Source organism: Ursus maritimus, unplaced genomic scaffold (assembly GCF_017311325.1).
Source record: "Ursus maritimus isolate PB19 unplaced genomic scaffold, ASM1731132v1 scaffold_13, whole genome shotgun sequence".
NCBI classification, from domain to species: Eukaryota; Metazoa; Chordata; class Mammalia; order Carnivora; family Ursidae; genus Ursus; species Ursus maritimus.
In genome coordinates, this window is record NW_024423675.1 from 68155524 (window position 1) to 68226822 (window position 71299).

At 46.5% G+C, this 71299-nt stretch overlaps 1 protein-coding gene across 2 annotated transcripts; it reads left to right on the forward strand.

The window, feature by feature from the left end:
- Positions 1-8299: 8299 nt before the first annotated feature.
- On the forward strand, positions 8300-38282 carry CEP43 (centrosomal protein 43). 2 transcript variants are annotated; one of them, XM_040628050.1, is made up of 13 exons: positions 8300-8488; positions 9006-9059; positions 12517-12571; positions 13238-13326; positions 13750-13887; positions 18468-18548; positions 21180-21239; positions 27838-28064; positions 30076-30188; positions 31896-31964; positions 34150-34189; positions 35033-35129; positions 36217-38282. In XM_040628050.1, exons 1-13 carry the CDS (start codon positions 8387-8389, stop codon positions 36289-36291), a joined length of 1200 nt encoding a protein of 399 aa, XP_040483984.1. In that variant the 5' UTR covers positions 8300-8386; the 3' UTR covers positions 36292-38282. The 2 variants fall into 2 exon arrangements, with proteins under 2 accessions (XP_040483984.1, XP_040483985.1); XM_040628051.1 differs by lacking the exon at positions 21180-21239 and having other exon boundaries at positions 8302-8488.
- The last annotated feature ends 33017 nt before the right edge of the window (positions 38283-71299 follow it).

The window sequence follows — 71299 nt, forward strand, 5'->3', positions numbered from 1 at the left end:
TCTCCATGGGCTTCCCCAGCTGATGGGGCTGGGTGTTGTAAGGGCCAGATCTGATGGAGCCGTCTCGTCGTCCTTTAGTGCTTACTGCTGCCCTCATCTATACACAGGTTTCTCTTTTTTTCTTTCTGTTTCTATTAGATTTTTATCATATCAATAAAGTGTTTCTTCCCCTTCGAAACTGAGAGTATGGCTACCGTGAATCTTTTCTTTAGAACAATTTTCTATTTCACGCACATTGGAGAGAATGAATTCAAGTCCATTTGGGAATTAAAATAGTACTGGCATCTAATGGATTTTTTTTTAAGATTTTATTTATTTATTTATTTGTTTGTTTGTTTGTTTGTTTATTTGAGAGAGAGGGAGAGGGAGTGCACAAGCTGGGGGAGGAGCAGAGAGAGAAACAAGCAGACTCCCCACCGAGCGCAGAGCCTGATGTTGGGCTCCATGCCTGGCTGGATCTCACAACCCTGAGATTATGACCTGAGCTGAAATCAAGCGTCAAACGTTCAACCCACTGAGCCACCCAGGTGGCTCCTAATGGTTTTAATTAACTTAATTAATTTACTTCAGTCAAATTCAGAGCTTTGATGTCAAAGATATTTAACTAAGGGATGAAAAGAGTGAATCAAAAATAACAACAATTCAAAGTAATTTTTAAAAATCCCAATTCTTCAAGTATGAGTAGTATACAGACAGCTTCTGCAGCACAGAGAATGTGCATTGCCGAGCTCTGAATGTACCACATACTGATACGGTACTAGAGCTATGGCTTTGGTACCAGCTCCGTGCACACACCTAGCACTTAGCAACAAGATAATTACATTCATAAAGAGGAGGGGCGCCCGGCTGGCTCAGTGGGTGGAGCGTGACTCTTGATCTCAGGGTTTTGGGTTTGAGCCCCATGCTGGGTATGGAGATTACTTTAAAACATTAAAAAAAAAGTCTATAAAAAAATAAATTCATAAAAAGGGCTACGCACTTAAAGCTAAATAAATACTCAGAAGTAGCAGAAAGAAGAAAAACACTTTCCCATTGTTCTAGGTATTGAAGAATATCTAATTTAACAGCATCAGGTAACTGGAGGGTCCACGAACTGATACCAGGGGCCATCTGCTTCTGTGTCACATCCTCACATCCTCACATCCTTGAGCAAGCAGTCAAAGAAAACTACAGAGCGAGGGGCTCGGGGTTTCGGTGCTGATTCCTGGCTCTTGTCTTTGCCCGTACTGCCCTCTGGTGGCTTCGATTATGTCTTTGGGAAGGTAGAAGCCCCTTTCCTAGCTCTTGCTTTCCGTATTGCCTTCATTCAATAACTTTTTCCCCTATTTTATTTAATTCCATTTTATGTAATTAAGTGACATCATATAAATATTGGGGGGAATATTTCCGCAAAACATCATGGGAACCAGATAGCTGGTGTGGCTGTGGGTGAACCACAAAACTCTTCCTGGCATGAGTTGTCTCATGTGTAACACAGAGTTTCAAAAAAACAGAAGCCAGCTCAGAGGACCATGGGAGAAATGAAACGAGGCCGCGAGTACAAACTAATAACAGTTAGTATTCGAATCGTGCCTTCCGCGTTTCAGACCTTCGATGCGATCTAGCAATCTGTTTAACTGCACAGACTCACGTACACACAGACCTCTACCCCATTTACAAACGGGAAACCAAGGCACAGAGAGATGAGGGAACTCGCTACAGTCAACACAACTAGGAAGTGGATTTGAACCTGGGCAAGGTGGTTCAAAAGTCCGTGCTTTTAACCACCATGCAGCCTGTTATCAGTAAGTCCTTGCTGGAATCATGAACCAGGTAATTTCAGGAAGGTGTGATGAACACTCCCAATGGGCGGAAACACAGAGTCCTTCTCTTTCCCCAGCACGTCGCTGTCTTTTACACAAACTCTAAGACATTTGTGGAAGCCCCTAGGCCACAGAGACCCTCATTCATTCCCCCACTTCTGTCTACACGCTCCAGAGCCTCGCAAGCACAGGCTGGCTGGCCTCACGAGAGAAAGTACAGACTTGAGGACTACTCCACGCGCACTATAGGCTTTCAGTTCTGGAATGTGATGGAACCAGGGCCGTTCTGTGCCGAGAATGTGCTGGTGGGGTGTCTGAAGCAATTTCCCTAGGGTAGCCTCCAGAAATCATTCTCAGAATCTAGGGAAAGAGGTGCTTCTGTGGCTCGTTCTGTCTCTCAAACCACCTTCCACACCCCTTCACTTCTGCAGCCTGAATCCAGACCTTTCTTTGCTCGGAAGGCAAGTTGTCTTTATTTGTTGGTGCCGATCACAACCACTTTGAATAAATATACGCTCACACAAAAACTTGACTTGTGTGTTGACAGCAGCGTTATACGTGATAGCCCAAGCTCGGAAAAGACCTAAGTGTCTGTCGACTGATAAACAGACACATAAATAAATGTGTCCGTGCAATGGAGCAGTACTCTGTAGTAACATTCTCCCTAGTGAGTAACCAAGTCTGACACCTGCCACAGCACGGATGGCCCTTGACGACATGATGCCGAGTGAGAGAGGCCAGTCACAGGAGACCCCATGTTATGACTCCATGTATAGGGATGATCAGAATAGGCAAAATTAGAGACCCTAAAATATGTTAGCAGCTGCCCAGGGCTTCCACAACGGCTGATGGGCACGCCTTCCTTGTAGTGAGGACAAAAAAAATTCTAAAATTAGAGTATGGTGATGTTGCACAACTCTGTAAATACACTAAAATCATTGAATTACACACTTTATTTTAATTAATTTATTTTAGAGAGAGAGAGAGCATGCCCTCTCCCAGGGAATGAGGGGCAGAGGGAGCCGGAAAGAGAGAGAATTCCAAGCAGGCTCCATGCCCAGCACAGAGCCTGACACAGGGCTCGATCCCAGGACCCCGAAGTCACGACCTGAGCCAAAAGCAAGGGTCAGATGCTTAACTGACGGAGCCACCCAGGTGCCCTGAATTGTACACTTTAAATGAATGAAAGCATGATATGTGAATTATTCCTCAATGAAACTGTGAAAAAAAGAACAATTTATTGAGTAGCTTGGATAAAGCCAAATTACCAGCTGTGCGATCCTTTCTCCTTCCTAATGTCCTCCAGTAAAACTCGGAGACGAAATTAACGAATACGGCAGGCTAGATGGGAAGCAAGTAATTAGTCACGTTTAAGGGCATCTTTTTCATTATTTCATTTTAAATATTTTTTAACCTATGACCCATCAGCTGTGGTGAGCTATGAAGATTAACGCATTATTAGCTCTCTTACCTCTCTAGACAATCAGTGAATGTTTTCCACGTCTTTCTCCTTAGCACAAACCTTCTTTGGGAAGTTTCTGAATTCAATAGTATGTTTCCTTTCAATTACTAAATGGATTTTAAGCAACAGTATTAAAATCTCACATTTATGAAGGTACAGATAGTGATAGCTTCAGCCTCAAGTTCCTCAAGGAAATGAGTGTTTTTGGACAGAGTTTCTACTTCATTGCCTTCATGACCGGAAACACACACACATTTTAGGGCAAAATCCCCCATTGCCAACTACTCTCTGGGAGTAGGTAAAGAGTTACATGAACTCTTATGATAAAGAAGTCATTGAAAAAATACCCTAGTAACTTAGAAAATTATCTTCTAAAGCTGCTGAAAGAAACAAAATGGAGAACTGTGGTTTAGCTGAAAGAGGAACTCTAGTTGCAGACCTAGAGGAGGCCAAATCAAACCTGGCTTCTCCTGGTCAGCTGGTCGGCAGAGCTCCCCTCCCCCCCCATCACTTCTATCCTCCCCTCCCCCACCACTTCCTCCCTCCCCTCTCTCTCCGTTTTCCCTCTGCCTCCCTCTCCTCTCTTCCCTCTCCCAGCACTCTTCCTCCCCCTCCCCTGCCCCATCACTCCCTTCTCCCCTCCCCCTCCTCACCGCTTCCTCCCTGCCCCTCATCCTCCCCATCACTTCCTTCCCCATCTCTCCCCCTCCCTCCCTCACTTATTTATTTCTCTCTGCTGTGAACACCCTCACTGAACACCCCCCCCCCGCACCTGCTGAGCACACATGCTGGTGCCCCTCATGCCTGCCCTCTCATTACCTAGCATATTTACTTAGCTTCTGTAACATCCAGCTACCCATGGGCCTGGGCCAGGGCCTTAGGCCCAGCTCCTCTCCTCTTTCCCTAATTTCAGCCAGCTTGGTACAGGAGACACCATTTTATTCCTTCACTTTCTGAGTACAGATTCGACCTTTCTGCGTCCCGCTGAGTCGCCCTAGTAATAGTAATGATTACATACAGTGTTCCTCCTTATGTTGCAGGAGTTTACGGTTTTCAGTATGGAGCTTAAATCATGGCTCATTGTAGACAGTAAAATGACAAAATGAGGACCCTCCGTGTACACCCTTCTGTCCTGGGTAATAACTGGCTCACGAAAGAAATGTGTATTGCAGTCTCCAACTGACTTTTAGAAACTTACATTCTTTTTTTCTTCTTTTTTTAAAAAAGATTTTATTTATTTATTTGACAGAGAGAGAGAGCACAAGCAGGGGGAGAGTGTCAGGGAGAGGGTGAAGCAGGCTCCCCATGGAGCCAGGAGCCCGATGCAGGACTCAGTCCTAGGACCCTGAGATCATGACCTGAGCCAAAGGCAGACGCCTAACTGACTGAGCCACCCAGGCACCCCAACTTATATTCTTTTCTTAAAAACAATTTAGAATAATTTAATTTTATGACTTCTCTTGTTACATGACATGTGGCAACATGTTCAAAGGATTTTGAGCTCTTCCATACAGAAAGAAATTAGGGAGTTTTTCTCCTTGATAGCTGATGAAATGATGGAATTTACACAGCAAATTTTGGCAAAGTTTGTGTAGAATTCCTGATCATTAGCTTTCTCTTCTGATCGGAGTTCAGGCCCATCTTTATCCTCTCGGGGCTCCTGGACTAATTCCTTTGCCTCTAGTGTGTCCAACCCACCCACTTCCCCTACTCTGGACACTTTATCAAACCCAAATGGAATAATACCACGCTCCTTTTAAGACTATGTTTAGCACACTATTTCCTACCTTCAAGATAAAAGTCATGCCTGTTTTGTGGGTGGATGAAGCCCTTGATGACCAAGTGACTTGCATCTCCAGCCTGGGCTCCCCCTGCCCTCCCTGATACTGCCCTCAGTCTGGGCCCTGGTGTTCTGGTCCGTTGGCTCCGTCGGACTGGAAGGCCCCTCAGCAAACCTCCTGGTGTAATCTCTTGTGTCTCACCATGAGTGAGTGCCGTCTGCTTCTGGAAACTGACAGTGCTCTCTCCCCGCCAGAGGCCTCATCCCAGTGTTCACAGGGGTCAGGACAGTTGACTTGACATCATAAAAACAAGGATCATCTCACTGATGCCTGGGCCTGCCAGGTCCTTGACTGAAGGAACCGGACCTTGTTTTCTTACCACCTTCCGCAGCCAGGGTTCAACGTCAGGTGCTGACAGGTGACTTTCAAACTGCCTTCTGGATACCAACCCTAGGCATTCATCAGACACTTGCACTCTTCCTTCTCCAAATAACCCACCGTTATCTGCATGAACCTATGCCCCCTGCACTTTGTCCACCACTAACTTCGGTTCCATTCCTCAGTTTCCCCGCCCACAGCGTGTGGCTGTCCCGGGCCTAAAGTCTACAGATAGTCATTTCCTCCCCTTTTCTCTCATGTGTCCTAATTCTGACACAGCAGACACAGCCCTACTTCCCAGCCCCTCTCTCACTCGTGTTCACCTTCACATCTGGAATGACCTTTATTTCTGATTTGATGGGTCTCCTTAAGGCCAATCTCAGAAGCCAACCTCTCATTAAGTCTTTTCTCAATATCAGGAAACAGATGTGATTTCCAACGAACTGTCTAATATTACCCAGGACAAAACTCTGTGAGGTAGGTGAATACTTCACAGCTCAGGGGTCTGAAGCTTAGAGAGGTCTGGAGGCTGCGAGAATGAACCGATAGTATCAATCCCTGGGTTCGGGAAACCTGGCGAATGCAAAGGTGTGCTAGGAAATGCTTAACAACTGGTTCTCTGTTTTAGAAAAAAAAGCCCTAATTTGTAGCATTTGCTCATCTCCATAGAGTTTCCTATCCTAGGGGATTTCAAGCTGCAGATGCAGTATCCTGGGACTTTCCAGCTCCCCAGAGTAGTTTCTGCCCACGCCCAGGTTGGGAGTTGGCTGACCTGAACCTGCCACCTTCTTCCTTCAGAATTTTGATACCATTAAAAAAAAAACCTGACTCCAGGGGCGCCTGGGTGGCACAGCGGTTAAGCATCTGCCTTCGGCTCAGGGCGTGATCCTGGCGTTATGGGATCGAGCCCCACATCAGGCTCCTCTGCTATGAGCCTGCTTCTTCCTCTCCCACTCCCCCTGCCTGTGTTCCCTCTCTCGCTGGCTGTCTCTATCTCTGTCGAATAAATAAATAAAAATCTTAAAAAAAAAAAAAACCTGACTCCAGAATCTTTAACATGACCATTGCGCCCATCTCCGTTCGCATTTTTCACCGTCAGTGTGCATTACTTCCACAACAAACAGAACAAATGCAAACAAAGCCTGGTGTAATTGCAAAAATTTGGAGTACCCTTCAACAGAACACTACGCAGGAGTTAAGAGGGAGGTAGGATCTGTGTGTATACATGGCAGAAGGTGGTCAGGATTTGTTAAGTGAAATTAGTAAATTAAAAAGTAAGCAGAGATGCAAATTATGGAACGGGAGAAGTATGCGTGCATGGAACACATTTCTATATAAGGTTGTCTGGAAAGGCAATACCAATTTTAACAGATGCTGCTAGTGGGGAGAAGAGCTGGGGGAGGCGGAAAACCTCCACTTCTGCTTTCTTCCTTTACACAATAATGTGCAGACCCACCACCGGCATTACAGTCACCTGCGCTGTGAAAAAGATTCCTAGGACCTACTACAGACCTAGGCAGGGTCCCCAGGGCCCATAGGATTCTAGAGTCCGCACTTTCTCTTACTCAGCTTCCTCATAGTTCTGGATTCCCTCACTTTCATCAGCACGTTATTGCAAAACTACTGAAACATTCGGAGTGTAAAGAACAGTACAATTGCGTGTTGGACACCCGCATGTAAGCTGCATTGTACTCCAGCACAGACATGCATGCTGTCTCTGCGTGCACGTGCACAGACTCACACATACACGCATGTATTGTTAACCTTAAAAATGGAAGTCATGTGTTTTTTTGTTTGCTTGCTAGTTTTTTACCAGCAAAAATGGGTTTATTTGTTAATGACAGAGAACTGCAATTTAGGACATGCAAGCTATGGCAAAACCATGGGCAGGTCCCTCAAACAAAGGAGAGGAACATTATTTTATGGAGAAGGAGGAGATTGGAAGGGGATGTTCTGAAACAAAGCCCTTTGGAGAAAAGCAAGAGTTCAGGGTGGGGATGATTTCTCATTGGCTGAACTGCAGCTGTGGTGGATTTTTTTGTGGGAGGTGCAGTGCACAGTTTTTCTTGTTGGGGCCTGTAGTTGACGATTCTGTCCTGTGGGGCTCTGTTCTCCTGAGATCTGTAACTGGCAGTTGTTCCTATAATTGACATGGAGTGGGAAGGCTCCCTCTACCCCCTTCAGGCTTATCGGTTACATGCTCCCGGTCTCTCTCTGTGAGCGCGTGCACACACGCACACATACATGCACGCATGCACGTACGGGCTCTAGCGTTGAGCGTGTGCACACACAGGCATACGTGTACACGCTGTGTCTCGGTGAGCGCGTGCACACACACCCCAAGTCTGCACAGCTCTCTCTGCATGAGCACATGTACACACACGCATCGTGCCCGTGTGTGCAGGCTCTAGCGCGGTGAGCGTGTGCACACACACCCGCGTGCATGTGTACACGCAGCACGGCGGAAATGAGGCGGATATCAGGACTTTCCCAGCTGCCGCGTGTCTGCACAGGTAGCCTGCCAAGTGCCTCGGACACAGATCCTCCGCCCTCCCCGGCCCGCCCCGCCCGGGGCTGGCTGAGCAGGACCGGGCGTCCCTTTCGCCCTGTGCGAACGCGTCTAACGGTCACAGCACACAGTTTAGTTATGCGTGCGATGTAATACAATTTTAATGACGCGGCACAGCAGCGCTGCGTGGCCACCTCCACCGCCGCGCTCGAAACTCCCACCTCCGGCGGAGGCCAGTCACGGACACAGAACCCCGCCCCAGCCACAGGCCACGCCCCCACGGACACAGGGGCCCCGCCCCTCTGCGTTCCCCCTCGGCCCCGCCCCCGACGTGAGGGCGGGCTGCGCGCCGGCGCGGGGGGCGTGGCCTCGGCCGCGTCGCCGCGCGGCGTGCGGAATCTGCGGCGGCCGTTGGCCGTTGGCGCGGCTTGGGCGGTTGTCTTGGAGAAGCAAGATGGCGGCGACGGCGGCCGCGGTGGTGCCGGAGGAGGACACGGAGCTGCGAGACCTGCTGGTGCAGACGCTGGAGAACAGCGGGGTCCTGAACCGCATCAAGGTAGGCCGGGCCGGGCTGGGCAGCGGGGAGTTGCCGGCTGCGCCCGCGGGCCGCAGGGCCTGTGCGGGCGGCGGGCGTCACAAAGGGTCGCGCGGGGCCGCGTGTGGGCCGCGGGCGGGGGGCGGCTCCCTGCCGGGCCTGGCCGGGTCTCGCGGGGCGGGCCGGGCAGAGGCTGAGGGTGCGCTCCCGGGGTGCGGGACGGGAGGCCGGCTCTCGCCGCAGCTGTTGGGCGGTGGCTGGCGTGAGGTCGCGGACGCGAAAGCGGGGCTCAGCCGCCCGGATGGGCGCTGGGACCGGGCCGGGGGAGTAGCGGGGGGCTTTCTGCGGGAGCACACCTCACGGTGCATTCTGACCTCTCTGCACCTGCCCGCTAGGCGTTGCTGTCTTCGTTAGTTTTCGCTTTTTGGCTTTTAGGTGGTGGGGATGGTGCCTGTGGAACTTACGTCGTATGCACTTCTTGTTATGAAAATTGCCTTGAAACAATTTTTGTTCCTTTACCTTTTTCTTTTTAAAAAAGGCTGAACTCCGAGCAGCTGTGTTTTTAGCACTAGAAGAGCAAGAAAAAGTAGAGGTATGAAACGTATTTGTTTATGTTTAATTTCTAATTAGACGCCATTCTAAAATACTACTTACATTAGGGTGTAGCCGGGGATGATTTTGAACTACTAAGAATTGCATTTCTTTATGGGAGGAGAGGCATTTGAAGTAGTCTAAAGAAAGTCAAGGTACCATAGTAACTCTGGGGCCAGTAGTAAATCGTAGGTGGCGTAGATGCCTTTCCATAGGGGAAATCTGAAAAACAAGGTCGGAGGGAGCTCCCTGAATAAAAGGTTCCATTGTCAATGAGTTTGCTGCAGGATCCTGCAGACCCTTTAATTGTGAATTAAAAGCAGGGAATGAGTTAAGGAAAACAGCTTTCTCCTTGAGAAAGATACAAACATGTTTCTATGCTCAAGAAAAGAACCAATAGCAAGGGAGAGGCTTTTGTGAATTGTGAATGCCCACCAGGTGGGGGGAATATAGAATGCAACTTTTCTCAACTATCTGACAACCCAGTTATTTTAAAATCATGTGCTCTTTGTCACTGTCAAAAGTCCAACCACTTCTTTATATAAGTGCATTTAGTTTTTTTCTCTACCTCACGTCTTCCCACCACTCTGAATACATATCCTGGAACTTGTCAGCAAGAATTACTCCATAATGAGGGTCTTCACCTTGCTCTGTGACAAATGCGTCTAATCTCCTCCTCACGTCTTTAGACTTAGGTGTCTGCCCCTCTTTAACTTCATGAAGTACTTCAATTCTTGGTTCTTATATGTTTTTCCAAGTGTCAGTCTTCTCTCAGCTGCCTTCTGTTCTTGACTTGTCTGGACCCCATGGTCCATGTCTAAGAAACCACAGCTTCCTGGCCTTCCAGCCGTACTCGCTCTGGGAAAACCTGCAAACGTCATTTAATTGAGCAAACTAACTCCTCTCCCTCCTCTTGCCGTGCATGCGCTAGAGCGGTCACCCACCACTGGACTGTTGCTGTGACTAACGGGTGGGTACCTGCCTCATCAAGGGTCTAAGCAGGCCGTGAGTCCTCTTCACTCAGAACTCCTTGGCTGCGCTCTAGCCTTCTACCTCTCCTGTTTCCCGCGCTGTAAGCCTCCGGCCCTGTCTCTTCCTTCACTGAAAATATGAGCACCAGGTCCAGACTTTTTGTGTCTTCCCCTGCAGATCTATCACTCAGCTCAGAAAAAGCTGCCCTGCATCTGTATGTAACCGTACTTCTTTCCTTCCTGCTTTGGTGGAGGATTCTTTGTCTTGTCCAAGAATAGTCATTTTCTCTGGGTTTTGCCTTCCAGGTATTCTCAGCTCCTCAGCCATTTGCTGTGTCTTTGGCCTCTCCCTTGCTATTGGTTCTTTTCTTGAGCGTAGAAACATGTTTGTATCTTTCTCAAGGAGAAAGCTGTTTTCCTTAACTCATTCCCTGCTTTTAATACCACTCAATTTTTTTCCCCTCCCAGTCGAATTTTGAAAGAATGTGTATGTCTTCTTATGTTCCAGGCACCCTTTAATACAGTAACATCTTAAATCCACTTAAATTCGTCTTAAATCTTCTACATCTAAGGACTTTCCTTTGCTGGGGTCAAGAAGAATCTCCTTACTGAGTATATTTTAGTTCTTACCTGTGTTAGTTCTTAACTTGGTTGTTTTTTTGTGGCATTTGACATTCTTAATTCCTCCCTTCTTTCCTGAAAATCTCCCTTAATTTTTGGGACTTTTTTCTGTTCTCTTCTCTTTTTTCCTTTTGAGCACTCCTTGGTTTCTTTCACACGATTTTTTTCCTCTACACCTGACTTTAAATCCTTGGTGTATTATCCAGTAGCTCTCATTCTGTGTTCTCTCCCTGGGTGACCTTAATTATACTGGTAACTTCAGCCCTGTATCCTTGATCCATATCATGAGCTTCAGACCCATGTGTGACCCTGCCTGCTGGACTGATCTTGCTTATGGGGACTGCTGCTTATCCAAGCAAGAAATCTGAGAGTTGTCTGGCCCTTGCTCCTCTTTCTCTGCATCCAGTCAGTCACCTGGTTCTGTCTGGCAGCTCTGTAGCTGAGCCAAGGAGGTTCTCTGCTGCCCTCTTACCCTAAGCTGAGCTATTTCTTTTGCAGTTTGCTTTATCCCGTCCTTCTCTCCAGTCTCCCCTTTGCTTGTGTCCCTCACCATCTTCCTGAAGTCCTTTCTCTGCTGTGCTCCTAGTTTGGTGTTCATAATACACGTCTGCTCTTGTTCCTTCATTTTCTTTAAATATTTCAGTTGGCTCAGTGTCTTAAAATTTCCTGGACCAACCTACCCTAGATCAACCTCCTTGTCTTTTTTGTGTTTTTTAAAAACAACTTTATTGAGGTGCAATTGACCTACAGTAAACCCGGTATACCGAAATGTACAGTGTGTTACATTTTAATACATTCATGCAACCTTGAAACAGTCAATATCCTTGACCCTTGAAAGCTTCCTCAAACCCCTTTGTAACACCCTCCCCCACCACACATCCTGGGGCCACGTGTGTATATAAGAGCCCTACATGTGGCATCCTACCACACAGACTCTCTGTTCTTTTTTGATCTGGCTGCATTCATTCAGCATAACGCATTTGGATTCGTTCATATTGTCCTTTGTATTAATAGTTCATTCTGTCTTTCCCTGTGTAGTGTCTATTGTATGGATATGTGACAGTTTGTTTAGTCATTCATCTGTTGATGAGCATTTGGCTTGTTTCCAGTTTTCTAGTATTATAAGGGCTTCTGTGAGCATTCACGTACACGTCTTTGCTTGGGTCTGTGCTTTTCTTTTGTGAAAATGCCTACAGATGGGTCATATAGTAGGGGTACTAACTCTAAAACATTACTAGACTACTTTCCAAAGTGATTGCACCATTTTCAATCCCATCAGCAGACTATGAGACTGTTGTTATACCTATAATTCATTCAGTCTGCTTGAAGAAGCTTGAGTGAGCTAGAAGTATTTTTCCTGTATTTATTCAAATAAACCTCCAGTGGCAAAAATACGTTGGCCTATGCACGACATAAAATCATGTCACATGCTGCTGCTGAGCTGCGAATAGCAAGTGTGTAATTTGAGGCCTGCTCCCAGCAGGCATGCTATAAATGGTAGATACCTGTGGTGACAAAATGTCAACATGTATTTAGAATAATAAACAGTTGTTTTTCTAAGTAAATGTAATGCCATTTCACATGAGTATCTGAAGATCTAGCTTCTAAAGTAGTTTAATAAACAATTCGTGGAATATTTAAAAATTAAAAATACAAATTTTCATGTGTAGTTTCATTTTATTAGCTTTGAGATATTAAATAGCGTGAAAGAATTCCTGCAGTAATCAGTAGTTGTTAAGTGGGTTTAAACATAATTATGAGTGACCATATTTTACTTACATCTCTGCCAAAAAATTAAACTTTAAACCACATTTTGTAGTTGTTTTTAGGATAAACGCATGACATAATATTTCATTTTTTTAACAGAACAAAACTCCTCTAGTCAATGAGAGCCTGAGAAAGTTTTTAAATACGAAAGATGGTAAGATGTTTAGTTTGTTCTTGTTTATTTTGTCTGTCTCCGAATTTTCAAATCTTGACTCTATTTAGGAGAGAAGAGTTCAGATTTTTTTTTTTAGGATTTTATTTATTTATTAGAGAGCACATGAAGGGGGTTGGAGGGGCAGAGGGAGAGAGAAAGAGCAGACTTCCCTCTCAGTGGGGAGCCCGACACAGGGAGCTCGACACAGGGCTCGATCCCAGGACCCTGAGATCGTGACCTGGAGCCAGAGGCGGACACCTAACCGACTGAGCCCCAGGTGCCCCAAAGAGTTTCTTAATGTTTTTTGAAGTCTGTGATTCTTAGAGGTTTTCATTTTAAGATTGTATTTTATTGTACAACTGTTAAGTTGTTTTGAATATTCTTGGTCATGGGAAATTGTTGGTTAAAACCAGTTTTACTATAAGAAGCAGAATACTCTGATCCACTTACGAGACGTCATGTTGTTTTAGTGATAGCTTCAAACAGATGATCCTAACGAAAACATGAGACTGAGATTTTCGTTACTGGTGTTCTTCAAAGATAAATTTATAATTTAAGCAATTTAGAAGCCTCTTTTCTTCAGTGAATGAGTTACTCCTACTTGGCGGGGTTAGGGAAGGGGCTTCAGGGCTCTCACGGGTGTGCTCTCTGCCTCACGTCCCGCAGGCCGGCTGGCGGCGAGTCTCGTTGCAGAGTTTCTCCAGTTTTTCAATCTTGACTTCACCTTGGCCGTTTTTCAGCCTGAAACCAGCACAGTAAGAGTCATGATTTTTTACATCTGTCCTTTGAAACCATCCTTGATACAAATGAGTTCATTATAACCTGAAACGTAACAAAATTTGACACCTTTATAGGGTCTTGCATATAGATTATTTTTTGTAGTTGATTATCTGTTTTTTTTTTTAAGCCATCTGAGCTGTAGATAGCTGGTACCCATGCTGCTTCGTAGAACTTCGAAAGGAGTGTTTTGTAGAATTAATATGTTCTGATGTCAGACTACATCCATTCATGGAGACTTGACGTAGAGACTTGGTTAAAAGAAATATATAATTTTTTTAAATGGGCATTTTGTTCATTAGGAAAATGAGTTTAAAGGTATCTTTAAGTTCCAAAAATATTTTTCTTTAATTTCTGAAACTAATTTGCATATTTTTGTGCATTTATATCTTCTTCCCTAGTTTCAAGGTCTTGAAGGTCGAGAGAATTTAGCCCGAGATCTAGGTATTATTGAAGCAGAAGGTACTGTGGGTGGACCTTTATTATTAGAAGTGATCAGACGTTGTCAACAGAAAGAAAAAGGGGCAGTCAATGGGGAGGTAAGTGTAATGCTAGTCTCTGTTATCTTTTTCTATTTTAATTATTGGCTGCTCAGCGTAGCCATGTGGAGTTTTGCATACATAGTGAATCAGAGTTTCAGTGGAAAGAAGCTGTTCCTTAAAAACAAAACAAAACACACTCGGATCATATAAATGCACATTTTGATGGTAATTAGAGACATGGCCGCTGAGTCTGGTGCCGTGCTCGTGCTGCAGATGGACACTCAGGAGTGCTGGGGTCAGGGGTCAGGCTGTGCGGACCGGCTGCAGCTCCTCCACCAACAAGCCTTTGGTTTTGGAGGTGCAGGCCCCGCCCCAGCTCCCCCTGTGTAGGATGGGGAGAGCGGGCCGCCTCGTGGGCATTGTGAGGCTTGAGGCACGAGATAGTGCGTGTCAAGTTCGGAGAACACTCAACTCCTTAGTTATTGTCTTGTTACCATTTTAAACAAAACAGGGCTGAATTAGAGGCTAACTGATAAGTTTTTGAACTTAAGGGCCTTTTAAAACTAGACTTAAAGCTGTTGAAGCTGTTGATTGTGCTTAGTTTGTAAACATTTTCAAACTTCCATTTTCTACTGCCTCTCTTGCTCCTTCTCTTTAGAAATCTGCAAATGAGATTAAGTCTGATTTCTAGTTACAGATGTTAGTTTTACATAGGGATACCGTTTCACAGACGTGGACCATGTTATAGCTGTCTCAGACACCCAGTTAAGCATGTGCTTTTAGTCACTGGTTTTAAGTAAGAATGTGGGGGGAGGGGGTTGCGTACTTACTGCGCTCTGTGTGGAGAGTCTCGGAGCATGTTTTCTATTAGAATCTTTGAACATCAGGAGAGCCTAACTGAACACCTGTTGCATGTAGGGCATAACAAATAGGTCCTTTGAATGAAAAGATATTTCATAGACTAGAAAATTGAGAGTTACTTAAGATAAAATATGCTCCCATAAGGAAATGGACGTGTAAGTGATGGCTTATGATCATAGACGGAGCGTACAGTAAATGGTTAGTACCGCACATTTTAGGAGTCAAATCAGTTTTAGTTAAAGGGGAGCAGTGGTTTTTCAAGTGGAAATTTTATTAAACTCAGTCTTAATGTGAGAATGGAGGAGAAGACTGGGAAGGTGTACTAGGAAGGCTGCCGGGAGCTGGGGCCAGGAGCAGGGTGCTGTGGCTGGGCGCTGGGCTGGGTGCTGGAGTGGGGAGGGGGGTGCTGTGGGGAACGGGGCGGGGCGGTGGGGGGTGCAGCAGCTCTTGGGTTCAGCTCTCCACGGTGCGGGCGGCCCCCTTCTCTGGTGTGCCTTTCCTTAGCACACGAGTATGAGCGTGGGCTCTGAGCTAGGATGCTTGGGGTCATGTCCCAGCTCTGCCATGTCCTGTGTGTGACTCTGAAGTCACTTAACCTCCATGTGCTTTAAATTTGTCACTCATGAAATGGGGATGATGGAAACAACAGCCTTGCGGGTGGTGGTGACACTGAGGGGAGTCAGGGTAGGGAAGCTTCGCGTGTTAGGGATCTACAGGTATTTGCGTTTATCATCGTTTGTCGCTTGTTTTGTTCTCGTTACTGTCTGAGGACTCCCTCGGTCGCCCTCAGACCTTCCCCAGCGTGAAACCAGACCTCCGGGTATTCACCACACAGACCCTTGTCTAGCTCACTAACACGTTTGAATCCTTCATTCTAGCAAAGTGGAAGTTGCAAAAGGTGAAAAATCTGCGTCCTCCCAAATAACCACCCAGTTCCAGTTCTTGCTCCAGATGCCTCTGTTTGTGTGGATTGTGCTTCTGTGACTCCTCGGTTTCAGTCTGAGGAGCTGCCTCTCTGCCTGTGCCCTCGGGTCAGTGCTTCTGTCAGGAAGGAGTCTCTCTCCCTCCCGTACCAGCAGCTCGCTGTGGAAGAAAGCAAGCTCGATTACCGGAAAGCTCTCGGTTTGCTGCTAGACAGAGCGTCTGCCTCAAACTGAGACCCACTCAGAGATTTCTTGTCTAGTTGGGTCGATCTCAAAATGAAAACTCAATAAACGTGTTGTTTGTATGTCTTTCTGATTGGTGGACCCGAAGCCTCCCCAGTCAGTTTACCCTAGTTCAGAGCTGGGTTTCTGGCAAACGAACACAGAAGATCTTTATAGCTTCAAGAGATCATTGTTTTACTTCTTTAAAGTTTGAAACCATTATGAAATACCCATTCTTTGCTGCATTTCCCCTCTTCGTATTGGGGTATGTCATTTTAATTGGTTGTGTGTCTGTGTAAACACACACAAATCAATGGTCAAATTCATATTTAAAATAGGGAACTGACAGGTGTCCATTTAGGCTTTTCCATCTTCACTAGTCTTTATATTTTTGAGGGGAAACCTGTCCTTAGGTTTTATTAACCTTTGCCTTCTGATGCTGGAGAAGAACACTAGCTGTGGATTCAGCCCATTGAACTCAGTGATGCTTTTACCAAAAGTGCATTTTCAAACCACCTTAATCAGGTTGCGGTGCCCCATGTTCTTTACCATGACTTTGAGTTGATTTTGCAGTGTTGGGTGTGCCCCAGCGTGGAGAATCACAGCACTTGTTGTTTGCTGCGCTGCCCCGGGTCAGCCCCCTGCGTCCCCGTGAGCACCTTGCAGTCACTCCGGTCCTGCTCCCCAGCACCTCTGCTGGCACTGTCAGCAGTCAGTCTGCACCCTTCCTGCTTGCTGACTTCATTTTAAAGCTCAGCCCTTTATCTAGTCCTTTCCTCTTTAAAAGTTGTAGTCACTGTGTAATGGCAACTAGATAGTTTCCAGATTCCTCAGCCTTGATGTTAAGATCCTGCGTGATGTGGTGCCTACTCGTCTTTCTAGCCTTGTGCCTTTTTTTGAAATGTGGAACCTTGTGCTTCAGCCAGACTTGCTTGTACTTGAAAGTGGCTTTTGCTTTCTTGCCTTCTCCTCCTCTGCTTTCCACCTGAAATGGTGCATCATCCCCATACTCAGCTGTGGAATGTTGTCGTTCACAGTCTGTCTGCCACTCTGCCTTCTGGGATGATTCCTCTTGTTCCGCCTCCTTCCCTTTCTGGGGGAAGCTGTGTAGCTGAGTGCCTGGCTCTTCAGGGCTCTGCGGTTGCCTGGCCCTCCCCACATCATCCCTCGGCTGGGGACAAGGGCTTGGTCTCACCTTTGTATCCTTTGCAGGGTCCAACCCAACGGGGATTCTTCTTCTTTTCTCTTTAAAGATTCATTTATTTATGTTAGAGAAAGCACACATGGTGGGGAGGGGCAGAGGGAGAAAGAATCTGAAGGAGACTCCCCGCTGAGTGTGGAGCCCCAACAAGGGGCTGGATCCCATGACCCTGAGATCATGACCTGAGCTGAAACCAAGAGTTAGACGCTCAACCAACTGAGCCACCCAGGCACCCCAACAGGGATTCTTAACAGATAACATGTTCAAGGTCAGTGGGAAGCTTTTGCACTTTTATACAGAGGACGTACTCCTTTGGAAGATGAATTTGTGAAGGTTAGATGGTAAAATTGGAAGAAGTTCAAAGACTGGAAGAAGTGAAATCCACAAGAAGGCAAACCTAGACAGGAATGGTGGCAGTAAATACAGAAATAAATGGACAGGTAAAGATTCCCCTTTAAAGGAAGAAGCAACAAGACTTGGTAAATTAATATTATGGCAGAGGGTTAGGGTCTCAGAGGGTAATAAGGGAAGAAGAAAACTTTGCACAGGTGAAATAAGGGTTTCAGCCTGCGAGAACACGATGCCGCACCAGAAGTCACGTAGCTGGAGGGAGGAGCAGAAGGTATGAAGAGCAGCACACTTTCATATTTAAAGAGCTGTAGTCATCAGTAGGATTTTTATAAGCAAAATAACCAATATTTAACATGCACACAGTGCACAGAGCTGGTAATGATGTAGTGGATGAATTTTAGGTGGTCATTTCCGTTCAAGAAACGTTTAAACGTCTCTCCTTGTGTTTAGCATAGTGCTGAGAAGTGACCGGCGCGTGCCCTGAAGCTGGTGGTTGTGTGACACTGCCGTGCCGTGCGGTGCCGTGCGGTCTGGGGCCATGGGGTGCGGTGCGGTGCGGAGCAGTTTGGTGACGTGGCTGGACGAGCCCCCGCGCTCTAAGAGATGAGAAAATAGCATGAGTGTGCAGAGGAGGGAGGGGAGTATGGTCCTTTGAAGAGGGTGACGTGTCTCAGGAGAGTCGCTGTTTGATATTCTGGGGACAAAGTGAAGGAGGCCGCAAGTCCAGAGAAGGGTGAAAGAGTAGATGTGTGCGAATCACGGGACGGGCCTGGCACTGACCGCTGGGTCTGGGCGAGGGCTTCGTCTAGGGCACGTTGGACCCACAACTGAGCAGCGGCCTGTTCAAAGTGACTGAGTCAAATACTTAGGTAATTAGACTCTAAGTGTGTTTTGTTTTGTTTTTGTTTGGGTAAAATTGGGGAGAATCTAATAAGAATATTTACATTGTTTAGAAAGAGTTAAAAACACCAATATTGTGTAGTGGTCTTAAATGCTAAAATTCTGTTGAGGCATAATAGTATATTTATGTTTTTTTTTTTTTAAATATGTTTTAATCTTAAAACTGTAAAATATTTTAGGGTGCACTAGATCTATCTGATGTCCATTCTCCACCAAAGTCACCAGAAGGCAAAACAAGTGCTCACAGCAGTCCCAGTAAGGTGAGTGGGCCGCGGGCATGAGGACTCTGTGCTCAGACTGCACCAGGCTCTGCTTTTCTCTCCCTCGTCTTCCTTGTTCCAGGTCTTGTGTTGTAATGCAATTGCTGCCTAGTTTCTTGAAATTGCTTTTTTCCCCTTGGTGAAGCATACATTTAAAGCGATTATTTCACTTTATTGGTGCAGCGTGTTGAATTTTGTGTCATAGAAAGGAATGCACTATTGAATTACAGAATTGTGGGCTATTTGGACTCATTTGGTACTTCGAAAATTTTCTTCCTCAATTGACAAGGGAATTTACTTTTCTTTTATAAATTCCTAACTTGAGGATACTAGGTTCCAGACTATTATTCCAGAATATTGTTGTGTTAATTATTGTAGATGGATGACCAGTTTAGAATTGTAAATTAGAGTGTTTTTTTTATATTAATGAGCTATTTTGAGGATTTATAAGAAAATATGTGTGCTCTGGGTGTGTGTGTGTGTGTGTGTGTGTGTGTGTGTGTGTGTGTGGTTTATGGGTTAAAGTTAAGGCCTTCTGACTGCAGGGATTTGCCATACTGGAGAAAAATGCTGAGTGGAACACTGGAATTTGAAGTCCAGGATCATGGAACGGGTAGAACATGATTGTTAGGGGATATGTTGTCTCGTGACTGGTTGCAGTGCCCTGTGCGTTGGTAGAACCAGCCAGTCCTACCCAAGGATGGCTTGGGGTCAGGTTGGGATGTGACTGTGCCGTGATTTCCATTTTGCAGGATGAGGTGATGCCCTGGCGCACGCATTACGAGCACGCTGGTGTCGCAGTGGCTTGTGGGCACAGTTGTACTTCTTCAGTTAGGTGACTTCTGGAGGGTTTCTCTCTCTTTCAGATGCCGGGCCCACACCAATGAGTGGTCCCTGTTTTGTTGCTGGATCTTTGATGGCATTGCTGCTTTTCATTTTTTCAATTTGGAAATCAAAGGATTTTATGCTTTATTTCCAGCCGAGGGAAGAGACCATCATGCTGTTTGTAGTTGTCCCTTCTCTCTCAGATCTAGTTAGCCTTCCCTGTGAAGAGGGTTTCCCTCGATGCTCATGCGTCGCTGTCACCGTGGTTATAGAGAGATCAAGGTTGTGAGTAAATTTAAAAAGTCCCTTTAAATAAATTGTCAGATATAGGAGCCTTAGTAAAAAAGCTTTGCTTTTTGTGAACATGTCTGGCTGTGAAGGGGTTAAAATTAACGCATATTCCAAATTATCAGTACCTATAGCATTGAGCTATTTGGAAGTTCTCTTTTTAGCAAATTATGATTTTGTAAAGCATATTAACAATATGAACCTTCTACATGTGGTGTGTCTTCAGGATAACAGATTAAAGTCTTTGACAGATTTTCTCTACACAAATTTTATTTTCAGGATCTAAGAATTATGATGAGAATCTTTTAAGTCAGTTAGGAAATGGTGCCTTAAATACAGAGAAGTGCTGGTAGTTTTAAAGGTGGATTTGGAGAGCAGTAAGCTGTCCTCAGCTGTCCCCTTGTGCTCGCCACCCCGTCACCTTCCCGTGTGACAGGGAGGCCCATGGGGGCGGTGGCTGAGCCCTCAGGGCCACGGCTGACTCGTGTCAAGGGGAGCCTTCTGGTGGCAGGGGAGCTGCAGTTCCTTGTAGTTCTGAGGATGTGGATTGGGGGTTTCACCTTTTTTTGTCAGCTGTCTTTTCTCTCTCAGTCTTTGAATCATCTTGGGCTCTCAGGGTACCTGGTCAGGCTGGGCGCCCACAGAGAGCACTCGGGGCTGTGGGACGTTGTGGCCAAGCCAAGGGTCCAGCCCGACCCCCAGGAACCTGCTTTGTGTGCTCCCGAGCAAGGCCAGGCGAGGCCAGGACAGCTCTTAGGGAAGGCTGCTCCAGAGGCCAGGACTGGCTTTGCCGCGGACGCAGACCGAAGCGTGGTTCTGCACTCGGCTGCCGTGGGGCAAGGCGGAGACATGGGACCGAGCCACTGCGAGGCATGGTAGTTCCACGCAGGGTGAACCACTGGAGGAGAAGAGAATTAAGGAACGAGAAAAAAAATTGTGGATTTCAGAAAGGAACTTACTGATTAGGTTTTCCATTCTTTTTTTTTTTTTTTTTTTAAAGATTTTATTTATTTATTTGACAGAGATAGAGACAGCCAGTGAGAGAGGGAACACAAGCAGGGGGAGTGGGAGAGGAAGAAGCAGGCTCATAGCAGAGGAGCCTGATGTGGGGCTCGATCCCACAACGCCGGGATCACGCCCTGAGCTGAAGGCAGACGCTTAACCGCTGCGCCACCCAGGCACCCCTAGGTTTTCCATTCTTAAGAGCTTTTCTTTTTCTTTCTTTTTTTTTTTTTAAAGATTTTATTTATTTATTTGACAGAGAAAAAGCAAGGGGAGTGGCAGGCAGAGGGAGAGGGCCAAGCAGACTCCCCGTTGAGCGGGGAGCCCAATGCAGGACTGAATTCCAGGACCCTGGGATTATGACCCGAGCTGAAGGCAGACGGTTCACCGTTTGAGCCACCCAGGCACCCCCTTGAGAGCTTTTCTACTAGGAAACTTTATTAGTTTGGTTATGAATTAGTTTCTTTGTAAAGATTTATACTTTTTGGTAAAATGTCATTTTATTCTCATGCTCAGATACCAAGGTATAAAGGACAAGGTAAGAAGAAGACAAGCGGGCAGAAGTCTGGTGCCAAGGTAACATGCATGAGGGCGGAGGGAAAACGCAGCCTGGGCCACAGCAGACCGCCAGCTCTGCGGGCCTCCCAGTGGGTGCTGAATCGCTGTTGGCCCAGGGTTCGGTGTTCTGTGCCAGTGTCACTGTCTTCTGGCTGTAATCAGAATATGATCAAGCCATGGGGCATAAAGCAAAAAGTAATTTGACTTTCTGATTTTTATCCAGGTGAAAATCATACTGTTGGATTTTAAGAATGTGCTGTCAGTTTTGAGAATTCCTTGTTTTGTTGGCAATAAAGTTGAAAATATTTTTTTCTTTTTGAATGGATGGTCATATACATATTCTTACCGTTATGATTTTTATCTGAGATAAATAAGAGTATCAAACTACTTTTTGGATAAGTTTCAATTGATAAATTAAAGGCTAAACTAAGTTTCTTTCAAGACATTTTTGATGGTGGTGAGCATTCGGCAGCGTATGGAACCATTGCATGTTGATTAGCCTCCCCTTGAAGCTCTGGCTCAGAGGAGACCCACGGGGACACGCAGGGCTGGGCGAGCTGATTCTGCAGTGATGGGGCCTCGGCTGCTTTTTTCCCCTCCCCAAAACATGACAAAAATCAACTAAGCCAGTAGATTAGCTGCTTTTAAAATCTAAATATTACAGGTCTTAGAAGCACTACTGTCAGTATATCTCTCGCACTTGTTTAAAATAAGATACTTAAGATATTTAATTTTAGTGCTGTGAGAATCTTCGGTTTATTGAATCTTAGTTTATGTACAGATTATTGAAGACCTTCAAAATTAAAGGGTTTTTAAAAATTGTATTTGCTGTTTTAGCTGGCTTTAGTTCTAGTGGCTTCACTGGTGAATTCCCGTTCCATTTGTTCACATTATTTTTATGTGTTACTGCACGAGGAGACATTCTCGAGTGTTATTTAGTGAGTATGTGTGACCACTTAGCTCCTATGAGCTGCCGTGTGGAGGGCTGCGGGCAAGACAGTGTCGTTGTGGGCCCCGCTGCAGCAGGTGACAGTCTAATGGGAGAGGTGAGACCCACCTTAAGAAAGATGGCTAAGAATATAAAATGGCATATTTTTAAAGATACTTGTAATCAATTTCTTGGACTAAAATTTTTAAGAAAGTTAAAAGCATATTTCATAGTATTAAGTTTTTATCATTTATTGGTTAAAACATTTGGAAGTTTATATGTTGTCTAAACCAAAGCACATTAAAAGATGAATTTTCACTTTTCACTTTTCACCATGCAGCCGTGGTGGGCCCAGACTTTATCCCTTATTGTGTAGCGAGCAGGCCTCATAGGCTCCCCTGACCTCGGGGGTGACTGAGGAATCCGGACGGGCCCCTGCTCTGGAATTGTAGGCTATCAGTTCGGCCCCTTTTATTTAATTTTTTGTATTGTTGACCCAAGATACTTAGTCACTTTGAAACCTTTTTTTTCCTTCTACTTCCTTGATTTTGTTTCTGAATTGCCTTTCTAAGTCTGTATTATACCCTTTCTAAGTCTGTATTATTGCCTGTTTCCAGCCTGGCGGATGAGCCCATAGCTCTTCATTCCTCAGCCTTTCTGCTTTGCCCCGTGCATGCAGTAGGTTTGCAGATCCTTAATAACCTAACATTCTTAACATCTTAATATTTGAATGCCAAGCTGCATGAGGTGGTTGAGATACGCAGCAAGGCTCCATGGGGAGCCATTCACGGGGGAGCTGGGTGGCATTTCCCAGTTGTGTAAAGCTGTAAGTGGTAACCCTGCCTGCCACGAGCCAGGCGTGCAATGTAGGGACCATGAGCAGGGTAGCAGGAGAGCCCAGGGCACTGAGCAAGGACTGTTGATGTGTCTTGTTACTTCTTTTGCATACCGGAAGGCACAGTGTTAATAGCTCATTCAGAGATCCTTGGCGGCTTTCAGAGAAGTTGTATTCATATTAGAAAAGAACTTTAAAGATCACTCATGTGTGCGTGTGTATAAATAGCTGATTTGTACCTGCTGTTATAAACCTGTCAACATGCAGAGCAGAATAGAAGGTTTTTGAAGGAATTTAAGTTAGGTGCAAATGAAAGTTACGTTTCTGGTTTTTTGTGACTGTCGTGAGACAGTAAAGGATGGATGGGAGAATTGGAGTACTCGCTGGAGTAGTATTCGGTGGGAGGGTGTTTCTTTAAACATTCCAAGTACATATTAACACTTACTTCTGAGGTATCCTCTGTAATGGTCTATTTTGTTGTAAACCTTTTGTTCTACCAAACGTGGTGTCAGTTGTCTACGGAAAAAAAATGTCACATCAAAAATGACAGCAGACTTTTGGTAGGTTCTACTAACTTATTTAAGATGTTAGTTTTTTGTTTTGATAGGAAAGGTCATCCTTTTTGTAATCAGCTCTTAGGTGTTTTAAAACTAGTGTGTGTAGAGGTATTTTTTGCTTTGAGTTCCTAAAAAAGGATGTTTTTTAATTTGTTACTACTTGTTTTCAAAATTCTGGGTTAAGCCCAACTTGATGCTGACGGAGGGCGGTGTTGAAATCCACGATGTGTGTATGTTTGGGGGTGGGAGGGAGGGCATATTTGTGGGTCTTTTCAGTCTCCTCGGGGCTTTCTAGATAAACCAAGCACTGTCATTCCCTTACACACCCACACACACCCCCATCCGGATGGATGAATACATCCATGGGTGAACAGCATTCCCAGCACTAAGCCCATAGCCCTTGTGCCTGGCCAGCTCCCAGTGCCTGGCTGCTTCAGATCCGAGACTGGACAGCGGGACTCCCTGCTGGCCCCCAGGCTGCTGGCTGGATTGGGTGATGGAGCAGAGCAGCTGTGTGGAGGGTTGTTTTCAAGTCTGGTGTCAGAGCCAGAGATACGGTGCATCTACAGGAATTACAGGTGGTGTAGATCATAGCGACAGAGGTTTTCTAGAAAAACTAAGTTTTTAGAGGAATTTAAATGTTAGTTTTGTGATGCTAGTATCCTACAGTGTTTACATTCTAGATGAATATATTTTAAATATATGTGTGTTACAGCTGTGGTAAAATTGTTTAACTCGGGTCAAGAAGAGACCTTTGTTGGGGTGGGAGAGGGGAGCTAGGGCCTTGAGGTGTGGGTGAGGAAGGGAGTTAATATCCATGCATTTTTAGAATACTTTTGTAAAACTGGGGTATTTCTTTAGCTTTGATGTTTCTCTGTTATGAGCTTGGAAAAGCAAAATTACTATTTTTTTTTTTAGGTTCTTAAGATGCTGTGGTGATAATTCATGTTTTGGCTCCTGGGAACTTTGTAGTTATTTTCACTGTGAAACGTGTTTCTCTGTGAGGCTTGTTTTCTGTTAGTCTAGAAATGACTGAAATCCAGATGTGTAAGTGTGTGTGTAGACCATTAAGTGTATGCTAGAACTTTCTTGCAACTTCACACGAATTCACCATGAAGTTTTAGTCTTGAGATTGGGCCAAGGGAATTTAATGACTGCTTTCGTGCTGTTCAGTAGATCTCTCGGTTTTCTGAAAGACAAACTTTATTACAGGTTTTAGTTACTTATTATACACACCTATACGTAGGGCTGCTGTGACAATGTGCACAAACTGGGTGACTTAAGACAGCAGACGTTTGGGTCTCGCGGTTCTGGAGGCTGCAGGTTTGGAATCAGGTATCTGCACAGCTGGCTCGTCCTGTGGGCTGGGAGGAACTCCTGCCGGCCGTCCTAGGCGTTCCTTGCCTTGTAGACCCATCACCCCATCCTGCTGGCCTGCTCACATGTGTTCTCCCGAGCGTCCTCTCGTTGCTTACCGGGCGCGGTGGGTTAGAGGCCTGCCTCCTGCAGCATGACCCATCGTAACTAGTTACATCTGTTGTGACCCTTTGTGTAAGTAAGGGCACGCTCTGAAGCATGGGAGTTAGGGCCTCCTCTTCTGTTTTGGGAGACACTGTTTAACCCATAACACCTGCTAAGGCCTGGGAGACTGTCCGGGGAGTGAATTCCAAGGCAAGCCTTTGTCTTACACACGTAAACAGTAGTTACTTCCTTTCCTACCACCTAGATGTGGATAAACTGGAGCTAAGATTCAGGAGGAATCTAAACAGCTAAAATTAAGCACTGTTTGAAGTAAGTGTAACAACAAAAATCCCCAGACAATGCCTTAAAACGTAAGGTTTTTTAAACAGATCCCAGGTTTATGTTATGACTTGATTTCTTATTGCCCAAAAGATTTGGATTTCCTGCATGGAAATTGCTCTTAAAGTTTTATAGTACTTGCATGTTAATTTATAGATGTTTTGATAAATCTTTCTCTTGGTGTGAATTTTTTTCTAACTGTAAAAAGTGATTTGGAATTCAGTTTAGTGAATTCCTTAGTAACCCAACTGAGTAATGGTCCTTTTGGTAAACAGGTAGCCATAGTTAAGATGACACATTTCTGTGTGGTTTAGAAATGGATTTTGAGAAGAGTTCCGAAACAGATCCAATGTTTTTAAATTTTACTCCCTAGATAACTAGAACTATAGCTTTAAAACAAACTAATTATTATTTTTAAAAATATATATTGTGCTGAACGTCAGAGTGTGCTTGTCCGTGAAACTTGTCTTCCTCTAACTAGTCTTTGTTCCTATAGCAGAGGTCTTGCTGAAACCAGTCAAAAACTAGTCATGGATAGATGTTAGTAACTAAGTTTAGATAGTTCATCATGTGGACTTAGGTTATGTTGGTAATGTGTGAATTCATGGGGAAGGCGGACTTTATTGGAATAATTACAGTTTTTGTAAAGTTGCATTACATGTACATTCCATTTTATTTCACACCAGTCTCTCCTCAGTTTTCTCAGGAGTGTTTTGATGGAGAGAGTAGATCTCTCAGGATCTATAATTGTAAATGGGTTTACATATCACAAGACTCAGTATTTATTTCCAAATGCATATGTCTTTGAAAATATATAAATCCAGTTTTCAACATTTATAAATCATAAATTACAGTGGGCATGAATCTAAGGAATATGTAAGTGGGTAGTGCTTTTCTCTGTATTTGATCATACCAGGAAAATTTCAAGAAATTTGTTAGGAAGTTGTAAAATTTGTCTGCCCTTTGAAAATATCCTGTGTTGTCTAAAGGATGATAACTTGGTGTTAATGATAATTAACTTCTCTGTATTAATAACTTCCAGAATGTACAGCAGTGTACAAGGCCCTAGAAATTGTATACATGTGTCTTGTCCGCGGTCAGCTAATCTGGCCTCGACCTAGTGTGAAAGTGTGTGACCATGCCTCTTCACACACACACACACACACACACACACACCCATTCTGTCTCTGCACATCATGAAGGGCAGTCCTCCTCCCCAGCTGCACATGCCTTCTCTCTTAGCTCCTCGCAGTAGCCAGGTTTGGGGAAGACTGCTCTGGTTGAATTCTTGGGCACACTCCTCTCCTTCCTGTGAGTGTTCCGTTCCTTAGGCTCGCGGTGAGTAGTCGAGTGTGGCCGGCCTGCCCCGTGCACCTCACAGAGGAGTCTTCTTGCACACCACAGGCGTCGCACACACCACCTATGAGGCTGAATCTTCGGGAGTTGTCCGTTTGAACCCACAGAAACTGTAATTTCATACGACTCAAATGAATAGCCTGACATAAGTGTTAAGAGCTAAGCTCTGGAATCAGACTTCCGTATTGACCTGACCCTTTCACTTTCTGGGGACCTTGGCACGTGACTGAAATGTCTGCATGCCTCCTCTTCCATGTCTGTGGAGAAACCAGAACCCGCTCCTCCACACCATAGGCTGCTTCTGAGGGTGAGAAGGGATAACCTGTGAAAGACGGGAAGGCTCTCCAAAAATGTCAGCTCCCTGTGTTGTGACCAGCATGGTGGTTTGTGTGTGCTGTTATTTCTGTGGTTGTGACGTAGACAGTCTGACCAAGCATGGAGTAAAATGGCATTGTGCAGCAAGAAACGCACTGGGCTGTTTGTGCCAACATCACCAGATCAGCGGGACGGGCATAAAAATGCTTGAGTGTTTTGTATGATTCAAGATGCCCAGAGACCTCTAGGTGCACAGGTCCCTGGGCGTGAGAGGAAGTTAACTGAGAGTCTGAACTCAGACCAGTGCTTTCAATAGCCGGTCTACCTTCGGACGGCCGTGGGAAGGGTGGCATCTTTCACCTTGACACCTGCCGTATTCGCACCAGGTGGAGAACTGCTGGTTTTACTCCTGGGCACTGTAGTACTTGGTTCATTTATGTAACTAATCTTCCTTCGCTACTAGTAATGACTTCTCCTTTCTGCAAGTTGGAAATTTACTAATTTTTAAGATAATTTTCGAAGGAGTGATGTGTACGTAAGAGGAAATGCAGAAGTTGTTTATAAATGGGATAGGTAGAGATATTTCCATTTAGGGAGGGCGACGAAGAATGGCATAAACACATCACTGTTGACATTTTCTCCTTCAGAAGTTGGCCATGCTATGAACTCTGGGGTGAACTGTTAGGTCCGGGGTTAGTCTCCCCCTCACGCACTTGCACACATAGACACAGATTTGTGTATGCTCATGTGATGTTTTGCTATTTAAGATAGCTTATTCATGTTTTATTTCACCAAGGAAACCTCTTTCCCATTCTCTTTTTCTAGAAGGCCAGCAGTGATGCTAGTCAGAGTGATACAAGTGTCTCCTCATCAGAACCAAGGAGCAAAAACGGCCTCCACCTGCTGGCCCACGAAACAAAAATTGGATCTTTCTTAAGTAACAAAAGTCTAGATGTCAAAGACAAAGCTGGTCTTTGTCCAGATGAAGATGATATGGAAGGGGATTCTTTCTTTGATGATCCCATTCCTAAACCAGAAAAAACTTACGGTTGGTGAGTAAACTGTGTTTTTTGATTATCAAACTAGAGTCTTAAAAATACAATTTCTGAGTATTTATATTTGAAAAAAGAGCACTGAATCTTTTGTAATTATTGCATATAGAAGTCTGATTTTCTGTCCTTAAAGCCTTTTAGGTTGTAAAACACTCCAGCGGGTAAAAATGTAGACATTCATGGTTTCTGTAGGAAGTGTAGACCGAGTGCTGTTCCAGGCACAAGCTGTGCAGTGAGAACACAGGCAGAGCCCCTGCCTGCAGACGCTCACACCTTGTGGACACGCAACAGGAAGTAAGAGTCCCACATGCCGTGTTGGGTGGAAGCAGCCAGAGGGACGGGATCGAGTGGGGTGGGGGCAGGTGCGTGCTGTTTGGGTGGAGCGTCAGGTCAGGGAGGGCCTCGCTTCCAGGGGCTGCTTGAGCAAAGAGCCCAAGTTCCTGCTAGAGTCAGCCAGGCGGACACTGGGGCTGCCTGGAGCTCCGAGGAGAGGGGGCAGCGCAGCCAGAGGTGAGTGACAAGTCAGAGAACGGCTAGGAGCGGTTGTGGAGACGGACTCTGGTGGGGGTGGCACGGACTCTAGCAGGAGTGTGGTTTTACCCTGAGGGACACTGGGAGTCCCAGGCTCTGAGCAGCAGAGTGACTAGCTCACCGGGCTGCTGGGTCTCCAGCTGGGAAGCTGTCAGGATTATCCAGGTGAAAGATGATGGCAAAAGTGGTGAGAAATAGGTGGTTTGGGGGTATCTTTTGAGGTTAGATCCAAAAGGATTTGTTGCTAAGTGTTAAGAGAATAAAGTGACATCAAGGGAAGTTCAGGGTTTTCAGCTGAGTCACCAGAAGGTGGGAAACACTGCTACACGTGAAGCGTGGAGAGCAAGGTTGGGCTGCACAGGTGGGCCAGTTGGCAGTCTAGAACTCACTTCTGATGGGTCAGGTGTGGGAAGGTTGCTAATGCAGAGGTGAAGCCGGCTGCGGGGGAGGGGTCTAGGGATGAGGGGAGAGGTCTCCGAGTTCGATCCTGCTGCCAGCGGAGCCTGGAGGTGGTCACCTGGGAAGTGAGTGGCACCTGGAGATGAGCGAGGGGAAGAGGGAGAGGGAAAGGGACCGAGAGGGACTCAGGAGAGGTGTTCTGAAAGGAGGAGGCCAGAGTGAGTCCTTAAGCTAGGTTCTGAAGGCGGGTATGATGGGATCATGGGTTGAGGGGCTGGGGGACAGGGTATCAAAAGATAAGAATGGGTTCAGGAAAGGATGGAGGGGGATTGTAGGTGGGGAGTGCTTTCCTGGTGAGTTGTGTCGTTCAGGGGTGTGGAAGAGTGGGATAGAGAAAAATTAAGGGGGAAATCACAGTGCAAATGTCTGCTGAGAACAGTCCAGCATTAGAGAGGAGAGGGAGTGATGTGCAGGGGTTGTGGGGAGAGTCTAGTTTCCCTGTGCTGTGCTTGGGTGCGCAGGGCACCCGTGCTGAGGGAGGCTGCTGGAAGGAGGGAGCATGTGGGCGCACTTGCGGGCAGGTGGGTGGGGGTGTGCCAGCAGCAGCCTGGGAAGGTTCCCGCCTGGGAAGGTTCCTGCCTGAGTCGGGGGTGCAGGGCAGAGTTGGAGAGGAGGCCACAGGAGGTAGGAAGTGGCGGGAGGGGGTGTGGAGAGGGAGGAGCTCAGGGCTTGGGGAGGTCAGCTGGCGGGGCTGTGGTGCCTCTTCCGTGACATGGGTGTGCCGGTCACCTCCTGTGCTGTCCCTTGCCTGCATTGCTGGGCACCGGAAGGGGCTTCTGATAAAAATCATGGACACTGAAGATGACAAGCATCGATGTAATTTGAGACCTGAGCGGATTTCTCACTGATAACTTGCCCTGTGGCTTTGTGATGCCGCTCAGCCTGCCTCGCCTTGTAGTTTTGAGTCTGTGAAACGTTTCACCTGTCTTTCTCAGCACTGTGTGCATATTCGGTATAGTTACGTTGCTCTTAGTGGCAGAACGTAAGCGTGACCTTTAACTGTACACTTGTTTCTTGTTAGGAGAAGCGAACCTAGTAAGCAAGCAGGAAGCCTTGCATCGCTCTCTGACGCGCCCCCCTTGAAAAGTGGGCTCAGCTCCCTTGCCGGAGCCCCCTCATTGAAAGACTCTGAAAGTGAGTGCCTGGGGGCCCCCGGGTCTCCTTCCTGAAGATGCGGACTTTGAGGACTCGGACGTGTTTCTCTTAATTAACTAAGTAATATGTGATTATTATTTATTGTTCAGAAAAAGCCCATAATTTTACCAGCGATAGTTCCTGTTCGTTGCTTTTTAATGTGGTCATGTTCACTTCTTTGTTCTGTGTTCTCTTTTTCCTGTGCCTTCAAAATACTTTTAGGAAATTGACTTTTTAGCTGCCTTATATAGTAAACATCTTAAAAGTCATTTTCTCTCTTGTTGGATATTTAGATTGACTTGAGTAGGGTTTAAATTCAGTTTTTAAGAATTTGTGTCCTAGATTCTATGAGACCGTAGTCATCGTCATAGGAGTGTTAAAATATTTGGCCTCCAGCAGTTTGGATCTAACGTATCTTTTTTTCTACTTTGGATATTGGCATCACTTTCTGTGTATGTGTATGTTTGATTTTTTAAATTTATTTTTTCATCATAAGTGCATTTTTTAATCCCCATCACCTGTTTCTTGAATTCCACATTCCAGTGAAGTCAGTACAGTATTTTTCTTTCTCTGACTGACTGATTTTGCTTAGCTTTATACTCTGTAGCTATTTATGTTGTTGCCAATGGCAGGATTTCATTCTTTGGAATATGAATCTGACGTGTTTACATGTGGCAGAGAGGGGGTGTCAGGCAGGCATGGAATGGCCACTCCCCACACGCAGTCGGCGACAGGACGGGGAGTTGAAAGCATAGCCTGACACATGGAGCCCTTACGTGGGCGAACCCCGTTGACTGTGTTCTGGTAGATATGTTTCATCGACAGCGTGTTCACAGCTGAGAGGGAGTGTCAGGCAGGCATGGAATGGCCACTCCCCACACGCAGTCGGCGACAGGACGGGGAGTTGAAAGCACAGCCTGACACATGGAGCCCTCACGTGGGCGAACCTCGTTGACTGTGTTCTGGTAGATATGTTTCATCGACAGCGTGTTCACAGCATAAACGTGCCTCTTTTGAGAACGTTTCCTAAACAGCAAATCTTTATTAGGATATTGTGGTGTGGTTTTATGTAATTTTGCGTATTTACTAACCTTTTTATATCCCGTGTCGGGGCAGTAGGCTTTGCCGGGACAGGCGAAGGAGGTGATGCGTGGCTGCTTTTAGCCATCTGGCAAACGCGCCGCGTGTTTGCTAACGCGTCCCATCAGCTTCTGTCTTGTCCTTTGTCCTGGTCTTCGTCACCTGCAGTAGGGAGTCTAGCACACCATGATCATGTCACTCTTAACACTGATCAGGGATAACGACGTGGACAGGACATTGAGCGCTTGGGACTGAAGAAACAAAACCAGTGAGGTCAGTTTGGTGAATGGACTAGCAATTGAATTAAAGCCACGTTGAGAAGTTCAGAGGAAAGTAAAATTGGTGAGAGTAATTAACTCACACCCGGTGAGGCTTATTACAGACGGTGGTGCCAGAGGGTTGGGCAAGGAAGTATTTGGGTGGTCAGGTTCCAGTACAGACTAGTGTTGCGTGTGGTGAACAAGGGCATACAGTGCATGACGTCAGTGTCATTCATCAGCTTGTAATTCTTTCTTGGTGTTTGGTTTGGATGCTTTAGTCATAAACCCTATGCTGAAGAAAAATGATACGGTTTAGAGATTGTTGTATTCCAAAAGTCAATTTAATGTGAATATTTTTCCTTCACAGGTAAAAGAGGAAACACAGTTTTGAAAGATCTGAAATTGGTCAGTGATAAAATTGGATCACTCGGATTAGGTAACTGGATTTCTGATTTTAGCATTGATTGCCTGAAGGTGATTATTTTTTAGAATAAAATCTTAATTGAAGTGGCTTAGCCTACAGTGAGCACTCCGTGATCAGATGTTTGGATGGTCTTCGTGAATCCAGGGTTACTCCATGTGCCAGGGCCCAGTAAAGCAGCAACCACGGCAGACTGTCCTCGTGGAGCTTGGGTTCTAGCGGGGAAGATCTGCGTCAGACAGGTCCCTGCAGATGCTTGCAGTGTTGAGAGTCCGTGTGCACGGTATGCACATGGGTAGTAGGGTGACTTACCGTAGCCTCGGCATTCCGGAAGAGCCTCACCTAGGAAGCGACTTCTCCGCCAAGACCTGGTGGGTCAGGGCCAAGGGGAGAGACTTCAGCTCAGACTGACGACGGGTTGTGCAAAGGCAGTCACTTTTTATTTTTTTAAAGATTTATTTGAGAGGGAAAGTGCGTGAGTGGTGGGAGGGGTAGAGGGGGAGGGAGAGAATCTCAAGCAGATTCTTCACTGAGTACGGAGCCGGATGTGGGGCTCCATCCCACACCCTGAGATCATGACCTGAGCTGAGCCGAAACCAAGAGTCAGAAGCTCGATCGACTGCACCACCCAGGCGTGCCCCCTCCCCCCAGCAGACTTCTTCCTGCAGAGGTTGGATGTTACAGAAAATAGAAATCACACATCATTTCCCTGTTCTCTTCCACTCCTGTGCCTCCCCCTTTGTATTCTGGTTAAGTCCTGAGCATGATGTTCCAGGCCCTCGCTGGCCCCTGCCAGCCCTTCTACTCTCCCCTCTTCTTGTCTCCCCCCTCCACTCCCCCAGTTTCATTATTTTGAGGTTTTATTGGTCTCCTCACTGTTTTCCAAACCACTGCACCCTTCCCGTCTCTGGGCCTTTGCATGTGTTATTTCTTCTTGGAACCCACTTTCCCTAATAATTTGTACATCTGGTACATTCTTTAGGTTTCCCTTCAGAGAGTTCTCTCCAGCCCCTCTAACAGCATCTGGTTTGTCTGGCTGTCGGCTGCCTCTTTCTTTCCACTGGAGGTTAGCTCCTTGAGGCTAGAAACACCACTGGGAGTCTCACACATATTTGACAAATAGATAAAGTAATCATGGGCTTTATCGGAAGAGGATCATCTTGTCTGACTAGTCTAGAACTTGAATCCCCTCAAAGATGCGTCTGTGTAGATGTAGTCTGGTCTGACACTGGGAAGGACTCACGAGCATCCATACCACTGTCCTCCGAACCCAGCTGGCCATTGAGCCGGTCCTCCTCCTCATGGTCTGCACGCTTCCTCTGGCGGCCACACATGTGCCCGTGCGTACTCCACCTGCCGGTCTTCCACTGTGGAACGTGGCTGTCGTGGGCCCTTACGCCTTTGCCTTGAGGTTGACGGTCCGGTTTCCTCACCTGGTTCTCAGGTGGTGTGGGGGGAGGAGGGTGATTTGTAAGACTTACAGGTGCTCGTGCTGCACGTGCAGACACTGGTGACGCTGCCTCATTCGTCTGCGGCCCTTTCCTCGTCCCGTTGCCTTCTGCGGAGAGCGGACTGTGTCCCGGGGTGTGGGTCCAGCACTTCGCACGCATGGATCCTGACACTAGTTCGGCCACGGGCTGAGAGCTCTTCACGGGTGGAGCCGGGATTTGAACCCTGTTGTGTCTCACTGAGCTGCTCCTGTTTGCTTTGCTCTGTCGCCTCTTCACACTTCGTGATCCTTTAAAAATTTTATATACTATGTTGAGTTGAAAGTGTCAGTACCAGGGACGCCTGGGTGGCTCAGTCAGTTAAGCATGCTCGTGCTCTCTCTCTGACAAAAAATCCTTAAAAAATTATCAGTAACAATTATGATAACTTGCTTTTATCATGAATATAGTATCACTTAATATCAGATGACTTTATAAATGGTAAACGTACAATGTGATTAAGCTTTTGGGGACTTGGAATAAAAGACTGGGTATTAACTACATTTTATGACTCCTAGGCAGTTTATTTGGTCATTTACTTTCATATCCTACATGGTTAAAAATAGTATTTCTGATCCTGTTGACTTCTTTTTTTAATGCCGCAATATAAATCGTTAATGTAGTTTTTCCTGAAAGAGACGTTGTGTGTGATTGCAGATAAATCGTGGAGCATGTTGGTGTAAGTATAATCTGTCTTTTCTTAAACTTACCAGGGACTGGAGAAGACGACGACTACGTTGATGATTTTAATAGGTGAGAAACATAGTTGGGCAGCAGTACATTGTGAACAGTTTCTGACACAGGAAGTACAACACAGCTCCATCCGTGCTCATTTCAGTGTATTCGACTCTCCTGTTCATACTGACGCAGACGGAGAGAAGACCGTTAATCTGAAATTACACGCTGGACTTTGAAGCCTGTTTTAGTTTGGCATTAGAATATGAACAAATGCATTATGTCCGGGAAACTTAATAAGAATGGGTAAAGCAGAGGCCCCGGGGAAGTGACGCAGAGTCGCTCAGAGGTGTCAGGTCGCGGGATCCACATGCTGCCCCAAGTCCGGGGCGGGGGGCACACGCAACTTTAAAAATGGCCCTCTCCAGTTATTGTACTGATTCCGATGACATCGCTTAATGCTTTGTTTCAGATCGTTTTTTTACGTACATAAGGACAATATAATCCTAGGAGTTGCCTCATAGTTTGGAAATATTTGTTATGGTTAGGATTAGAGATTTTAGAGTCTGAGAATTTTATACAGTTGACATGTTTTTTTCCCCCCAGTTGGGAATTTATGTTTATTTTTTAACAGAATAATTTATTAAACCGTTTTTTTTGAGAAGTGGCATGATGTATGTGGTAGATAAAATATTAAAAATCTGGGCTTGCGTCTTCTTTGACCTTGTGTCCGTGGTCACCTTTGTGGATCTTCGTTTTCTCATCTCTTGAAGTGACTCGCCTGTTTGTGGCTCACTAAGTTACTTTAAGGATCAAGTGAGATAATATGTATGAAATTCATGAGATTTAATATCGTTTATTATATCTTATTTAAATGTTTATATTCAACGTTCTTTTTTCTTTTTCTTTCTCTCAAACTAGTACCAGCCATCGCTCAGAGAAAAGTGAGCTGAGTATTGGTGAAGAGATCGAAGAAGACCTTTCTGTGGAAGTCGATGACCTCAATACCAGTGATAAAGTACGGTGTGGGCGTCGCCCGTGCAGCTCGCGCCTGTGTCTCTGGCCGCGGTTGACTGTAGAGCTTAACGGGAGTTCAGAGGGACAGTGCAAGGTTGTGACATGACAGTTCCCGGCCCAGGCTCTGGAGTCAGAGCTAGCCACCTCAGTGGTGTAGTCAGCAGAGGCAAGATGTCCTGTTTGGAGAAGTCAGGATAGAAGTTGGCGCAGGCACAGGAGCTCGTGATCACGGAGGCGAAGCTGCGTCTCGGCGCGCAGGTCAGGGCTGGTGCAGAAGCCGCGGGGGCCGCTATGGCCAAGGTGGACGTGGCTGTAGTTAGGAGTCCGTCCTGGAGAGCCGCGTTGGACCTTTTTCCTAGGCAGGCAGCGGCGTATACTTAGGTGTGTGTCAGACAGGAGGGGTCAGGGAGCCTCTCAGGATCTCCTGTGGTGCCCACGGAAAGCTGCACCTGGTCAGGCCGGGGCCTTTCGGGTTGTAGGTCGCTACAGCCTGGAGGTGAACGTTGCCTTCCGGAGTGAGGAGGGAGTCCGTGGTTGTGACCATCAAGGGATTAGCAGGCGGGAAGGCCTTTGAGAGAGGCGGCGCGTTATCGTGGACACAGTGCGTCTGGGGCAGCAGCGTCTGGGCCGGTGTCCCGTGCGCTGTGGGCGGGCTTTAACCTTCAGCCCTTGGCTGGTCCGTCGGTGAGATGCAAGTGGGAAGGCCTGCCTCCCAGGATTGTTGGCAAGGTTGAGCGAGAACTCCCCACGCACGGTGCGCTTCCGCCGTCTCTTCGGCTTCTCTTGCCTGGCCCCTCATGCCAAGCCTGGAGACCGCCGCGTGCTGCCTCTCAGTGACCCGAGGGGCTCCAGGAGGGTTGGGTTAGCAGGTTTTTGTGGTGTTAATGTGGAGGTTTGCTGTTAGCTCAGCCTTTTGGTAATTCCCACAGATTTCAAAATAGGAGGAAGAGGGTGACGTAAAGGACTTTGGAATGCTGAGGCAGTGTGTAGAGTGTGAGATACTTAAATTACAGCAGTGTATTTTAAGGATTGTTTATGACTGCTTGCATTCTGATACTGGTTCTTTTTTTTTCTTTGGAACAACAAAGCTCGATGACCTGACACAGGACCTGACTGTGTCCCAGCTCAGTGACGTTGCGGATTATCTGGAAGATGTCGCATAGACGTGAAAGAAGAAGTATTCTAATCAACAAAGGACAAAGGACTCTGATCAGTTCCATTTTTTTTTTCCCCAGACAATCACTGTTTGCTGGAATGTCTGCTCCCTATTGGTGCCTTGTGTTTCAAAAAGACTGCAGATATTTTTAAAAATTGTTTTCATTATACTAAACAAAAGCTTCCCACCTGAGCTGGTGTGTGGAAGATACGATATTCTTAATTTGGTTTGGCTACACATTTCTCTGTGGAAGTTGATTATCTACAACTCAAATTCATTCCAAGGAGTGAACCCATGAAAATATGAGTATTAAGAGCTTACTGAAAGGTGTCAATAAAGCTGTAGGTTCACACAGCTCTGTGTGCGTGTGTGGCTTTAGGCATCCACAGTCAAAGCGTACTTGGTATTAGGTGGTTGTGCAGAGAGTTGGCGAAGTGACCTGAAGCTTATTACCGAAAGTTAGATTTGATAGGTCAGCTTTATTTTGTATTTCCTTCCATCTGGAAGGGTTGTTAGACCATTAAGGTTATATTAAATACTCCCGTGTGTGCTAGTTTTGCTTGTTTTGAAGAAACTTTCAGTCCATGGAGTTGTCACTGACAGCATCCGTGGTCGCCTCTCCTGTCGGTAGAAGAAGCAGTTAGTCACAGGCTGTCTTCTTTACAGTTGTAATTTATTGTGCGTAAAGATGCCTGGCAACATTTAATACCAGAATGCATCTGTAACCACCAAGCAGTGCTTTTATTTCAGACCTGTAAGTTGATTGTATTAAAATCCAAATTGGACTGTAACAGTAGTAATGGCCTAAGACCATATCCAGTGTGACGAGCCTTGTGCACTGTACAGAGGGTCCTTGCAGCCCCGCCCAGACGGAGGCGGCACTGGCCCGCGGGCAGCCTCGCTCCCGCTGTCCCTGCTGTGCTGCTGTTGGTGGGGTCACTGACCCTCACTACTGGGAGTGACGCGGGCGTGTTCCCAGGAATGTCTTTGAAGCTGTGATCGTGTGCTACATTTTGTACTTTTTATTTGCATTATATTATGTTCTTTTATTAAAAGTCACCTTTATTAATAAAGAGTCAACTAGACCTCCTTGATTGATTTCAGTAGGTGAGCAGACTTCGTGGTCCCTCTAGGGCCAGTTTTTCATTCCCTATCTGCCTCGATGTTACAGAATATTTGCTGGCCCTCATGTGAAGGGCAGTGGTAACGAAAGGGCTGCGATTATATAACGTGACGGTGTGATTGTATAACATCCGAGTGAGACTGAGCCACGAGCACCAAGAGGAAGTAGGACAGAAAGTGGGCCAGCGCGACCTGGGAGCCGCTCTGTCGGGCTGCCCTCGCTTTGTGGGCTCCGACCTCAGTCCTGGTGGCGGGCTGTGTGTTGTGTGAGTGCACAGCACCGTGGGGAGATGTAATCTGTCGCTGAAAGTCCCCCATTGCGCTTGTTGTAAAATGCATGTCCCTAGATGTCCTCTCTGTAAACAGTCACTTTCTATAAAGCATTGTAGTTCTCCTCTGGGCCTCTGAAATCTGTGTCAAATGTGTGGCTTATTTTTTATCTGATTGAGCTAGATTTCAATGAAATGATTTGAAAGGATAGCAGGAGGTGGCTTTTTAAATTTCTGGAAAACTTTGAACAGCATCTGAAATTTGTCATTCTTCTGTTATCTAGAGAATCTGACCTTTTGATGACATCTGGGAGGACGGGCAGAAAGGGCCAAACGTGGAGCTTCCTTTGTCATCGGCACTCCATACAGCTAGTGATGTCAAGTAACTTAAAATTCAGTGAAGAAAAGTTCCATTTCCAAATGTGTTCCTCAGCTAGATAGGTTTTGAGTGTGTGACTATTTTCTTTTTGCTCAGAAATAGATTCTGACATACTGATCTGTGAAACACATTTTCATGGTAAAACCTGAATTTTACAGTGGAATTTTTCAAGTGTGAGGTGTCATTTTATTGGTGATAATTCAAAGTGAATAAAAAGCTTTTATTCTCCCCTGTTTGTGTTCCTGCACCTGTCCTGTCTCGTGCTGTGTGATGGTAACGCCGTAGCCCGGTGTCAGCGGCCGACACCGTCCCCGTCCCTGTCTCACACCACCTCCCTGTGCCTGCGGGGAGCCAGCACGCGCCAGGAGCCCTCCCGAGGTGGGACCTGTCTTGGAATGCTTGCATCTGTCCCTCCTTGTCCGTGTAATCCTTCCCCAAGAACTGCCAGGCTGGCTTGTTTTCCTGTTCTTGGAGACACTCCAGCCTGAGGGGGTGCCTGTTTTCCTTCCCACTGTCTCTGTCATGTTTACCCCACGTACTTTACTCCTCTCTCATCACTGAAATGGGCCTGTTTATTGTCATAAGCTCCATCAGAGCAGGGACTACTTTTAGCCACCTAGGTATGTCCTTGGCACCTCAAATAGCATTTGGCCCCTAGTGTGCGCCCAGTAAGGATCCGTGGGCACGTGGACAGGCTCTTCACGTGCTGGCGAGGGTGTCCGAGAAAGGTTTCTGGCTGGGCAGCTACCGCCGAAGGACAACATCCCACAGTTAGGGGGTCAGCCATCCTGACCCTGAGCTTGGAGAGGCCTCCAAGCTTCAAGTCTGACAAGTGGGTTCATGGTTAAGGCCGTCGGGTGAAACCAAAGCTATGTGGAACATTCTCGCAAAAGCAACAGACTATGGTCCTGTCCGTGGCTCTGTGTGGCTGTCGTCACAGGGAGTGGTAGAGGGGGACCACGCTCGCTGGACTGCCAGCCCGGCCGGACGCACACGGAGCGTCTGGAGAAAGCACCACCCCCCGAGTCAAATGCATATCCTGCTTGGCTAGGATCCCCTCCCGTGGTCCACCCTGCCCTCCTGACATGGGCCACCTTGCCAGCCTCTGCTAAGAAGGGGCAAATCGGGAAACCAGTACAGAGACGACCAGGCGGCTACCTGTGACTCAGCCGTGTCGCTTCCACGCGGAGGAGTGAACTGCGTGCTGCCGAAGGCTGAGCTGAACAACGGCAGCAGCCTCTGTTGGAGGAAGCAGTTCAGAGCACAGAATAATCTAATAAAAACCCAGCTGTCCTGCTGGAGAATTGAGATGACTTTTGTACCTAAAAGAGGCCACTTTGAAAAACTGACTGATGAGAAAATGGTTGGGCTGGGTCCTCCGGTAGAAGGACTGGGTGCAGGGCGCCCCGCACCCGCACTGGTGCCTCAGATGGGGCTCCATGTGCCTGGCCCGAGAGCTGGCGTGTGCGGCGAATGGCAGCGGGGACAGTGGGGACAGAAGCCATGTGGGGCTGGAGCTGGCCGGCCACGCCCTCACGTGCGGCTCCTCCCCTGCAGAGCTGGTGTGACCTGGTGAAATTGGGTGATTGCTAGTGTAAAAAAAGACTTCCAAGATTCCCCGATACAGTTGAGCGTGAGGTTGCCTGTGCTGGATGCTGGACGTGACCAAGCTGGGGCTCAAGAGTCGGCAGGGAAAGTGATTGTTGAACACAGAGCTTCTATCCCGCTGGAAAAGGAACCTTCCTGCCAACCAGGAATGAAGCCCAAGGCAAGGTCCGGGGCCCTGGCCTCTCCTGAGTCATCGGGGTGTGTGATACTGTGTTCCTGTGGTTCGCGGCGGCTGCTGGCAAGCCTCGCTCCACCTCGAGCACAGCCGTGGCCCGTCCGTGGCTCCGCTTGCACAGAACACCTCACACCCCAGCCGTCCCGCGGAAGCATAAGAGCCGGCGGGAGGGCGGGAAGAGCCTGGTCTGGGGGATTTCATGGCCAAGCTGTGGCACAGATCGCGAGGAAGAAGCCAGGCAGGGCAACAAGGTGAAGGGGTCCATACGAGGGCTTGTATGAGGGTCACCTCTGATATTTTAACTTGAGTTGTTTTTAGCAATTTATGCAATCTTCAGATTTGATGAAATGATTTTTCCTATTAATGTTCAAGTTTCAAACATTTTATGGTTGCAGTAAAAGCCAATTTGGCTTTATAAGTTGCCAGGTATTAGCTACAGATGTTCATCATACGTATTTTCTTTTGAATCCTTGACGTTTGTGAAACTGCATGGTAGCTCTTGTGAAATGAAGATTTTTGTGAAAAAGCCCCCTTTCCATTTAGAGCAGTCAGCATTGCTCTGGCTGCTCGCTCAGTCCGTGTGCTTTCTCTGACTTCTGTTTTACGCTGTGATGCAGGGAACGCTACCCTGTGCCGTCACACCGAACCATGAGACTTGAAGCCAGTGTTTCTTCAGACCCTCACGCTGTTGCCTCCGCCTGGACGCACCCCCTTCGCCCCCCTCTCCATCTCACACGCGCCTGGGCAACACCTGGGCGGTCTTCCAGGGCCCAGCTTGGGGAAAGCACATGGTCCCTGTCCCCTTGGTGTGCCGGGCTCTTGTCACCTGTTCGCGTTTACTCCCTGAACAGCCGTCATGGGGATGTCTCACCAACAGCTGTTTTCCAGAGGCTCAGGGGGCTGGGTGCAGGGCAGTGTGCCGAGTGCCCACATGCACCACAGGACACCCTGGCGTTGCCCACAGCGATGGCCAGGCACCCCTGCGCTCAGGGCTGGAGTAGAGGCGTCCTGCCTGCCAGGCCACTTACGAACCCGCCAGAGAGAAGAAGGAGCTCGGCCCCTCCAGGAGAGTAGAAGGGCCTCCCCCAGAATGACCGGCGCCGTGATGTTTGACGTGATCTTTGAACTCGGCACCCTGAAACGCTGCTGGCGACCGGGGTCTGCCCAGGACTGCCGGAATCACATGGAATGAGCAGAGGGCGCTTCTGAGAAGGAAAGGTGTCAGCCAGCAGGGAAGTGCTGTGGGGGGGGGGGTGCAGCCGAGGAGGGCAGGGCGGTTGAGCGGGCCATTGGAAGCCACCGCAGACGGGAGCCCTGGATGATGATGACCAGTGTTCCCCGTGTGCTCCTCTGGGCAGGGAGAGAAAGTACTGCTGACCACTCCGGGCTGCTGCTGCGTAATGGAGCTCATGCTCGGAGAGCAGTTAGCACTGTCGTGGGCAAGTCAGTGCTGTCAGTGGTAACCACCTTCCCCTGGGCTGGAGTCCTGGACATTGGCGGCACCTGGACGTGGAGGGAAGGAGAAGAGAGAGTGCCTTGGGTGGTCGCTCAGCTTCTGAGGAATTGCCCTTCCTCTTCCAAGACCCGAATCCCATGTCGCTTCCCGTGCTGGGTCCGCCCCCAGAGTGATGCGTTGGTGAGCCCACTTCCTCCTGTCCCTGGCGGTGGCCTCAGAACTGGGAGTCCACTGTCCCTGTTGGTCTATTATCAATGTGAAAACCACCGGATCAGTTACAAAACGTGTGTATGCCATAAAAACTTACATTCTTAACTATGATTTTAGCTCCCCAAAATGCACTGTAGTTCTGTTCTCAAGATGAAAGGAGAACCACTCTTAGTGCTAGTACACTGTGGACTGAGCCGGGGATGGGCTCCAGTTTCCACTTTCTCACTCATGCTGCCAGGGATCTCTGTGATAGAATGTCAGAAATTATCCCGGCCTTAATCATAACAAAGTGCTCTTCAGATTACACTAGAAACAGTAATTCATGAATTAAATTCTGAATACAAATAATGAATAGGCTCTTACAGTATCTGATAATCCAATTAATGAGTGGAGAGCATCATGTAAACATGTAAAAATATTTAAGCTTATTGCTGATTTGACACAATATCGGTAAAGATAATAAAAACTAGAATATGCCATTACATCAAGGACACTGATGACAAGCTGGGGAACGAAGATCATTAAAAGAGCATTTACATTGTGAGAGTGTCACTAGTCACTGAGGAAATTTGACATGCTGCGAATTCTGCACTCACGCCAAGAATATTCCAAAATCCGACAATTCTAAAACTCGCATGACATTTTCAAAATTACATATCAGTAACTGAAAAACCATTTTATTTTATTTTATTTTTTATTTTTTAAAGATTTTATTTATTTATGTGACAGAGAGACAGCCAGTGAGAGAGGGAACACAGCAGGGGGAGTGGGAGAGGAAGAAGCAGGCTCCTAGCGGAGGAGCCTGATGTGGGACTCGATCCCGGTACGCCAGGATCACGCCCTGAGCCGAAGGCAGACGCTTTAACGACTGCGCTACCCAGGCGCCCCTGAAAAACCATTTTAATTAATCATTCTAGAGTAAAATTATTTAACTCCATAAAGAGAGATTTTAAAAAGTTCTGATTTGAAGAGGTGCCATTAAAAAGTACGTTTAAGACAATGTAGGAAAAATGTACTGTGAAGATAGCGTCAGGCACTCTGATCCTTCCCTGTGGCCGTGTGGTGAGGGTCCACCTGACCTCAGCTTACCCATCGGGGGTTCTGTGTTGTGGGTGAGGAGCCCAAACAACACGAAGCTGGGCATGTACATATCGTTCCTCTCCTCTCTCTCCAGGAGGGGGGCGCCGTTGGATGTCCTTGTGAAATGTGAGCACAGACCACGAGAGAGGTCTTACAAGTCCAGGAACTTGTAAGACTTGCCCTCTGTCCCAGGTCCCAGTAAAATTTGTTCAGAAAGCTCTAGCTGTGCAGAAACATAAAAATACTTTCTCTGCAAGTCTGGTCACTGGGCATGACTCACCAAAGAACAAGCCAGCAAGCAGAGAGCGGGAACAGCAGAGACAAACTTCAGGGCCTGGAAAAGGTTGGGCTACGTGCCCCCATGGTATCCAGGCGTTAACAGCCTTCTTGCGATGTGGTCCACGCTCCGTAGGGTTTAACCGTGTGAAGTATACAGTTCAACAGTCTTTAGTATGTTCAGACTTGTGCAACCATCCCCACGATCCATTCTGAGAGATTATCATCATCCAAAAAGGCACCCCGTCCCCGTTAGCAATCCCTCCCCAGCCCTTCCCCAGACAACCGCTTCCTGTCTCTCTAAGGCGCCAGCTCTGGACATCGCTTCTAGATGGAATTGTGTAATACGTCGTAAATGTACTGCCTCTGTGACCTGCCTCTTTCCCTCGGCGTCATGTTTTCACGGTTCATCCATGTCGTAGCAGGTGTCTGTTCTTCATTTCTTTTTATTGCCAAATGATACTCTGATTGGACATACTGTATTTGTGGTATCTTTACTTTGGTGGAGTTGGGGTGTTTCTAGTTTTTGCTGTTGTGAATAATGCTGCTGAGAGCATTCATATGCCAGATTTTTGTGTGGATACAGGTTTTTTCCTTGGGTGCATACGTAGGGGTGGGATTTCTGGGTCCTCTGACAACTCCATTCAGTGCTTTGAGGAGTTGCTGGACTGCGTTCCACGGCAGGTCACCATTCCGCATCCCCAGCGGCTATGGACGAGCTTCCGGTTTCTGCACAGCCTTGCCGGCCCTCGTTATTGGCTTTTTGAGTATAGCCACTCTGATGGGTGTGAAACGGTACCAGATTGTGGTTTCAGTCTGCATTTGGAGTAACTTTATGTGCACTTGAGAAGAATGCTGCTGTTGTTAGGTAGATGGTTTTTAGGTCCAGTTGTTTAATAGTGTCGTTCAAGTCTTCTATTTCCTTATTGATCTTATTCTTAGTTGTTTTATCCTTTATTGAAAATGGGAGTATTGAAATCTCCAGCTTTGTTGGATTATCTCTTTCTTCCTTTAATTCCGTCATTTTTTCGCTGCTTGTATTTTGGAACTCTGTGGTTAGGTGCAGATATGTAACCATCAGGTCTTCCTGATGGATGACCCTTTGTATCATAAAATGTCCCTCTTTATCTCTAGCAATTTTGTTTGTTTTGTTTTAAAGTCGTTTTGCCTGATACGAGTATAGCCACTGGTGGCTGTTTGCATGGCGGTTGTTCCTTTCACCCCACTTGTCTCTTTGAACCCCAAGGTCGTCCCCTGTAGGTAGCACACAGTTGGATTAAAAAAAATGCAGTCTGCTAACCTCTACCTTTTGACTAGATTGCTTGATCCATTCACATTTAGAGTTATTATTGACGTAGTTTGGATTTATCTGCAGTTTTAATTTTTGTTTAGTATATGTCTCATGTCTTTTTTGTTTCTCTGTTCCTTTACTGCTTTCTTTTGCAATAAGTGAGTATTTGCTAGTGTAACATTTTTAACTCCTTAAATTATTTTTTCACTGTATTTTCCCTCTCTTTTTCAAGTCTCGTTGAGGATAATTGACATTATGACACTATGTCAGTTTAAGGTATAGAGCGTAATGGTTTGGTGGGTCTGTATATTGTGAAGTGATCACCACGGGTTCAGCTAACACCTAACTTCTCATGTGGATACAATAAAAAGAAAGGGGAAAAGAAACTTCTTCTGGTGATGAGAACTCTTAGGTTCTGCTCTCTTAACCACTTTCCTGGGTATCCTCACTGTATTTTAAAGTACTTTCTCAGTGGCTGCTCCAGGGCTCACAGTGTCCTTCTCAGTCGGCCAGAGCCTGCTTCGATGCACACCAGATCAGCTCCACTAAGCCATGGAAACATCTCTCCTGCGCAGCTTTAGTCCCTCTCCTCCTGTTTTTGGGCTCTCGTTATACTTATTACGTCTCTACCTGTTACGGACACAAGAACTATCTGTTATAATTATTCCCTTACATAGTTTTGGGTCTTTTGAAGAACCCGAGACTGTGAAGGGAGGGAGGGAGGCAGGAGGGGAGGGCGAGGGGAGGAAGGGAAATCGGAAAAGGGGACTGTTCTCACCCTGAGTTTCTCGTGGAACTCCCACCTTACAGCTCTGCAGAGAACAGAGCCCACCTTTCTCTGCTTCTGCTGGCCAGCAGTGCACCCTGGAGGGCATCCCTTGCTTTGACCTGGTCACCGGTCCCACGGGCCGACGTGGTTGTGCCGGTGTCTGAGGTGACTCAGAGCACTTCGTCCAAGTGGCCACGTGTGGGGCCGCTGAGCTTCGCACAGGCGGGATGACTCCAGTGCATCTCAGCAGAGTCTGGGCGACAGCGTTCCCGGCTGTGCGTGATCTCTGCAGGGACCGAAGGCGTGCTGGGTGCCGCGGACGACCTGGTGAGTGGGCTGCGGAGCCTCGCGGCCTGGAGTCGGACAGCAGGGGGGGAGACGGCCAGGCTGAGGGAGGTCGGCCTGCGTGCCTCCTGCACGTCAGCGTTTATTCCCCGGAAACAATAAACGTCAACCCACTGACTTGCTGGAGACGTTCTGAAGCGTAATTCGCTCAGAAACTGGAGCTTGACTTTGCTTGTTCTCTGCATCAGGGGAGAAGGGCTGTTTGTGTAGTCAAGATAAATCACAGTAAATGAACATTTGAATGGCTTCATTGACCCATCCATTACCTTGAAACCGAACAACTGTTTAGTGAAATTTAGATATTTCTTAGAAAGTGACCAACGTATTCTGAGCTTTACGTGCTAAGTCCACATAGGTGTTGAGATAAGCCTCAGGAAACATAACCGGCCAAGTTTTGCCCATGAAAGTATGTGTTTTAGGAGAAATAGCAAATCAACATAATGAATGTGAGCAGATCCTCGCGGGAAAGTGTAAGTGGTCCCATTTGAAAGAAGGACTTCTGGGTCACGGTCAGAATAACAGTGTCCTAGATCCTGCGGGGCCTCCAGCTCCTCGATGGTCCACTTCTCTGGACCCTGCCTCTCCCGTCCACTGTGGTGCTGGACCCCCGGCTTGCTGTTTCCACACTGGGCTGTAGAGCTCCCGGGCGCTCAGGGTGTCCTGGGGGCTGTGGACAGGGGACTGGAGCCCCATTTGTTCTTCCTATAACAGATAATCAAGTTGTGAGATTTAAAACTAAGAATTCTCCTTTGCTGCTCTGGGGGAAGCGCCTCCAGCCCCAACCTGCTAAGACCTTCGGAACGGACTGCTTCTGATTGTGCACAGGAAGCCGCCAGCCTCTGCGGAGCCGGTGGTCGGCGTGCTGCCTGCGGGTGTAGCCGCCTGGCGGGGGACACCGCTTGTGAAGAAGGCCAGTGAGACCGCTGCGCTGATGCTCCGGACGGATGGCGGAGGGCTCCTCGGGTGGCACTGTGCTCAAAGGTAGAGCGATTACTAAAGTTATTTAATGTGTTAAGAGCACCCCCCCACACACACACAAAGCCTGCCTAAAGCTACTTGCTTTTCTGTTCGTATTTAGGTATTTAAATAACTCTGTCTGCGTAACGTGCCCAGTGATGGCAACAAGCAAAATGACGTCATTTTCCGAGCTTGCTTGTTCAAGTTGTACCCCTGGGAGCAGGGGCAGTTGAATGAGAGCTATTCCCATTTCTTAAAAAAAAAAATTGCCATGGGAGTATCAAAATATTTGACAGTTTATGACCTAAGAAATAGCAGAGAAACTAAATGTTTTTCCTAGGGAGAAAATAAGTTGAGGGCTCAAAAAACCTGGAAATAGTGTTTAACTGACCAACTTTATTAGAACAAAAATAAGTATTCAGTTGATCCATTGTGGGCAAGTAAGGGTGGAGAGAAGAGGAGCGGAGAGGAGCCCTGGAGCAGGTGCAGGAGGGAAGGCGGGGTGGGGCTGGAGGAGGAGTGCGGGGAGGAGGGCAGGGCAGCGGGAGGAGAGGACCTGGGCCTGTGGAGGTGCTGGACACTGTGGTGAGTCGGGGCTTCCCAGGTGAGGGACAGGTGAGCCGTCTGGTCCTCTGTGCTACTGACGTCGAGCCACTCTGACCTGGCGGCCGCGGGATGACGTGCGCCGTGGGGGCTGCAGACACCGTGATCTCTTCTCCTCGGGGACTTGCTTCAGGCCGCCGAGTCCAGCAGGGGCTCTCCAGCCCAGTTCTGGGAAGGCTGGGCTCCGGGGCTGGGGTGCTCAATGCCATGTATTTGTGTGCTTGGCAGGCTGTGTTTGCAGGCGGCGTCTGCTCCCCATCTCAGGGATCCGCAACGACTGAGTTGCTAAAGATCTTCAGAATTCTCAGGGGGTTATTTCTGCATTGATAAAGGAGTGAAGTCTTCATTCTTGTGAAATCCATTAATATCTCCCTATTACTGACGGCCTGCCTGTGGGGTTGAAAGCGACGCCTTCCCCAGGTCTAACCGCCAGGACTCCCGCCGCTCTCCCACGGCGCGTGGCATCGCAAACACAAATGCCATCTGCCCAGGTTTAGCCATGGTAACATGATGTGCATGCACACATTTCTTCGTGGAGACTCACTCTTCTCCAGTCATGTGGGCTCTAAGAAGCACTAGAAATATAGGCCACCTAAGAAGAATGCATACAGAATAGGAAACTTTGCAGAAAATTATCTTGCTATTTCTTTCCAGAGTAGCTGAATTTTCCACTGTGGTTTGGCTTCTGTGGTTTCAGAAGTACTGTGTGCGCTGCGCGTGGGCTATTATGTAATAGCCGCCCCGACCCGAGGCCCCAGTCCTCATTCAGCCGCGCTCGCGGGCGGCGAGCCCCGCTCGCAGGACGGGGCACAGGCCTGCTCTCGCTGACGGAGTGTTCTCTCCACACGAGAGGTCCGGAAACTTTACCATGGAAAACCTATTTACAATGCAGTTTCATTCATCAATAGTCTGAATGAGTGTCCAGATGGTTAACTTTTTCTTCAGTGATTTAGGGCCTTTCATTAATTCAGGCTCCTCATCTTCAATGCCAGTTATCGCCCAATACTCTGTCTGTGCTGCAGGGGAAGCCGTGCAGTCCGCGTCCAGATGCTACCGTCTCCAGCCTCTGCAGTCACCCTTAAGGCCATAGAGAACGGTGGGGCCAGCATAGGGGAGCCTGGGGCCCTGAATGGCTGCATGGAGCAGATTCCCCACCCCCTGAAGTTCTCCTGGGTTAAGTCACAGAGGTTTTTTTTTTTTTTCTTTCCTTTTTTCTTTTCTTTTCTTTTTTTTTTTTTGAGGGAGGGAGACAGTGAATACACCACAGGAGCAGTGGAGGGGGATCTTGGGGGAGAGGGGCAGAGGGAGGCAGACAGAGAATCCCAAGTGGACTCCATGCCCAGCGCAGAGCCTGATGCAGGGCTCAATCCCACAATGCTGAGATCATGACCTTGTTGAATTCTAGAGTCGGACACTTAACTGACTGAGCCCCCCAAGCGCCCCAAATCACAGAGGTTTTGAAGCTGACTCTTCCAGCAGCTATTATACTTCACACCCAAGCTAACAAAAATTTTCATTTTATGAGAATCATAAAATGAATATACCCACACATTCTTTAAAAGTCACATTCATTCATTCATCCATACTTTCAATACCATGAGACACCTGTCCTATGCTAGCTTTTTTATAAAAATAAATCCCTCTATGAAGTTGGGTGTTGTTTTTTTTGTTGTTGTTGTTGTTCTTATTCTCTTTACTCCTGAAGGTGATGAAAGAAAGAAATTCCAGTAGAATGTTTCTTATTCATGGGGATCAATCAAATACAAGTTTTCCTGAATTACTTGAAGAGATGAAAATATCACATTGGTGGGAAATAATAAAAATAAGGTGGAGGGTGGTAAGGGATGGTAATAACCATCACAAAAGATTACACTTTTGTGTTTCTTTTCCCACATCACTGAGAATAGTTCTTGTTCACCAAAAATGATAATCATACTAAAAACCTGAGTAGGATTTTTTTCTGTTGTTATAAAAAATTTACTCTTAATTCCATAATCCAGGTCAAAGAGTTGTATTACAAACTCTCAGTAACACTGTAGTAAATTAGACTGCATTAGAACAACATTAGAAGCATTTCACCAACCAGAACCCTATTTACACTAAAATGTGAACTGTGTATGATTAAATGTAATAGGTTTGCCAGACTCATTCATACAGAATGTACACAAAGCCACAAACCTATGCTGGAAAGGACACAGGAATACCTAAATACATATGTGCATCCTGTGTCTGGATAAGAAGATTCACTGATGTATTAATTCTCAAAGGTTCTATAAACTCAGATCCATAAACTCTTTCAATTTTCATAGGGTTTTAAAAACACAGAGCTTGACAAACTAACGCTGAATTCATGTGATAGGAAATATGTGGACAAGTGGTTCCTGCCACTGAGGCACCCACTCTCCACCACTTTGCCACCGTGCTTGTTTCCTCTGTAACTCTCACCACCATTTAAATCACTCAGACTGGGATGCCTGGGTGGCTCAGTTGGTTAAGTGTCTGCCTTCAGCTCAGGTCATGATCCCAGGGGCCTGGGTTTGAGTCCCGCATTGGACCGCGGGGATTCTGTTTCTCCCTCTGCCTGCTTGTGCTCTCTCTCTGACAAATAAATAAACAAAAATCTTAAAAAAAAATCACTCAGGCAAAGGAAACAGTCAACAAAACCAAAAGACAACCTATGGAATGGGAGAAGATATTTGCAGATAAAGGGCTGGTATCCAAGATCTATAAAGAACTTACCAAACTCAACACCTAAAAAACAAATAATCCAGTCAAGAAATGGGCAGAAGACATGAACAGACACTTCTCCAAAGAAGACATACAAATGGCCAACAGACACATGAAAAAATGCTCCACATCACTAGCCATCAGGGAAATACAAATCAAAACCACAATGAGGTATTGCCTTACACCAGTCAGAATGGCTAAAATGAACAAGGCAGGAAACACCAAATGTTGGCAAGGATGTGGAGAAAGAGGAACCTTCTTACAATGTTGGTGGGAATGCAAGCTGGTACAGCCACTCTGGAAAATGGTATGGAGCTTCCTCAAGACCTTAAAAATAGAGCTACCCTACAACCCAGCAATTGCACTCCTAAGTATTTACCCCAAAGATACAGATGTAGTGAAAAGAAGGGGCACATGCACCCCAATGTCCATAGCAGCAATGTCCACACTAGCCAAACTGTGGAAGGAGCCTAGATGCCCTTCAACAGATGAATGGGTAAAGAAGATGTGGTTCATACATACAATGGAATATTACTCAGCCATCAGGAAGGATGAATACCTACCATTTGCATCGACTTGGATGGAACTGGAGGGGGTTATGCTAAGTGAAATAAGTCCAGCAGAGAAAGACAATTATCATATCATATGGTCTCACTCATATGTGGAATATAAGGAATAGCACAGAGGACCATAGGGGAAGGGAGGGAAAACTGAATGAGAAGAAATCAGAGAAGGAGACAAACCATGAGAGACTCTGGACTCTGGGAAACAAACTGAAGGTTACAGAAGGGAGGCGGTGGGGGATGGGTAACTGGGTGATGGGTATTAAGGAGGGCACGTGATGTGATGAGCTCTGGGTGTTATATGTAACTAAGAATCATTGATCACTACATCAAAAACTAATGATGTATTACTATATGTTGGCTAATTGAACATAATAAAAAAAATCACTCAGACTTTTCTGCCCATTTCCCTCCTAAATAAACACAATGGCAGTTGTTAAAGGATATCTTTGTATTTCCAGTGTGGTCCAGTGCCTGGCTTATAGTAGGCCTTCAATAAATAGTTTTGGAAAAAGAAACTAAGATTTGGAAGCATACATTTTGTTTGCTTAAGAAAAGCAGGAAAGTGAAGTGAGAAGTGCTGGGTTAGGGTAATGGATTTAGGAATTTCCAGTAATGTATTTAGTGTTGTTACATTGTCCTCATATGTTTTCAAAATGAAAAAAATCTCTTAATTTAAACATGAAATGGTCCTTGTGACCTAGGCTGTGTTAATTTTGTACAGAACGATTGGCATCAGACATGAGGAGAGGGATGACTTAGTGGGTGTGGACAGACAGAGTGCCAGTGGAAGCCACTGAGTTCTGGCTCCAAGACTGGGAAATGGGATGCCCAGTGCTCAAGAGGGTGTGACTGTCTCATACTTTGCTTCTCCTGCATCCCAGCCCCTGTGCAATGCCATAGCTGCCTCATCTTTGAGGGAGGTGTAAGAACCCTCTGCTCTGATGGGAGGAAATGAGGTCCCATGAGAATAGAATAAACCTGTATGAGATTTTTTCCTTCTACTTCTATTCCTGCAGCTTGGCCTGGTTGTAAGCACAGTCAGAGGGAGGAGAATGTGGGCGATGAAAGCTAGAGCTGTCTGGCAGGAGGACTGGAAGGGAACCTGAGGAGCCAGAAAATACTGGGAGGTTGCAGAGAGGGAGCAGCCCAGAAAATGACCCCATAACACTGTTTATGATCCTCGGGATCCCTGAGCTGTGCATGCATGAATCTGACCCTGCACAGCGTACCCTAGACATTGAATGCTGATCAATGGGAGAAGCCTCCACCCAACACCGAGACTGGCCACTGGGTGCCATATGCATTCAACAGATCTGGGTAGTACTGCAAAGCCTTTGAAAACTGACCTGACTTTGGAAACACAAAGCATGGAAGGCAGATAGAGACTTGGAGCTGAAATTCAACTAATTGATTGCCTTCTAAAACAAAAAAAAAAAAAACAAAAACAAAAACAAAAAAAAAAAGAAGCAGCAAGATCCAGAAGGTTATACTATTCAAGTATCCTGGATACAATCCAAACTTGCATTGCAGACAAAGAGCCATTAAAATCTTAACTTGTGCAGGATAGACGATCAACAGTTGACACAAGTGATGGAATTATTAGGCTAAAACTTAAAGTAGCTCTTGTGATAATGCTCCTTGAGATGAATGGAGAGATAGAAATTATCAGCAGAGAAAGAGAAGTCATCAAGAACTAAGTGGAAATTAGAACTAAAAAATTCAAAAAATGAATGAAAGACTCACTGTGTGGGTTCAGCAACAGAACAAAGATGGTAGAGAAATGAGTCAGTAAACTTGAAGACTGATCAACAAAATTATCTAATTTGAACAACAGAGAGAAAAGACACTGAAAAAAAATGAACAGAGTTAGGGAACTTTGTGATCATATCAAAAAGGCTAACATTTATCATTGGAATACCAGAAAGAGATAAGGAAGAGTATATACAGAAAAAATATTTGCTTCAGCATAGCAAAGGAAATCATTAACAAAATGAAAAGGTAATGTACTGAATTAGAGAAAACATTTGTAAACCACATTTATCTGATAAAGGGTTATATCAAAAACATAGAAGAACTTCTACAACTCAATAGCAAAAAAACCCCCAAACAATTCAATTAAAAAATGGGCAGAGGATCTGAACAGGCATTTTTCCCAAAGAAGATGTATACAGATGGTCAGCAAGTACATGAAAAGATGCTCACCATCACTGATTGTCAGGGAAATGCAAATCACAACCACAATGATATCACTTCTTATCCACTAGGATGGCTAGAATGATGAAGTCAAATAATAACAAATGTTGGTGGAGATATGGAGAAAAAGGACCCCTCATACACCCCTGGTGGGAATGCAAAATGGTGCAGTTGCTTTGGAAGACAGGCTGGCCATTATTCAAATGATTAAACACAGACTTATCATATGATCAGGCAATTCCCCTCCTAGGTGTATACCCAAGAGAAGTGAAAACATATGTTTACACAACAACCTGTACATGGATATTCACAGCAGCATTATTCATAATAACCAAAGGTGGAAACAACCCAAATGGCTAATCATGGATGATGAATGGATACATAAATGTGATCTATCCATACAATGGAATATTATTTGGCCACAAAAAAAAGGGAATGAAATGCCGATACGTGCTGTAACTTGGATGAAATTTGAAAACATAAGCTAAGTGTAAAAGCCATTCACGAAGTCCACATGCTATATGATTCCATTCATATGGAAGTCCAGAACAGGTAAATATGTATAGAGAGAAAGTAGATTAATTGTTGCTGCTTAGGGGTGGTGTGGCAGGGGGTGAGATGGGGATAAGGGGTTGAAGGCTAAAGGGCATGGAGTTTCTTTTCAAGGTGATGAAAATATTCTAAAAATTGACTGGTGATGGGTGCACACATTTGTAAATGTCCTAAGAATGTATTGAATTGTATCCTTTAAAGAGAGGAATTGGATGGTATGTGAATTATTGTCAATATATGTCAATAAAACTGTTAAAAAAAAAAAGAAAAAGCATAGAAAGAGATATACTCTGTAAACACAAATCAAAAGAAAGCTGGAGTGGCTGTATTTGTACCAGACAAAATAGACTACAGACTATGAGTCTGGCATTACCCTGGATACCAAAACTAGACAAAGACAATACAAGAAAACAACACAATTACCAGAGATAAAGACTGACATAACATAATGAGAGCAATTCACCAGGAAGACACTAATGACAGAGCTTCAAAGCATACAAAACAAAAACTGGAAAAAAACCTGGAACAAGTAAAAGACAAATGTACAGTAATAGTTGGAAATTTCAACATTCCTGTCTCAGTAATTTGTAGAATTGACAGAAAAACTAGTAAGGATATAGAAGAACCAAACATCATCATTCAACTGGATCTAATTGACATTTGTAAAATACCCCACTCCACAACAGCAGAATAAACATTCTTTTCAAGCAATAGTCACATAAATAAACCATATCTTAGATTATTAAAAACAACTCTTAATGCATTTAATAGATCTGAAATGATATGAATATGTTTCTGACCATAATGATATTAAATCAGAACTTAATAAAAGAAATACTAGTATTATCACAAGATTATATCTTGGGGGTTTCACAAGAAACTCTAAACTCTTAGAAATTAAACAGTACATTCCTAAAATCTAAGGGTAAAGAGGGACTCTCGAGAGATGTTATAAAATATTTAAAGCTGAAAGAAAATGAAAATACAATGTGTCAAAAACATATGGGTCCTTAGTAGCCATAAAAGCAGTGCTTAGAAGGAAACTTACGGCTTTCAGAGCTTATATTAAAAAAGAAAGGGCTCAAATCAGTAATCCAAGCTTCTACCTTAAGAGACTATGAGAAGGAGAGAAAATAAATGAAAAGATGTTGAAGGTCAAAATCAATGAAATTGAAAACAGAAAAATAGAATCAAAGAAACCAAAAGTTTGTTCTTGAAAATATCAATAAAATTCATTAAGCTCTAGCAAGAAAAAAGAAGGCACAAATTGTTAATATAATGAATAAAATATAGGATGTCACTGTAGACCCTACATACATTAAAAGAATAATACAGAAATACAACAAACAGGGGCGCCTGGGTGGCTCAGTCGTTAAGTGTCTGTTTTCAGCTCAGGGCGTGATCCTGGCGTTCTGGGATCGAGCCCCGCAACAGGCTCCTTCGCCTGGAGCCTGCTTCTTCCTCTCCCACTCCCCCTGCTTGTGTTCCCTCTCTCGCTGGCTGTCTCTCTCTGTGTCAAATAAATAAATAAAATCTTAAAAAAAAAAAGAAATACAACAAACAACACTATACACATAAAACCGACAACTTAGACAAATGGACAAATTCCTTAAAAGACACAAACACCAAAATTCACTCAAGAAGAAATACATGACTTGAATGATCCGAAGTCTGTTAGAGAAAATAAATTCGTAGCTAAAAACTTTCAAAAAAGGAAACTCTGGATCCAGATGGTTTTGCTGGTAAATTCTCCCAAACATTTAAAGAAGAAATAATATAGAAGACTTTACAAAGCCTTGTCAAAATCAAAGAAGAAGGAATACTTCCAAACACATTTTATGAGTCTGGCATTACCCTGGATACCAAAACCAGACAAAGACAATACAAGAAAACAACACAAACGTCCCTCATAAATATAGGTACAAAAATATTTAACCAAATATTAGCAAATCGAATTCAGCAATAGATTAAAGTAATAATACGTGATGACTGAATTGGGTTTATCTGGGGAATGCTAGGGTGGTTCAATATTTGAAAAACAATCGATGTAAACCAAAATGTTAATATTCTAAAAACACCACATGATCATGTTAATTGATACAGAAAAAGCATTTGGTTAAATTCAATATCCATTCATAATAAAAACAGAAATTCTCAGCAAACCAGGAATAGAAGGGAAATTTCTCAGTCTGACAGAGGACATCAACAAAAAAACCACAGCTCACATGATAGTGTAGGAGTGAATGTTTTCCTTCCGAGATCGGGAGCAAGAAAAGTGCTGTCCATGTCCATCACTCTTCTTTATTGTACTGGAAGTGACCGCTGGTGCAATAAAGTAAGAGAAAGAAATAGAAGGACACAAAAGAAGGAAGAAGATACACAATTGTCCCTATCCAAGACTACATGATTTTCTATGTATAAAATCCTTGGGCTTGGGATTTTTTGCAGCTGGTCTCCTCCTCCTTCTCTGGTGCCTTGCCCAGTCTGTGTGTTGAGCTTTGTGACAAAGAGCCCTGACCTCTGCACCAAGGTCAGAGGCAGAAGAGCTGACCCAGGTTTCAGTCCATCTTCATGGGATTCCAGCTCATGATTTAGTGTCCAGTTGTCCTTGATCATCTCCATTTTTTTATCTGTTTTCCTTCCTGTCTGTCCTACGGATTTCGAACTCCAGCATTAGATGGGGAGGAAATGGACTTACAGACTGAGTGTATACATATCCTATTGGTTTCGCTTCTCTGCTTGAACCGGGGCCCAGTTATTTAACCTCTCAGTTTGATCATCTCAAAAATGGGGATAATTGTACCTATTTCATGAGTTCATATATATTAAATTGAGATAACATATTGTATTTCTTATGTGAGACTCTTGGATGATTCTCTGCTTTCATTATGTAATATATATATTTTTTTATTTTAGGAAAAAATGAAATTAGTAAGCTGTTTTATTTCTGTGTGCTTCTTCCCCAAAGGCAAATGACATACATACTGTGTGTTGTATATATGAGATGAGGGTGTTTATGAAATTCCTGTGGAAATTCTCTTTGTTTCTAGAAATATTCTGGTTTGTTACCTTTCTAGTAGGGAAAAGAAAGGAATCTATGTTTCTTTCTTTCTTCCTTCTTTTCTTTTCCTTTCCTTTTCCTTTCCCGTCCCTTCCCTACCCTTTCCTTTTTCCTTTTTTCTTTTCTCTTTTTTCTTTTCTTTTCTTTCTCTCCTCTCCTCTCCTCTCCTCTCCTCTCCTCTCCTCTCCTCTCCTCTCCTCTCCTCTCCCCTTTCCTTTCCTTTCCTTTCCTTTCCTTTCCTTTCCTTTCCTTTCCTTTCACAGTGGGAAGGATATTTAGTGTCCCCACTGAACATTTGCCCAAAGAGAGGAGAATTATATTTGAGTAGCAACATTGGTCCACCATTTCTGCACAGTGGGATTTGTTTAAAGGAGTCAAAACCCCCTCCCCTTCCTGAGCAAGTCACCTTGCCAGTATAGAGACTCCAGCTGGGGGCAGGGCACCTCCATTGCCCACCCCTGAAACCATGTGAGCTGTGCCAGGGACTGGACGGGGGTGCAGCGGTTTGGGTTGGTCTATGGGGACAGAGAAATGGTCCCACTTTCAACACAGGGCTGGAGGCAAAGCAAAGGACATTGGACATGGATGAACACTGCATCACACAGGGACAGTGGGATGGCAGGATCATCTGGTTGGACCCTGTCGCTCAGTGCTCTGAAACATGTCTCCGTGCAATCACTTGATCTCAGACTTTGCCCAGAATGTGAGGCAGCCTTGAACACCTCTACTTTTGCCAATTTTCTGAGGCAGTTTCAGAAGGGAAGGGGAAAGTTGATGACCCAGAATTAGGACCTGTTTCCCCGCCCTCCCTTGCCTGGCATTTACCTAGAGCACTTTTTTCTGCTAACTCTTTTAAAGTGGAATAATCGAGACATGTATTTCATAAATCCTAGTTAATAAATTTCTTAAATCAAAATTTTGAATAGTTTTTGTCTAAACAGCAGTAATCATTCCTTGGGCTGTAATTAAATTTAATTGATTAATTTAATAAAATTCAAAGTAACTATTCTAGAAATCAAGTTGATTCTCTTTTTTTGGAAAATTTGGAAAATATATTCTCTAGCTGAATGACCACGTGACCAGACAGAAAGAGAGAAAGGATTTGGTGGGAAAATTGGCCATTGGGTCCATTGGCTTTCCTCTCTAAAATGGAACCTCGCCCACTGATCAAAAAAGCAGTTGAGTTTTGATTTCTCCTTTAAAGGATCTGGACACTCGGGTGGTTTGAGTTGGGTCTCAGAGGGATACGAGGCGGCTTCCCTCTGGCCTGGGCCTGGCCTGTGGGGTATAGGGAAGGTCCGCTTCCTTCAGTACTTCTCCAGTGTCTCATGGCCTCATTCCTTACGGTCTGGGCAGCTGTCCAGGCACATGATCTTCCTAGTGACTTCCAGAGAGACCTGCCCTTCCTGTACCCCTCACCGTGTTACAGGGGAAAGGGCACGGCCTACATAAAGGGCACATTCTGAATCAAAATCTAGTTCTGATGCACACTGGATGTATCAGGGGTCCATTACATAACCCCTCTCTAAGCCTGAGTTTCTGCCTCGGTAAGACAGAGACGGCACCTACTTTGCATAAAGTTTGTGAGCATTAAACGGAAAAGTGACATCCAGGACTCGGCAGGTTCTCAGTACTAATTCACTGGCCTCCTCCTCACCTCTGTGGCTTCTGATGTATCTCAGATTTTCGGGGGAGCCAGCTCTTGCTAAGGCCTACTCTTCCTAAGCAATACGTGTGGATATTAACAATGATCTGTGGGATTGCCACTATGAAGCCAGCAACTCCAGATGCTCTGCCTTCCAGCCACGGGATGTGGGTGTGTAGGTAGACCAGCGTGGGGTAAGTACTCTATTTATTAAGTGCATAAGGTGGACCTGGATTCTGATCCCAGTTTTATGGCTTCCTGGCTCTGAACCCTTGGACACGTTTCTTCTCTGCTCTCACTTTCTCTTTCCTGATCCACAGCATTTCCTCACAGGTGTGTGGGAGAAATGGTAGCTAACCCATGCAGAGTGCTTAGCACACAATAGGCCCCCACGCATGTTGGCTAGAATTACGAAGACCATCTTTGTGATGCCAGCTGGGAGATGGAACCCGCTCCCAGAGCAAACTCAAGGAAGGAATAAAGTGACCCCAGCGTTTATACAGCTTTAGAGCCATTGAAACACATTTCTTGAGGAAGTGTTTTAAGAGTTTAGACCAGTTTTAAGGGCATTTCTCTTTAGGGAAATCTTTGTTTACCTTTGGAGTTTTCCAAACCTGTCCCTTAAGATAAGCGAGCCACATCAGTCAGGGTAAGCTGGATTCAGTTGCAGTAACAAATAGTCCCATTTCTTACCCATGCCATGTGTCCGTCCCAGGTCTGCCCCCCACTGGCCTCCATCCGAGGCACTCCGGAATGGAGGGAGAATGGGGCACAGTCACAGCAGAACTGAAAGGCCTCGCCCAGACTGCCACCTGCTTCCTCTGGTCTTGTTGTATTACCCAAAGCAGGTCATGGAGCAGCTCCTACCCAGCTCTGGGGGTGGTGGTGCGGGGAGCAGTGCAATCTCCTCCAGCTATACTCAGAAGGCAGAGAGCTGGAAATACTGACGAATGCCAATTATTAGCACTCAGACTTAAGAGCAATGCCAGGCACCCAAAGCCACCAATTGTACTTACTGGTAGAATGTTCAGTGAAAGCCTACATTGCTAGGATGTCAGAAGAGATGGTACTTTTTGATTCCAAGAAGAAATTCAAAACAAGACACATCATTTTATGGTTGAATTTAAAGTGACTTTTAGGAATACCTTTTTCTAGGAACCAATGATGAAATCAAGATCTAGACTTGGAGCCAGGAGAAGCGATCTTATCTAAAAATGAAAACCTGAATATGATCATTGTAATAGCAATTCAGTGTTTAATGCATAATTTGTGCCTCTGAAATGCTGATAACATAACGTTTAAGGAAGAGACAGCAGCTTCATATAGACTGTATTTCCATTTAGAGCATCAGCAAAACCTTTTTTTTTGGTGACAACTTTCACGCCAACAGATCTGTTACTAAATAAGACCCCATGAGCCCTACGTTGCATTGGGAAATTGGTCTTTCTTCAGATCTTTCTTTAAATATGTCACGTATCCCCAGTGTGCCCATTTCCAAATGAGTGGTAACTTCAGAAGATCTTACCAGTAGCAGCAGAGGTCTGGTCGGCTTTAGCACAAGCCGTTCCTACTGACGAACATACCCCTTCATACAGAGCACATGCAGCAAAAACGGCAGGGAGATCGGGAGTAGCAGTGACAGGGTAAGCGCGATGGCCGGCGGGGCAAACCCCAGGGGTTACACGAGGATCAGAAATACGCAGATCAAACAAATTGAATTTGATGAATAACAAATGTGTAAGATTTCCCAGGCTGATGGTAACGTATTTATTTATATAGGTACACTTGTTTGGAAAAGTAAATAACGAACGTTGGGACAGCAACGTACCTCAAACTGCTGAGCTCGGCGTCTGGCTCAGAGTGCGTGCCTGGTAATCGCGTGTATCTGACCACAGCCCCGGTGCACGGAGCTGCCCTTGCTGCTTGTGCGCTCCACCTGTCCTCGAGACCCGGGAGGGGCGGGGGCGGGCAGTGGCTCCGGTGAGGCCCTTCCCAAAAGTCTCAGTTTCAGGCCCTCAAGGCGAGACCACCTGTCGGTCAGTGTGGAGTTTCTAGTGGGCACCACCGCCTCTCACAAGCGTAGTTAGCGGTGCGAAGGCTGTGATCGCTGGGCTCCTTTACAAGCGCTTTGCGGGTCTCGGATCCAGCTCTTGGTGTACGTTCTAGAATCTTGCTGCCCAAAGTGTGGTCCCCGCACTGTATCAGCAACGTATTGCCTGGAGCTTGTCAGAAATGCAGACTTTCGGGCCCCAGCCCAGGGCTAGGGTATCAGAATCTGCAAATTCACATTTCGGGGGGGTTCATATGCTCATTAAAGTTTGGGAAGCACCAGCTCATGGAACAACTCACATTCCTTTCAGAATTAGAAACGATGCTTTTCTGAGTTTTTCTTTTCTGTTCTCCTTTCCTTTCCTTTCCTCTTTCCTTTCCTTTCCCTTCTTTTTTCTTTTTTCTGAGTTTTTCTTTAAAAACAGACAGTTGCACAGCTAATCATTAAAGACCACTTCACAGCCCCTGAATTTTTTTTTTATAATGATTTTTTATTATATTATGTTAGTCACCATACAGTACATCCCCGGTTTTCGATGTAAGGCTCGATGATTCATTAGTTGTGTATAACACCCAGTGCACCATGCAATATGTGCCCTCCTTACTACCCATCACCGGTCTATCCCATTCCCCCACCCCCCTCCCCTCTGAGACCCTCAGTTTGTTTCTCAGAGTCCATAGTCTCTCATGTTTCATTCCCCCTTCTGATTACCCCCCCTTTCTTTATCCCTTTCTTCCCCTACTGATCATTCTAGTTCTTATGTTCCATAGCTGAGAGAAATCATATGATAGTTGTCTTTCTCTGCTTGACTTATTTCACTTAGCATTATCTCCTCCAGTGCCATCCATGTTGTAGCAAATGATGAGAACTCATTCTTTCTGATGGCTGAGTAATATTCCATTGTATATATGGACCACAACTTCTTAATCCAGTCATCTGTTGAAGGGCATCTCGGCTCCTTCCACGATTTAGCTATTGTGGACATTGCTGCTATGAACATTTCACAGCCCCTGAATTTTAAACTTCGGTAAGAGGAGAAATGGTTTCTTTTCTCCCCAGCCACAGCTGGAATTCCTCTTGGAACAGGTACATGGCGCACAACTCAGCCCGTAACAGGTGACCTGAAGCCAGCCTTTGTCTGAGTGCTCTGCTCTGGTGCTTACACAGCCTGTCAGCCTCTTCCTTCCCAGCCACTCCGACTCTTTCTCAGCTTTACACCCAGTACTCGGAGCGTTCCAGCGAGGTCAGCGCGGGGATCGCTGTGCCGTCCTGCGACAGTCCCAGCGAGGGGGCTTCCAGGCCCAGGCTGTCCTCAGGCTGATTCCCGGAATCACGACTCTGTCTTCTTTTGATCTTTACTACCTGCTCTGGAAGGGCACTTCCTTGATTCGCAGCTTCATGGCCTTTTCTCACATTTTTGGCTGCTGGGGAGAGAGGGCCCCTGGCTTCAGCTTCTGCCGACCTGGGACATGGTCTAGCTCAGTCTCCTCAGGTGACCCCGAGCACCTTCCCAGCTCCGCTCAGCCGTGACCTCAGTGCCACCCCCTCAGCCTGGCAAAGGCTCTTCTGGATTTCCCCTGGCCCCCAGGATAAGGAGAATGGACACATTCTTAGTATGGGAGTTTCTTCTGTGAAGGGGATGAGCCCCCCGAGTCACACATGTGTTTGGTGTTAAATGTCAACTCCTGGATGTGTGCTTCCTGTTACCATGTAGAAAGTCTCAGAGGAGAATCACTCCCATCCTAGCTATAAGAAAACTCCAGGTCTGGGCACCTGGGTGGCTCAGTCAGCTAAGCGTCTGGCTTCGGCTCAGGGTGTGATCTCAGGGTCCAGGGATCCAGCCCCCATGTCCCGGTTCTCTGCTCAACAGGGAGTCTGGTCTCCCTCTCCCCTTCCCCCTGCTCATGCATGTGCACACTCTCTCTCTCTCAAATAAACAAATAAATAAAATCTTAAAAAAAAAGAGAAAACTCCATGTCATCTACCAAATCCCAACTTTTCTTGAGACCTTCAGAGAGCTTCATAGTCACGTGCAGACAACTACATGGGCTGAATTCCAAAGAAAGGAAAGCCCCTTTGAGGAGAGATGGGACGCAAGAACTAGGCCACACTTAGCCAAGAAAGGAGAAAGAGGTGGCTGCCATACTGTAGGTAAGAACAAAGCAGCCAGTTTTAAAGAATCCTTAAAGACCAAGCCTGGGCTAACAGGTCAGGTTCAAATAGCAGGAGACCTGGGAGAGGGGGCAATTTGTACTTGCTTGTAGGCTTTTTCTATAGGCCTGCCCAAGAGAGTTTGGGGGTGGGGCACAGGCCTTGAAAGAGCCCCCCGCCCCACCCCAGGGACACAGGCTTCTATGAGGTCCTCCTTCTACAGGATGGGAAATAGACACGAACTCCCTATTATCCTTTTCAGCCAGTGAGCAGAAGGCTTGAACTACTGAGAGAAGGGCAACTTGCCTCCCGTCCCAGGACAAACCCAGAGAATGGGTGCTGCAGAGGAACGGACCGGAAATGTTCTCCCTCCTGAGACCAACCACAAATAAGAGGCTGAGATGGGCTTCCGTGGGAAGGAGGAGCAGGAATGCTTATGAAACCCTAACCCCAAGGCGCAGATTCACAGGGTTTGCCTGAGACCCAGCGTCAGGAAAGCCCTCCCTCCGCCGCTGCAGGCTGAGAGCGGCTGACAACAAGGGCCGTGTAGTTCTGAGGGAGGGGCGGGGGCAGACAGCGGACCCCTGAGTGGCACGGGCCTATGGTCAAGGCTGAGAATGGGGGATGGAGCAGGGTCACAGGAAAATCCTCCAGCACCCCAGCCCTGTGTGAGGCGGCCCATCCCTGCAGGTCTTTGAAGCCTGTGGTGTTTTGAAGGTAATGATTTAAATCAAAGTGAAACTCAGTTCAACATCCAACTAGATCAACAACTATCCTGCCCTCACACCGCACACAAAAGGAGGGGTTTTTTAATGGGCATAAAAACCACTTCCCTCAGTCTCCACTATTTATGCATAATTTTCAGCAGTTGATCAAAAGTTGACACTTAGAAAAGCAAAACATAACAAAAACAAAAACAACTAATTTCCAGCAGATGAAGCCATCAGCCGCGCCCGTACTGGGGATGACCTGGGTGCCGGTGCTCTCAGACAGGGACTTCGGTGTAACCGTGACGAATGCTAAGTTTCCTAGAGGGAGAGTGAATAGCAATGAACAGAGGGAGAATTTCAACGGACAGGTGGAATTGGTAAGAAAGTGACTAATAGGAATGCCACAAATAGAAGTTGAGACAAGACACAAGGAATTCCTTTGGCAGGCGTATCAGTAGACTACTCTCAGCTGGAAAAAGATTAATGAACTTGAAGACAGACCAAGAGAATCATAAAAAGTGATTCCCCAAAAGAATACAAGAGTGCCACCAACTAACAAGGTATCTAAGAGCACGGGACAATGTAAAATGATCTGACATATGGGTGACTGACGTCCAGAATAAAAGAGAAAGAATACAGCATAAGAAGTATTTAAAGAGGGGCACCTGGGTGGCACAACGGTTAAGCGTCTGCCTTTGGCTCAGGGCGTGATCCCGGCGTTCTGGGATCGAGCCCCACATCAGGCTCCTCTGCTATGAGCCTGCTTCTTCCTCTCCCACTCCCCCTGCTTGTGTTCCCTCTCTCGCTGGCTGTCTCTCTCATTGTCAAATAAATAAATAAAATCTTTAAAAAAAAAAAAAAGAAGTATTTAAAGAGATCATGGCTAAGAATTTTCCAAAAATAATGCAAGACAACAAACCTCAGAGCCATGAAGTTCAGAGAAACTCAGCAGTATAAATACAAAAACCTGAGAACAAAACAGAACAAAAAACCCAGAAAACCAAAACCAACCAAACAAAAAAACCCCAAATAAAATAAAAACTCTCCTACACATACCATAATAAAAGTGTTAAAGACTGGAAAAAAAAAAGAGAGAGAGAGAGAGAGAAAATATAGAATGCATCCAGAAGGGTGCCTGGCTGACTCAGACAGTAGAGCATATGACTCTTGATTTCGGGGTCGTGAGTTCAAGCCCCATGTTGGGCATGGAGCACACTTAAAAAAAAAATCAACTGGATTTAATTTAACTTAAAAAATGTTAAAAAAAGAGAATGCATCCAGAGGAAAAAAGCAATTGGATACAGAAGAAGAAAGGTGGTTAGGATAGATTTCTCATCAGATGTTATGTAAGCTAGAGGATGATGGAGTGATGCCTTTTAAGTACTGAAAGGAAAAAAAATCCATTAACCCAGAATTCTATACCCAGTAAACATATTTTTCAAATTGAAGGCAAAAAATGAAAACTTTTTCAGACAAAACCTGAGATAACTCACTGCTGACAGGCCTGTGTGGTACAGGAAATGTTGAAGAAATTCTCTGAGCTGGAGGAAAATTTTATCAGATGAAAAACTTGGATCTACACAAAGAACTGGAAATTGTAAAAATTACTTGTATATTAAAAACAGTTTTCTTATAATTATTTTTTTAAAAGATTATTGGCTAAAGCAAAAACAGCAGATGGGTCTAGGCAACTGATAAGTTACTGAACACTACATCTGAAACTAATGCTGTACTCCATGTTGGCTAATTGAATTTAAATTAAAAAACAGCAAATGGGTTTTCTAACACCTGGAGAAGCAGGGTACATGGAACTAATTACAGTGGGGATGGGAGGCAGAAGCTGGAAGTGTAATGTAAATGCGGACTACTAAGGTCCGATAATATTTTGAAATTTTCAGATTGGTTTTAGGCTTAAAGTAGTAATTTGGATCGGTTGTTAGTATCAATGAACTCCGTTACACGCGAAAAGGTGTAAGCAGTACAAGGGTCAATTTGAGACTCAGAGTTGAGGGGAAAAGGCCTTTTTATCATTTAATTCAGTGGTTTTTAAATCTGGCTAACGCCAGAACTTCTCGAGTGTTGTTAAAAAGCCAAACTTCCCGGGCGCCGTGCCCGTAAAGTGGTGCCCGCACCTGTCCTAGGTGGTGCCTCCCGCTTCACGTGCCACTTGCTGACATGTGTCCCCCAGCGGTGCGTGCGGCCTTCCTCTGGGCAGGTGTCTGAGCTGACTCAGGGCCAAACGGGTGAACTGCCCTCAGGCTGCCTGGACCCTGAAGCATGGACACATGCCAAGAAAACCCCTCTTTGTAACACAAAGCTGTGCTCCTGTGGGGGTCGGTGTGGAGAAATCGGAATCGCCAGGAACAACTGGATATTCTTGACAAATCTAGGGACCTTTTGCTCCGGGAACTGGGGGACCACGGAAACCGTGGGCCACAGGTGGCCAACCACACCAGCCTCCATGTAAGCCTCTGTGTGGTTTGGAACAAGAGTCTCTGGGCCACCACGCGATCCCACTGCCTCCTTTCCTCCAGACAGAGGCCACGGAGGAGCAGCATCTCTTCGGGGACCCACACTGGCTTGGGCCACATGTGCGGCATATACGTGGGGCCAGGGTTGGGTAGACCAGGTTGTCAAGAGCTCCTGAGTCAACAGTGGCTGTGGTCTGGAGGTGCAGATGGGAGGAAGTAGCCCTCGGCATTGGGCCAGAATCACCAAGAACAGGGGTCAGAAGATGGACAGGAAATGCAGGAGGGGGACGCTAGCGCCAGAAGCCACGGACGGAGGAGCCGTGGACAGAGGCTGGGCTCCTTGGCGAGGGGTGCGTGGGCAGGACAGCGCTACTTGGAAACCGGAGTGGGTGGCTCCTTCCCGGATTCGTCTCCTTCCCTTCGTGAAACAGCAGGGAGAGGATTTTCCCCCTTCCACTGGGTGAGTGGGTGGGTGGGCTCTGCCAAATAACCAAAATATAGAAGCCTGGCATCTCCCTAATGAGGTGTGCACTTCCTCCAGGTGGCAGGAAGACGAGCAGCCGCCCCACCTCTGTGGCTGCTTTTTTTCCCTTCTTTTCTTGTTCCTCCATACCCACTTCCTCCATTTTGGGGGTTCTTGTATGTAAAGCACTGACCGACAAGTGTTTTTGCCAACCTTATACCCGAATGAGTAATTTTCCTACCAACATTCTGAAGAGTTGGTTCCCAAAAGTCAGCAGCAGTGGCCTGGATGTGCAGTTTGGCTGTTCGCTGGCGGCCTTTCTGATCTTGACAAGTTGGGTCGTCATGAAAGTGGACCTCTGCCATTGATCTCCTCGGATGACCGAGGCGTAACCTATCTGCGTAACCGTCCACGGCCCGTTCACATGTCGCCGTGAGGGCCTCCGTCCCCCGACTTCACACAGGAGGAAAGGGAAGCCCAGGAAAGAAGCCACTCACACCAGTCCCCCAGTCAAGAAGTAGTTGAGTCAAGATTCAGATTCCAGTCGAATCCCAAGGGCTGTTACTCTCTACTGCATCCTGTTCCAGTCGAGACCTGAGATTCGCATCTCTCTCCCGTGGCCTGTTCACGTGTCCACTTCTCCAGTGTCCCGTGTGTTATTAACTTCCGTGTCTTAAGCCTGTACTCCTTAATATTTTACCTGAGGGGGGATTTCAACTTTAAAAGGAAATCGTAAGTCATATAGCCCAGGGTGAGAGTCCGTTCATTTCCCTGAAACGTATTTGTCTGACGGCCGGAAGCATCCCTGTGTGTCCCGCCAAACTAAGATGCTCTCTTTAACAAGATGTGTGTAGCATCTCTGGCCTTCAGAGAAGTGGTAAATACAGAGTGGTCCAGAGCAAGGAGAAGTTGGGAAGGAAGTTGCCTGGCCCCGCTGAGGTTCGCGTAAATGTCCCATATAAAGGCTGCCTACCTTTTTTTCTCTTTCAACTTAAAACCTCTTCCCCTTTTGAGATGACAAATCACGAAATCAGCTTGCCCCAGATTGCGGTGACCTCCCCCATCTATTCATCAACCAGAGGCTGATACAGGAGATCAGGTCTAGATAGTGTGGCAGAAATGAGATAAGCTCTTACAAAACCCACACTCGAATGCATTTTTCATGCTCCTCACCATTTCATTCCTTCGTTCCCGCGGCGAGTATTTCTGGAGGGTCTGCCCTTGGCCAGACCCTGTTCCAGCTGGCGGGGAGTCAGCAGTGAGCAGACGAGACAGAGCTCCTGCTCCGCTGAGCTCACACACGCGTGACTGCAAGCAGGCAAACACGCCAGGCAGGGTAAATAAAGCGAGGTAGGGGCCAAGGCTGGGCTTGGAGCTGGGAAGCTGCTGGAACTCCATGGTCAAGGAAGTTCCCATGTCTGTGTTGTTGCTGAAGGCAGGGAGGGGTCAGCTCCTTGGTTGTCTGGGGCGGGCGTTCCTGCTAGAGACACACTGAAGACAAAGGCCCGCAATCAGGAATGCGCTGAGCAAACCCAAGCAAAGGCCGGTTGCCAGGGTGACCCGTGTCAACAACAGAGGGGGTGGGAGATCAAGCGTGGGGGGGCGGGTGGGAGCATGGAGGTGGAGGGCAGGTCCCCTGTGTGCCCTTAGGTCATAGTCAAGATGCAGGGTTTTATTCTGTTGTCTTTGGGGTGCCCCTGGAGAATTTGAACAGAATACAGAGATGATTCGAATAATTTTTAAAGTCCCATTTTCTATTGGGTGGAGAACAGACTTCAGAGGGCAGAGGGTGGGGCAGAAGACCAGCTGGGAGAGGAACGCAGGGAGGCTGCCAGATTTGGGGTGCAGGATGTGCCTGCAATCTGGAAGGGAGAGCTGGGAGGATTTGCTGCTGTGTCTCGTGGGACGACTGAGGTTAGTGGCCTGAAGGCCTGGGAGGGGTGCCTGTGGCTGAGTCGAGCAGGACTGTGCAGAGGCAAGTCTGGGGAAGGGGCATTGAGCGTGAGGCAGGACAGACGCAAGATTCTTCTGAGCAGGAAGCCTGACGTCTGGAGTTCCGGAGATGGGTTGTACTGGGGGTACAGTTTGAGGGGTGTGGCTCGCAGAATAGTGTCTCTCCCCAAATTCACATCCACCTGGAACCTCAAATGTGACCTTATTTGGAAGAGTCTTTGCAGATGGAACGAGTTATGGGTCTCGAGATGGAATCATGGTGGCTGGAGGGTGGGGTGCCCAGCCCACCTTCAAACCATATTCTTATAAGAGGAGAGGGCACAGAGCGACACAGAGACGGCGATGTGCACGGGGAGGCAGAGACAGGGACGTGTCTGTGAACCACGGACACTGCACTGCGGACGGCCACAGGGAGCCGGTGGGAGCATGGCATGGTTCTGTCGGAGCCTCAGTAGGAACCAGCCGTGATTCGGGGCTTCTGACCTCCCACCTGGGAGGGAGTAAATTTCTGTTCTTTTGAGCCACCAACTGGTGGTGCTTTGTTGAGACCTCAGTGGGAAACGGACACGGGATCTCAGGGCACAGTGTTTAGAGTGTTGGTTTGGATAGAGCCATACGGGCATGAGCCCAGGACACCCCGACATCTGGGGCAGAGAAGTGAGGGGCCCTGTGCAGAGGCCTGACACATCCTGTTCTTCCCGGTTCCAGTGGAATTTAGAGATTGTAGCCAGTGGGAAACACCCGGGGGGAGCAGTGGTAAGTTTGTGTGGTGCCTCTACCCTGACCGCTGCGGGAACGAAGCTTTGGGCCACGTCGGTCATCACCGAGTGTCCTTGCAGTTCAGGGTCCGCGACTAGAAATCAGCCTAGTAACGTCTTCACTGGCTGGGGAGGGGTGTCGCATATTTTAAAATTAAACTTTATTGAGATATAATTTATATACAATAAAATGTGTTCATTTTCAAGGTTCTTTTAACGAGTTTTGGCAAATTTATACCAGTGTAACGTCAACCACAATCAAAATAGATTTTTCTTTCCTATCAATCCCCACCCCGCCCTCCCTGCTGCAAACAACCCCTGATCTGTTTGTGGTCACCATGCATTAGCGGCTTCCCCTAGAGTCTCCCGTACATGGAGTCATACTGAATGTGCTCTTCTGTGAGTGCCATTCTCAGAGTCCTCCGTGCTGGGGTGTCGCGTGCACCGGTGGGCTGGAGCCCGCAGGCACACGCTGTGCATCTCTTCCCAGTCCTTCGTTCAGTGCCATCGTGTAGGTTGCTTGACCTTGGCCAATGTAGGAGATTGACGCTGCAGGAACTGGCAAGTGCTACCAGTCGGGCCTTTTTATCTCCTGAAAAGCCAGCTGATAAACATTTAGTGGCCCACCGCTGGTCAGGTCTTTGAATAGTCAGAGTAACTTCCTGATCACTCTTCCGGCCACATTAGCAGAAAAGTCAGCACCTGTTGCTGCCCCTGTCTTTGCAGCCCTACTCAGCTGACTGCCCCCATCTCCCAAGAATCCTGGGAAGATGTCCTTGAGGGGTTTGTCCTGCTTCCCAAGGCACCACTGAGACAGAAATGAAGACTCTGGCCCATCCCCCAGCCTGAATGCTTGGGACATGTCTTCTCTTGTCATTGCTTCTGTTCCATGGTGGTGGGGAGATGAATGGAGCCTTGCTATGTCTTGTCTAGAACATTGTGCAGGCCAGAGGAGTCTTCCCAAGGAAGTTGATGCCACCACTGAATCAAGGGTATATTCTGTGCTAGCACAAGCTCAATGTTGCTTGGCTCACTGGTGGAGGGAGAGCCTCTGATCAATCTTGGGTGAGAGCTTGAGTCACGGTCACCTGCTGGTCCTCCTTTCTTCATGACATGTTTCCCCCAGGGCTCTTGATGTTCTGGTCAGTGAACTTCAGTTGAGACTACCTGAATCATCAGAGAAGGTTTCATAATGCTGAGCTTAAAAAGGACAATATCTCTTTTCTTGTAGGGATGCGTCTGGCCCTGATGCAGATTTATGCACCCTTTCCCCAGAGCCTTACAGTTTTGCAAACTGAGTCAAAGAGCAGCCCCCATTGAGCCACCTACAAAAGTTCTTGGTACAACTTGCCAACATGGCCTACTTATTCTATGCTTATGACTTCTGAGAACCAAGAAGACCTGTTCTAGAACGTCTATTTCTCCTGAGACTGGAAGGAGGCTCTCCAGCTGTGTGTGATTCCTGCGCTCCCATGGCAGTCCCCACCACGAGTTCCTTGAAGTTTGGTGAATTTCCTTGTAGTTTTGTGAATTTCCTTGTAGTTGTAAGGAAACAGAGACAATCAGTGCCATGTTCTTGCTCTCGTAGTCCTGAATTCTGACTCTGGGGCTGCTAACGATGTGCTTTGTTTTAGCCCAGAGAAAGTTAAATTACTTCTCTGTGTAAAGGCACGCACTCAGCCACACGAGAAGGATGGGTCTTGCACAAATTCAGGGCTCCCGGGCGTTGGGTTTGCGGCCGAACAGTGCCGGGAACAGCGAGCACCACGCAGATGAGCGCCCACAGGCTCTTTCACTTCCAGCTCGTCCTCTTGTCCCACGTGAGCGCCAGTCACGTAACCATTCTGTACTTTCTCACCCTTTGGTGTAACAGAACAGTGTACCAACATGGGGCTGGTCTTAAGACAGGTTGTCCTGTCTGTGGTTGGAGCACTTTGTAAGTCTAGATGGGTCTGTGCACAGAAGGGTGATAGGATGTGTTCCCACAACCTGAACAGCCGCAGCTGGGAGACCAGTGTAGAGGTAAAGGCTGGAAGGTCCCTGAGCAGGCAGCTCCATGACCCACCCCGGGGAAGGAATTCCCTCGGCACTGCCTCTGTGTAAGTACTTCTAGTCTTAGAGCTCACTGTGGCAGGTGAATTATTTGATAGTAATGCGTCCTCTCATTTGTTAGAAAGTTCTCCTTTGAATGAACTGATAGCTGCTGAACCTTCCCTTATGTTACTAGTCTCCTCATGCAGCACACTTCCTGGTGTGTAACAAACCCTCAGAAAATATTAGGGGAACTGAGAGCAAGGCTGCTTCTTGCCCAGGACAGTTCACCTCAATCTGAAAATAGCTTTCATGTTGCTCCCCCAGTGGGCTTGTTTGGGGGCTAAACACATGCAGTTCCTATGATTCCTTACAAAGGGGCTCATGGTCCAAGGCCGCACTCCTCAGTGGAGCTTACGTCACCCTCGGATGTGGTGCCCAGGCTTGGAAGAAACACCCACTTGTCAGCACGGACACCACCTGAGGCAGATGGGTGGCTCCAGAGGCCCCAGAGAGTGGCCCTGCACTCCTGTCCTTGGCAATGTGGTTTCATAGGCCTCCTGTGAGGAGGCAGACCCGTCTACCTGGCTGGTGGGTCTGCCTTCACCTAAGACTGATCTGGTCAGGGGATGTGGCAAAGGGACGTTGTGCCGGTTCTGAGGCTAGCCCCTGAGAGGTCTCTGTTGGAAATTTCCCCTGTCATGAGAGCAGGCTGGGGTTGCTTGGCGAGGATGAGAGAACACGTAGGGCAGGGATGGGTTGTCCCAGCTGAGGCCATGCTAGACCAGCCAGCAGTGGCTGACCTAGGAAGACAGGGGCACCAGTCAGTCCAGGCACCTTGGCTGTCTGGTCCCAGCTTACCTGTAGACTTGTGAGCAATAGTAAAGGTTTGTGTCACAACTCACTGAGGTTTTAGGGTTCTTTCTTACGCAGTGTTATATCTATCGGCAATAGATAACCGATACACCATACTACCAGTGCCATCCAAGACTGGATTATCTATTATAATAACTTATGTCAAACTTGTGATCAATTTACCTTCATCTCAGAATTTTTACGTATACCAACATAGTGATCTGTGCTGCCCAATATGGTAGCTCATAGCCACATATGACAATGGAGCATTTAGAATGTGGTTAACTGA

Bases quoted from the DNA above. Each gene is read 5' to 3' on its own strand.
- CEP43 (XM_040628050.1), top strand. From the start codon at position 8,387: ATGGCGGCGACGGCGGCCGCGGTGGTGCCGGAGGAGGACACGGAGCTG. The intron at 30,189-31,895 runs GTGAGTGCCTGG...TTTCCTTCACAG, and splicing joins CTCATTGAAAGACTCTGAAA to GTAAAAGAGGAAACACAGTT. The intron at 34,190-35,032 runs GTGAGAAACATA...CTCTCAAACTAG, and splicing joins TACGTTGATGATTTTAATAG to TACCAGCCATCGCTCAGAGA.